General features: G+C 32.9%; 3 protein-coding genes and 1 pseudogene across 3 annotated transcripts; 1 reads left to right on the top strand and 3 right to left on the bottom strand.

The window, feature by feature from the left end:
• The first annotated feature begins 2866 nt into the window (after positions 1–2866).
• Positions 2867–4012, top strand: LOC127136270 (uncharacterized). The gene has a single exon (XM_051062852.1). It carries the CDS (start codon positions 2867–2869, stop codon positions 4010–4012), a length of 1146 nt encoding a protein of 381 aa, XP_050918809.1.
• A 2434-nt stretch (positions 4013–6446) lies between these two features.
• Positions 6447–6546, bottom strand: LOC127077175 (uncharacterized; annotated as a pseudogene).
• Positions 6547–54053: 47507 nt separating this feature from the next.
• Positions 54054–56586, bottom strand: LOC127136269 (DNA replication licensing factor MCM7). The gene is made up of 9 exons (XM_051062850.1): positions 56583–56586; positions 56317–56372; positions 56089–56219; positions 55848–55959; positions 55411–55533; positions 55202–55291; positions 54801–54943; positions 54386–54563; positions 54054–54122 (listed from the first exon to the last, which is right to left on the bottom strand). The coding sequence occupies exons 1-9, from the start codon at positions 56584–56586 to the stop codon at positions 54054–54056; spliced, it is 906 nt and encodes a 301-aa protein (XP_050918807.1).
• Positions 56510–58880, bottom strand: LOC127136268 (uncharacterized). Its single transcript, XM_051062849.1, has 4 exons — positions 58792–58880; positions 57220–57488; positions 56981–57102; positions 56510–56768 (listed from the first exon to the last, which is right to left on the bottom strand). Exons 1-4 carry the CDS (start codon positions 58878–58880, stop codon positions 56652–56654), a joined length of 597 nt encoding a protein of 198 aa, XP_050918806.1. The 3' UTR covers positions 56510–56651.
• Between the last annotated feature and the right edge of the window lie 13209 nt (positions 58881–72089).

The raw sequence follows: 72089 nt of genomic DNA, 5'->3' as shown, positions 1-72089 counted from the left end.
TGAATAAGAAGTTGCAAATTATTATTAGTTCAAATTTACATTGATGGTATTATATTTGGAATCACTAATGAATCTTTTTGCAAGATGTTTGCAAATGTTATGGATGTTTTTAATAAACTTTATCTCCAAAGATAACTTTTCAAAACTTCAAAAGGATATTAATGATCTTAATAATGCTCTAGATTCCTTAAAGGAAGAGCATACATCTCTCGCAGACGAGCTTTTAGTACTTTTGATACTTTAGTTGAAAAGATAGTAGACGTTGATTGCATCACTTACCCAAATTTAAAAATTGAAAATGAAAATCTTAAAGGACAAATGGCACAAGCTATTTATCTATCTATAATTAGTTCTATGTCTTCAAGTGAAAGAGAGATTGGTTTTAAGAAAAAACCTTGACTTACTAAGAGAAATAGAAAGAGTATTTCATCCAAAGATATATCTCATTATTGTGGTGATAAAGGCCACATTAGGATTCTTTGAACATTAGGAATCTTAAAGTTCCTAATGGCGCCATGGCTCGGATACCTAAGTGTTCTTTAACTAACCCCAAAGTTTCAAACTGAAATTGGGTACCTAGTTCTATCTATTGATATTTTGGGCGGGAGTGTCTAGGAATCTTAATGGATTCTCAAGACAAGTGAAGTAAGACGTATCCAATCACATTTTTGATCGTATTGTAATATTTTTGTTGTATTAGTGCTATTATTTGCTATCTTCACTTATACAGCAAGTTTAGTCCTACATCATCGTAATTGATATGGTTGTTCCTTTCTTCTCTATCTCGTGTAGTTCCATTTAATTTATCTTAAATGCTCTTAATTGTTTTGATTTCATTTTGGCCATTCAATTATTTTTCATTAGCATCAAAATTATTTTTCATGTGCATCAAAATAATGTTTTAGTTGGATTAATTTTTTTAATTAAATTCACATTGCATTAAACGGTTGTTCGCATTAATTTTTTTGTTGAATAAGAAGTTGCAAATTATTATTAGTTCAAATTTACATTGATGGTATTATATTTGGAATCACTAATGAATCTTTTTGCAAGATGTTTGCAAATGTTATGGATGTTTTTAATAAACTTTATCTCCAAAGATAACTTTTCAAAACTTGAAAAGGATATTAATGATCTTAATAATGCTCTAGATTCCTTAAAGGAAGAGCATACATCTCTCGTAGACGAGCTTTTAGTACTTCTGATACTTTAGTTGAAAAGATAGTAGACGTTGATTGCATCACTTACCCAAATTTAAAAATTGAAAATGAAAATCTTAAAGGACAAATGGCACAAGCTATTTATCTATCTATAATTAGTTCTATGTCTTCAAGTGAAAGAGAGATTGGTTTTAAGAAAAAACCTTGACTTACTAAGAGAAATAGAAAGAGTATTTCATCCAAAGATATATCTCATTATTGTGGTGATAAAGGCCACATTAGGATTCTTTGAACATTAGGAATCTTAAAGTTCCTAATGGCGCCATGGATCGGATACATAAGTGTTCTTTGACTAACCCTAAAGTTTCAAACTGAAATTGGGTACCTAGTTCTATCTATTGATATTTTGGGCGGGAGTGTCTAGGAATCTTAATGGATTCTCAAGACAAGTGAAGTAAGATGTATCCAATCACATTTTTGATCGTATTGTAATATTTTTGTTGTATTAGTGCTATTATTTGCTATCTTTACTTATACAGCAAGTTTAGTCCTACATCATCGTAATTGGTATGGTTGTTCCTTTCTTCTCTATCTCGTGTAGTTCCATTTAATTTATCTTAATTGCTCTTAATTGTTTTGATTTCATATTGGCCATTCAATTATTTTTCATTAGCATCAAAATTATTTTTCATGTGCATCAAAATAATGTTTTAGTTGGATTAATTTTTTTAATTAAATTCACATTGCATTAAACGGTTGTTCGCATTAATTTTTTTTTTGAATAAGAAGTTGCAAATTATTATTAGTTCAAATTTACATTAATGGTATTATATTTGGAATCACTAATGAATCTTTTTGCAAGATATTTGCAAATGTTATGGATGTTTTTAATAAACTTTATCTCCAAAGATAACTTTTCAAAACTTGAAAAGGATATTAATGATCTTAATAATGCTCTAGATTCCTTAAAGGAAGAGCATACATCTCTCGTAGACGAGCTTTTAGTACTTCTGATACTTTAGTTGAAAAGATAGTAGACATTGATTGCATCACTTGCCCAAATTTAAAAATTGAAAATGAAAATCTTAAAGGACAAATGGTACAAGCTATTTATCTATCTATAATTAGTTCTATGTCTTCAAGTGAAAGAGAGATTGGTTTTAGGAAAAAACCTTGACTTACTAAGAGAAATAGAAAGAGTATTTCATCCAAAGATATATGTCATTATTGTGGTGATAAAGGCCACATTAGGATTCTTTGAACATTAGGAATCTTAAAGTTCCTAATGGCGCCATGGCTCGGATACCTAAGTGTTCTTTAACTAACCCCAAAGTTCCAAACTGAAATTGGGTACCTAGTTCTATCTATTTATATTTTGGGCGGGAGTGTCTAGGAATCTTAATGGATTCTGAAGACAAGTGAAGTAAGATGTATCTATTAGGAATTAATTACTTGATATTTCCTTCTTATTTGCTAGCCTTAGGATTTAATTACCTATTATTTCTTTCCTTTTTTATAGCCTTATTTTCCTCCCTATTTAGGCCCTCCTAATATAGTTGTTGGAGAATATTCTATCATAATTCTCTCATGTAATCAGCTATAAGTTCATGTAATCATTCACCTTTTGATCAATAAGAAATATACAATTATTTCTCTAATATGGTATCAGTGATATCATAACAAATTAACACCCTTTTATTTCCCTAATGGGCGATGAAGAAAATTCTTCATCTTCCTCTGATGAAAACAATGATTCAACTATTCATCACATCAAAGATTCCTCCCAATCACACTCATCACCTTATTACATTCATCCTGGTGAAAATCCAGGATTGGTTTTGGTCTCTCCACAATTAAACAACAACAACTACCATACTTGGAGTCGTGGAATGAAGCGAGCCCTCCTTGCCAAGAACAAACTACAATTCATCAATGGAAAGTTACCTTCTTTACCAGAACTTGATCCTCTTTTTGATGCCTGGGAACGGTGTAATGGTCTTGTTATCTCATGGATAACTCGATCTCTCACACCTTCGATTGCTCAAAGTGTCGCTTACGTCGAAAACGCTAAGGTTCTTTGGGAAGAATTGAAAGAACGATTCACCAAAGGAAATCACTTTCGCTTCTCTGATCTTTTGCAAGAAATTCACTCCACAAAACAAGGTGAACGATCAATTTCAGAATTTTTCAATTTTATGAAAACTTCTTGGGAAGATCTTGAAGATCTTCGTCCCCTTCCTTCTTGTACCTGTCACACACCTTGCAATTGTGCCGCTTTCAAAATCATCAAACAGCAACGTGATTCCGAATTGGTTATTTGTTTCTTAAAAGGATTAAGTGACAATTATAACACAATTCATTCTCAAATTCTTCTCATGGATCCACTGCCTTCCATTAACAAAGTTTTTTCTTTGGTTCTTCAACAAGAATCAAGTCCTACAAATATTGCTATTCCAAGTTCAAAAATTCTTTACAATGCCTCTGATAATGGTAACCGCTTTCAAAGTCGCGGTTACAACAACGGAGGATGTGGTCGAGGTCGAAGTTCGTCTGGCGTTCATGGTCCACCCAAACAATGTACCTTTTGCACACGTCTCGGCCATACCATTGACACTTGCTACTTCAAACACGGATTTCCACCTGGGTACCAGCCAAATACTCAATCGACCGTCAATAACACTACTTCCTCTAATGACAGTTCCTTTCCAACTTCTTCCAATGTTGCTGCAAATGATTCATCCATTCCACAATTGAGTATTGAGACAATTCAACAACTTCTCTCATTATTACCAAATTCTTCCAAATCTACTGCAACATCTGCTCACAATGTCAATACTGCACACACCGCTTGATAACACGAAACTATATCACATTTTAAGACTTAATTCAATTAAATTATTTTATCATTTACGCTAATTTATCCCATTTCATCAGATATTATGCAGTATTTCTTTTCTATTTACATCAGGTACCCATTTTGAAGCAAAAGTGAAAAAGGGAAGAAAAGGAGGTGTAAAAAGCAACAAAAAGGAGAGAAAAGGAACCAAAGGCCAAAGCCCAGCCCAAAGCGCACAAGTCACCAATGCTGTGCCTGTGACGGACGTCACAGGACGCGTGACGAGCGTCACGCGAAGTAGCTTTGTGACGGACGTCACACATGGTGTGACGAACGTCACACAACCCCACTACCTTTGTGGCGCAAGTATCGCCCTCAGAAGGACTTGAAGAATAACGTTAAGGAGTTGGTCTCCTATATGCACGCCGTGGATATAGCCACGCTGAAGAATGGGAGAAACGGAATGCTGCTACCAAGGCTATTATAAATAGCCATCTCACAAACCAAAAGGACAGAGTTTTTGCACGCTCAGTTTTGCGGAAGCTCTGCCAAATTTATTTTTCACGCCTTTGCCTATTTTTCTTCCTTTCCAGCATCGTCCACTTTATTTATTTTATTTTGCAAGCTTTGTTTTCTTTTTCCCTTGCAATTTATTTTCCCCGTTCTTAGCTTTTAGATATTTTTCGCGTAGTAGTTTCTACACCGGAAACTACTGGGCAACTTTATACCGGATTTAACCTTACGTTATATTCGAGTTTTTTTATTTCCTTGATTTAATTTACCGTTTAATTGAAGAATCGAAGAACAAATCCTACCGGCTTGTGGAGGAGTGTTCAAAGACCATTGTATTACGCATTCAGGTTCTTTAATAGCTATTTAATTTTAATGTTTTATTCTACTGTTTATTTACATTGCATGCCTGGAATGAGTCTGTTTATGCATGATATAGATTCTTATTTATTTAGCATGTCTGGCTAATTTGCCTAGGTATCGGTATGTAAAGTAAGCAGAAAGAGGGATCAAAACTAAGTCGGTCTATTCAAACTTAAAATTAGAATCAATCTTTTTATGGTCTTAACTTACAGGTTTAATAACAAGATTTTTTACAAAAGTAAAAGACATAAAGAAGTTGAAACCAACAGAGCGAGAGTTTGAGGTTTTAACTGGACAGTGTAAGTTAGTCATTAAATCTATCTCAGGGCGAGAGCAAGTTTTAGAATTAATTAAATTCTGACCTTTTTCCAAAAAGTATTTTTAAAGATTGAATGTGAGGACGAGAGTTAAGCATTTAGATTTAATTGTATAACCTAAGTCAACAGAGCGAAAGTTTGAGATAAGGGTGTTTAAAACGGTCAGTATTTTCTTAAAAAGAGTTTCTGCAACTTTATTGTTTTCAAAATATGATTTTTGACTTAATTATAAGTGACAGCAACATTAACATAAGATCATGGTTTCTTCAACAGAGCGAGAGTTTGAGATAAAACCTTTAACCAATAAAGTTAGTCGAAACGATTTATTTTAAAACCGAGAGACCGACAAGGAATTGATTCCCTAGTTTTGACGAACTACATACCGATATCCGTTTTATTAATATTTAATCTAGATCTTAGTTTAGCTCTTAGCTCCTTTCCCCAAACAATCAAACATTTTCACCTTAGATTTACATAGTAACCTTAGATAACGGTACATCGATTCATAAGTCCCTGTGGGATCAATATCTTTTAAAACTACGCGATAGAACTGTGCACTTGCAGTTTGTATCCCATTCTCGACTCACACAGTCGAGCGATCAAGTTTTTGGCGCCGTTGCCGGGGACTTTTATTCAATCGATATCGTAACTCTTCCGTTACGCTGTAGAGACTAAGGTTTCTTTTCCTTCTATTCTTTCTTTCGTTGATTTGTATGCCACGCACTCGCTCTCAAGGCGAACCGCTCTATCTACGAATCAACGATATCGAACTATATCTCCGAGTCTTACGACGAATTCGGGAATATCGTGCTGAAAACGATCTCCCTCCTATAAACCTTCCTGATATCAAAAACATTTTTCCTTCTTTAACCGAGATGGCAGAACCAGCTCGTGCTCTTAGAGATTACGCCGCCCCATCGCAAGATGAACCGCATTCAAGTATTGCTCCGCCCGCAATCGAAGCAAACAACTTTGAACTTAAACCTTCACTGTTGCAGGCTGTGCAACAGAACCAATTCTCTGGAAATCTTACCGAAGATCCAAACCTTCATTTATCCGTATTTGTTCAATATGCTGACACTGTTAAAGCTAATGGTGTCACTTCAGAGGCAATTCGACTTCGTCTTTTTCCTTTCTCATTAAGAGATAGCGCTAGAAGATGGCTTCAATCTCTCCCTTCCAACTCAGTCACCACATGGAACGAGTTGAAGAAAGTTTTTCTTGCCCGATATTTTCCGCCAAGCAAAACAGCTATGTTAAGAGCCCAGATAAACGGATTTAAACAGAAAGACAACGAGTCTCTTTTCGAAGCATGGGAAAGATACAAAGACATGATGAGACTTTGCCCACACCATGGTTTGGAAGACTGGTTAGTAATTCACACATTTTATAATGGTCTCTTATACAATACAAGGTTAACAATAGACGCCGCTGCAGGTGGTGCACTAATGAACAAACCTTATGCTGATGCTTACCAGCTTATCGAGAGCATGGCCCAAAACCACTATCAGTGGGGAACCGAACGAACAACAGTGGAAAAACCTCAACCGAAAACTGGCATGTACGAGATAAGTAACCTTGATCACGTTAATGCAAAAGTGGATGCTTTGGTCCAGAAAATTGAAAGTTTAAACGTATCACCACCAACCGCCGTGGTTGCTATAACTCAGAATTGCGAGGTCTGTGGAATCCAAGGCCACACTCCTACGGAATGTCAACTCTTGACTGGAATCCAAACAGAGCAAGTAAACTATGCTCAAGGAAGCCCCTATTCGAATACCTATAACCCAAATTGGAGGAACCATCCAAACTTTTCATATAAGAGTAATAATGCTTTATACGCACCTGGACAGTCTCCGAATCAAACCCCATCTATACCTCCGGGATATCAGAAACCAAATCCTAACAATAATACCCCTAGAAAATCCAACTTGGAAATCATGATGGAAAACTTTATAGCTTCCCAACAACAAACCAATAAAGATTTCTTAAACCAGAACATACACACTGGCGAACAACTTAAACAACTAGCAAGCAAAGTAGATGCCTTGGCTACCCATAACAAAATGTTAGAAACCCAAATATCTCAAGTAGCTCAACAACAAGCACCTACTGCTGCACCAACCGGTACATTCCCTGGACAGCCCCAACCTAATCCGAGAAGCCAAGCCCATGCAATTATATTAAGAAGTGGAACGGAAGTGGAAGGACCGTCTGATCCAAGGATAGAAAACCAAAACCCTAAGAAATCTACTGAGGAAAGTGAACCTAAGGAAAAGGAAGAGAGTAATAAGGATACCCTAGAAAAGAAGGAACCTTATGTACCTCCACCACCTTACAAACCACCTATACCTTACCCTCAAAGGCTTGTTAAAACCAAAGATGTAGGCCAATTTAGAAAATTTGTCGATCTCCTTAAGCAATTAAACGTTACAATTCCATTTACCGAAGCTATTACGCAGATGCCCTCATATGCTAAATTCTTAAAAGAAATTCTTTCTAATAAAAGGAAACTTGAGGATAGTGAAACCGTTACACTCCCTGCCGAATGTAGCGCTATAATCCAAAACATGCCCCCTAAACTCAAGGATCCAGGTAGCTTCTCTATACCCTGTCACATAGGAAAATTTGTCATCGACAAAGCCTTATGCGATTTAGGAGCCGGAATTAGCGTTATGCCTCTATCCATATGTAAGAGACTGGAAATGGGAGAATTAAGACCGACCAAGATGTCTGTACAACTAGCGGATCGTTCCATCAAATATCCTGTAGGAATCCTTGAAAACGTTCCCGTACGCATAGGTCAGTTTTACATTCCCACTGACTTCACAATTATGGACATTAGAGAAGATGATACTACACCTATTATACTAGGAAGACCATTCTTAGCAACTGCCGGTGCAATCATAGACGTAAAACGAGGACGACTCACCTTCGAAGTAGGTGAAGAGAAAATTGAATTCATTCTTTCCAAATTCTTGAAAGCACCTGCAATAGAAGATACATGTTACTTCACGGATATCATCGATGAATGCATAAAAGAAGCAGAGTCAGGAGAAGACAAATCATCAGACCATCTTTTAGAAGACAAATCTAAACAATGCTTAGCAATAACACCAGATCCTACGCAGTGTCTTAACAAACCAACCCCTGATTTGAAAACACTTCCCAAAAATCTGAGATATGAATTCCTAGACTTAGAACTTGAACGACCTGTGATAGTCAATGCAGATCTAGGAAGACTCGAAACAGAAAAACTCCTACATATCTTAAGAAAATATCCAACCGCACTAGGATACCACATAACCGATCTTAAAGGAATAAGCCCTTCTATTTGTATGCATCGCATCATGTTAGAAGAAGACGGTAAAACCTCTAGGGAACACCAGAGAAGACTAAATCCGATCCTAAGTGAGGTAGTAAAGAAAGAAATAACCAAGTTATTAGAAGCAGGTATTATATATCCTATATCTGATAGCAAATGGGTCAGTCCTGTACACGTTGTACCAAAGAAAGGAGGCATAACCGTTATTGAAAACGAAAAAGGAGAAACTATAACTAAACGAATCGAATCGGGATGGAGAATGTGCATTGATTATAGGAAACTAAACAAAGCAACCCGAAAAGATCATTTCCCTTTACCATTCATTGACCAAATGTTAGAACGATTAGCAAAACATTCACATTTCTGTTATTTAGACGGTTATTCAGGCTTCTTTCAAATACCAATTCACCCTGATGACCAAGAAAAGACAACATTCACATGCCCTTTTGGTACCTTCGCGTATAGACGAATGCCGTTTGGTCTATGTAATGCCCCTGCAACTTTTCAAAGATGCATGATGGCAATTTTCGCCGACTTTCTCGAAAACATCATGGAAGTATTCATGGATGACTTTTCTGTATACGGACAAAGTTTCGAAGAATGCCTTGAAAACCTGGAAAGAGTTCTTGAACGATGTGTAAAAGTAAACTTAGTACTTAATTGGGAAAAGTGCCACTTTATGGTACAAGAAGGAATTGTTTTAGGACACATCATCTCAAACAGAGGAATTGAAGTAGACAAAGCCAAAATAGAGGTAATCGAAAATCTTCAACCCCCAAGAACCGTGAGAGAAGTACGAAGCTTTTTAGGACACGCCGGTTTCTACCGACGATTCATCAAAGACTTCTCTAAGATAACTAAACCCTTAACCGGACTATTAATGAAAGATGCTGAATTCATATTCGACGATAACTGTTTAAAAGCATTTCAAACTCTTAAACAAGCATTGATCTCCGCACCCATTATGCAGACACCAGACTGGAATGAACCATTCGAAATAATGTGCGATGCCAGTGATTATGCTGTAGGTGCTGTTTTAGGACAAAGAAAGGATAAAAAGCTTCATGTTATATATTACGCTAGTAGAACCCTGGATGAAGCGCAGATGAATTATGCCACAACCGAGAAAGAACTCCTAGCAGTAGTATTTGCGCTAGATAAATTTCGTTCTTACTTGGTAGGAGCCAAAATAATAGTTTACACTGATCACGCTGCTATCAGGTACCTTCTAACAAAAAAGGATGCTAAACCTAGACTCCTAAGATGGATCTTGTTACTACAAGAATTCGACTTAGAAATCAAGGACAAGAAAGGAACTGAGAACGTAGTAGCAGACCACCTCTCTAGACTTGAGAACCTTGAACCAGAAAGAACATCCATTAATGATGATTTCTCGTATGACAAACTCATAGCTACTTTGGAAGAGAACAACTCCGACATGCAAGTAGAAACCACCTTAGCTATATCTGTCATACCATGGTACGCTGATCTAGTTAATTATTTAGCTGCCGGAATAGTTCCACCTACTTTATCTTACCAGCAGAAGAAAAGATTCTTCCACGACATAAAACACTATTACTGGGATGATCCCTTACTTTTCAAAAGAGGTCCCGATGGTATTTTCCGTCGATGTGTACCCGAAGAAGAGGTAGAAAATATAATCCAACACTGTCACTCCGCGCCTTATGGTGGACACACAAGTACATCCAAGACCTGCTCTAAAATCCTACAAGCAGGCTTCTATTGGCCAACTATATGGAAGGACGTACATGCGGCTATTAAGGAGTGTGACAGATGTCAACGCACGGGAAACATATCTAGACGTGACGAGATGCCACAAAAAGGTATTTTGGAAGTAGAGATTTTTGACGTGTGGGGAATAGACTTCATGGGACCATTTCCATCCTCTTTCGGTAACAAATACATACTCGTGGCGGTTGACTACGTATCAAAGTGGATCGAAGCTATAGCTTCTCCAACTAATGACACCCGAGTAGTAACTAGACTCTTTAAAAATATAATATTTCCGAGATTTGGCATCCCAAGGATAGTAGTCAGTGATGGTGGATCGCACTTTATATCCAAGGTACTCGAAAAACTACTACTTAAATATGGAGTGAGACATAGGATAGCAACACCTTACCACCCTCAAACCAGTGGACAAGTGGAAGTATCTAACAGAGAAATCAAGCAAATACTAGAAAAAACGGTCGCCACTTCAAGGAAAGATTGGTCATTGAAATTACCAGAAGCTTTATGGGCATACCGAACTGCTTATAAAACTCCCATAGGGACGACCCCATTTAAGCTCATTTATGGAAAATCCTGTCACCTCTCGGTAGAATTAGAACATAAAGCCTATTGGGCTATTAGAAATTTAAATTTGAATTATAAAGCCGCCGGTGAAAAGAGAATCCTTGACATAAACGAATTAGAGGAACTCAGAAGAGACGCCTATGAAAATGCCAAAATCTATAAAGAAAGAACAAAACAATGGCATGATAAGCGTATATCAAGGAAAATCTTCAAGCAAGGCGACGCAGTACTCTTATTTAACTCCAGACTAAAATTATTCCCGGGAAAACTACGATCCAGATGGTCAGGACCTTTCCATATCACTAAAATCTTTCCCAGTGGAGCGGTAGAAATTAAAGGACAATCTACAGAACCGTTCACCGTAAACGGGCAACGTCTGAAACATTATCACTATGCGGAAACCAACGAGGATTCGCAAATTCTACACTTAGACGAAACGCCCCCAGGACTCATAGACAATATTTAACAGTTTCTTTGTCGAGCTTGCGACATTTAAACAAAGCGCTTAGTGGGAGACAACCCACAAATTAATCTGTTATTTTATTATTTTATTATTATTATCATTTCTCTATTTCTCTCTTAATTATTCTTTTAATTTCTATTTAGTATTCATTATTGATTTATTCAAAAAGAAAAAAAATATATCTATATATATTAATAATAATTCTATTCTTCTTTCGGCATTTGGCCAAATCCTGACTTAAACTCATGTTTTCTTTTCTCTAGTTAACTCTTTTACTCCTCCGGCCAGAGATCCGAAGATAGATGGAATTTAGTTATTTTTCTTTCTAAGTTATTTAGTTTTAGGCTAGAATTTTTCATTAATGTTATTTGAATTCATGTTTATTTCTATTTCATTTTATTATTTTCCCTTCCTGTAATACATTATGATCCTTTTTATTGAAGCTGTTTAGTTAATCTATTTTGCAATGCCTATTATGCTCTACTGTTATTACTTATTATTATTATTATACAAAGCAAGTAAGCATGCATACTAAATTAAGCTACAGACTAAAACGTTCATAAGCAGAATAAAATATTAAATTACGCTACCAAGTGATTCTGTGAAGCGCTACTAAGCCTTTCCAAAAAGGAAGTGTGACGAGCGTCACACCACCCATGACGGACGGCACACTTAGTACTTGTTACGAGCGTCACAGCTTTGTGACGAGCGTAACGCCTCTCAGATATGTGAACGTTAGGGAGCCGTTGGAGACGAACGTTACACCCCTTACCTTTTTACATTCCCCATTCATTTTTCATTTACCACAATTAATTACTTTTCAACCACTCTTTCTTTTCACCTCCCACATTTTACCTATAAATACCCTCCAAACTTCCTTCTTTCACCACAAACAATTCTCTCATATCAAATATACACTTCTTTTCTTTTCCAAATCACTCATTCAAAAATTCATCACAATGGCGGGAAATCAAAATTTCGGAAATATCATCTTCCGATCCGAAGATGACAACTATCAGCAAGAGCAATTCGAGCGCTTCCAACAGCGAGGCGTCGCTCCCACCAGGTACCCCGATTTAACTTGTTTACAACAATTGGGCTTACTCCAAGGTATCGAGTGGATGCTCCGTAGAGCCGATTTAACCTTCCTTTGCACCCATAACCAACCCACCTATCCTTCCCTAACCTTAGAATTCCTAAGTTCTTACGACTACACCACTCCCGCCGGTGAAGGTGAATTTCTAACCGGTACAGCAACCTTCCGAATGTTTAACACCGAGTACTCTCTAACCCAACGCGAATTGAGTGCCATGCTACAATTTCCCACAGAAGGTCTGCTCCATGCCAGAATCCCTCCAACCTCAAACTGGAACACAGTTCTAGTTTTCGACCTTTTTAAGAAAATTTCCGGTATAAATACCTACAACTGGGAAGAACTCCTTCTCTCCCACATCCATAACCCCACCATCCGTTATTTTCTCCGTATCCTGCAAAACACACTCTTTGGAAGACCAAACAACAGTAAGGTCAACTCAAAAGAACTCTTTTTCCTCCAGTGCGTTTTCGAATCGGATACCAAGGTAAACGCCGCCTCTTTTATATTTCATCATATCCGCACCTTATGTGCTAGAGGCCGGCAACCATTCATAATTGGTGGATTAATAACCTCCATAGCACTTGGCCTGAACCTAGGGGATAAACTCCAAACTTTAGAATCCCTACCACCCCTGTCTATGGATATCAGCTATTGTCGCTCCAGCCGCCTGATTAAAAACAAAGTAGGCGGAGGATACTATCTTATGGTGAACAACCAAGCTGTCCCAAGTGTTGTGCTACCCAATACCACCCTAACCGATGTCACAAACCCGAACCGCCACCTCTACGATCTTAGCGCTCCTGAAACCACCGAACCTTCACAAACAAACCAGCAAACAGATGAGTTTGAAGAAATGGAACAAGGTGATCATCCGCCAACACAACCGTCAGTCCCGCTCAACCCTTCCAGTAATGCAGCCGGCCCATCCTCCCAACGTCGTCGACGACGAAGGCCTGCGACCAACGATGACATTATGGATGCTATCGATGGAATGCAGGCACAGAATGCAGATATGATGCAGATGATGCGTCAAATGCAACAGCAACAGGATGCTCGGAATGCCATAACCGACCAGCGGTTTACTGAGTTGTTTAGCAGATTCGACAGCTTAGACATACGTCAAAAATCACCAGGACCAAGAACCAGAGGTGGAAGGCAGCCTTAGTTATATTTTTTTCTTTTCATCTCCATTTTGTATTTCTTTCCCTTAAAACATCGAGGACAATGTTTAGTTCAAGTATGGGGGGGAAATTATTCTTTCCATTCTCATCTTTGTTTCAAGTTTGTACTCTCCCTTTTCATTGTTATTTCCTTATAAAAACACAATATTTTTTTTAAGTTAAGTCCTTAAGGTGAAAAAGTTTCTATTATCTATTTCCCTCAACTTTCTTGAGCCATAACAAAAATTTTAACACACCCAATAAGTATAAAGGTCGCCTACTTTATAAAATTTGAGTGAAATCAAAACAAAATCATTACCATAACAACGCTCTGAGAACCTCAATATGTTAGATCAGGATAAGTACCTATTATACCGAACTCCTTGAACTTTTAGTTCTATGGCAACCCCAAGTAGTTTATACAGAAGTCAGCACCATCTTAATAGCAAACTACGTGGAGAGCCGATGAATATAAGTGAATGATCCCCAAAGTAACCTAAGAAAATTAAACTAGGTGATCCTTACCAGATCATTTAATCTAAAGGTTGCAGATCATGCAAAAGCACAATACGAAAGATCCATTATGAATTGGTTCAGTAGGAATCTGGTACTGAACTTGGTAGGGCGGACTACGGTTCGATCCCCCGCAATTTGCAATGGACTGAATAATGAAGTTATCCGACTTATGTACCAGAACTTCTAGCTAAAAGCGGATCATAGTCACTAACCGGTTACTCCACTATGTGCGCGAAAGGATAAAGGGCTTAATGTGATTTCACTAGAATGAAAACGGGCAAAATAAGACTAAAGGAACCAGGATAGCTATCATAGGGTACTTGAACTGATTGGCATAAGGTAGGGTTATCTGAGGTTGTAACGGTAGTTGTTGATGTCAAGATTAAACTCAAGTCCTCCTAAACAAAAATCCATTGGCAACCTAGTACGAATTGATGTGTGCTTTAAAATTTCATCCGGCTAAAACTTTTAACAAGTTCTATACTGAATTTTGCTTGAGGACAAGCAAAGATTTAAGTATGGGGGAGTTTGATAACACGAAACTATATCACATTTTAAGACTTAATTCAATTAAATTATTTTATCATTTACGCTAATTTATCCCATTTCATCAGATATTATGCAGTATTTCTTTTCTATTTACATCAGGTACCCATTTTGAAGCAAAAGTGAAAAAGGGAAGAAAAGGAGGTGTAAAAAGCAACAAAAAGGAGAGAAAAGGAACCAAAGGCCAAAGCCCAGCCCAAAGCGCACAAGTCACCAATGCTGTGCCTGTGACGGACGTCACAGGACGCGTGACGAGCGTCACGCGAAGTAGCTTTGTGACGGACGTCACACATGGTGTGACGAACGTCACACAACCCCACTACCTTTGTGGCGCAAGTATCGCCCTCAGAAGGACTTGAAGAATAACGTTAAGGAGTTGGTCTCCTATATGCACGCCGTGGATATAGCCACGCTGAAGAATGGGAGAAACGGAATGCTGCTACCAAGGCTATTATAAATAGCCATCTCACAAACCAAAAGGACAGAGTTTTTGCACGCTCAGTTTTGCGGAAGCTCTGCCAAATTTATTTTTCACGCCTTTGCCTATTTTTCTTCCTTTCCAGCATCGTCCACTTTATTTATTTTATTTTGCAAGCTTTGTTTTCTTTTTCCCTTGCAATTTATTTTCCCCGTTCTTAGCTTTTAGATATTTTTCGCGTAGTAGTTTCTACACCGGAAACTACTGGGCAACTTTATACCGGATTTAACCTTACGTTATATTCGAGTTTTTTTATTTCCTTGATTTAATTTACCGTTTAATTGAAGAATCGAAGAACAAATCCTACCGGCTTGTGGAGGAGTGTTCAAAGACCATTGTATTACGCATTCAGGTTCTTTAATAGCTATTTAATTTTAATGTTTTATTCTACTGTTTATTTACATTGCATGCCTGGAATGAGTCTGTTTATGCATGATATAGATTCTTATTTATTTAGCATGTCTGGCTAATTTGCCTAGGTATCGGTATGTAAAGTAAGTAGAAAGAGGGATCAAAACTAAGTCGGTCTATTCAAACTTAAAATTAGAATCAATCTTTTTATGGTCTTAACTTACAGGTTTAATAACAAGATTTTTTACAAAAGTAAAAGACATAAAGAAGTTGAAACCAACAGAGCGAGAGTTTGAGGTTTTAACTGGACAGTGTAAGTTAGTCATTAAATCTATCTCAGGGCGAGAGCAAGTTTTAGAATTAATTAAATTCTGACCTTTTTCCAAAAAGTATTTTTAAAGATTGAATGTGAGGACGAGAGTTAAGCATTTAGATTTAATTGTATAACCTAAGTCAACAGAGCGAAAGTTTGAGATAAGGGTGTTTAAAACGGTCAGTATTTTCTTAAAAAGAGTTTCTGCAACTTTATTGTTTTCAAAATATGATTTTTGACTTAATTATAAGTGACAGCAACATTAACATAAGATCATGGTTTCTTCAACAGAGCGAGAGTTTGAGATAAAACCTTTAACCAATAAAGTTAGTCGAAACGATTTATTTTAAAACCGAGAGACCGACAAGGAATTGATTCCCTAGTTTTGACGAACTACATACCGATATCCGTTTTATTAATATTTAATCTAGATCTTAGTTTAGCTCTTAGCTCCTTTCCCCAAACAATCAAACATGTTCACCTTAGATTTACATAGTAACCTTAGATAACGGTACATCGATTCATAAGTCCCTGTGGGATCGATATCTTTTAAAACTACGCGATAGAACTGTGCACTTGCAGTTTGTATCCCATTCTCGACTCACACAGTCGAGCGATCACCGCTCCACTCCATTCCTCGATGAATCATCAAAATACATCCATTGAGCCAGGTACAATTGATCCTGCAAAAGATTATTGGATTCTTGATAGTGGGGCAACTGATCATGTTACCCATTCCAAGAAATACTTTACTTCTTTTCGCATAATCAATCCTATTAATGTTTCTTTACCTGATGGATCGATTGTTGTAGCAAATTTTTCTGGCACAATTGAATTCTTTCCTTCTTTTAAATCATATAATGTTCTTTATTTACCTACATTCAAATTGAATATTGTCTCTGTTCATCTTCTTATTTTCAATTCTAATTGCAAATTAACCTTTCATGATTCTATTTGCAATATTCAGGAAGCTACAAGTTTGAAGATGATTGGTCTTGCTAGACTTCACAATGGACTTTACTATATTAAAGATCCATTTCCCCAAGCTTCATCTATTTTTCATGATATTACTGTTAAAAGTATTATTTCATCTTTTGATACTTGGCATTTTCGTTTGGGACATCCCTCAAATAAGGTCCTTGAACAAGTGTGTACTGTTTTTCCTTATATCAAATATGATAATAAAAGAATTTGTGACTCGTGCCACTATGCTAAACAATGCAAATTACCTTTTCCTTTAAGCTCTTCTGTTAGTTTACACGCCTTTGATTTATTACATGTTGATATTTGGGGACCACTCGCTATTCCATCTTTACATGGCCATAAGTATTTCTTAACTATAGTTGATGATCATACTAGGCATACTTGGATTTTTTTAATGACTGCTAAGTCTGAAACAAGAAGTCTATTGCAAAATTTTGTTATTTTTGTCAAAACTCAGTTTAACAAATCTGTCAAATCTATTAGGTCGGACAATGGATCAGAATTTCTCTATCAAGAATTTTATGATAAATTTGGCATCCTACACCAAACCTCTTGTGTTGCTACTCCTCAACAAAATTCTATTGTTGAAAGGAAGCATGGTCACATACTTAATGTCACTAGGAACCTTCTTTTTCACGCCAAACTTCCCAAATGTTTTTGGTCTTATGTTGTTCTTCATGCCGTTTATCTGATCAATAGATTGCCTAGTCCTATTCTGCAAAATAAGTCTCTCTTTGAATTACTTTATAATAAACCTCCTACTTTTCTTGACCTCAAAGTTTTCGATTCATTATGCTATGTTTCTACCTTAGAACAACATCGCACCAAACTTGATCCACGAGCTAAAAAATGTATCTTCCTAGGTTTCAAAGTTGGCATCAAAGGTTATGTTGTTTTTTGCCTCTCTACTAGAGAAATATTCGTTTCTCGCAATGCTGTTTTTTATGAATTTACTTTTCCCTATGCTGAAATTACTGATTCTTCTCTTAGTATTGACTTTGTAGATCAAGATTATTCCATTTTTCTATTTGATGATCCTGATGACTCTACAAAGTATGACAGATCACAACCTCGTATCCAACCAACATCAATACAACCTATCTCCACTCTATCAACTCCATCCCCAAACTTGCCATGTGATTCTTCATCCTCCATTGTTCCTCCACCCAATCCACATCCATCTTTTGACACCACCAACCTAAGAAGATCAACTAGAACCACCAAAGCCCCTGGCTACCTCAAAGACTTTCATTGTAATGTTAAACTTCCACCTTCCTCATCTACCACTAACTCACTATTTCCTTTGCATTCAGTATTATCTTATCACAAATTATCACCATCTCATCTTCATTACACACTTTCAATTACCAATGCTATTGAACCACAAACCTATAAACAAGCCATCAAATCCCAACAATGGATTGATGCCATGAACAATGAACTTCAAGCACTCGCAACTAACAATACTTGGTCCCTCACCACCTTACCCAAAGACAAGGTTGCTATTGGTTGCAGATGGGTGTACCGTATTAAACACAAAGCTGATGGCACTCTAGAACGCTACAAAGCCTGTCTTGTAGCCAAAGGCTACACTCAACAAGAAGGGGTAGATTTTCTTGATACTTTTTCTCCTGTTGCTAAACTAACTACTATTCGTCTTTTACTTTCTATTGCATCAAGTGAAAAATGGATCATTCAACAATTGGATGTGGACAACGCATTCCTTCATGGTGATTTACATGAAGAAGTGTACATGGAGTTGCCACCCGGCATCATTCCTACCTCTCCTAATCAAGTGTGTCGTCTCAACAAATCCCTTTACGGTCTTCGTCAAGCTAGTAGGCAATGGTTCAGTAAACTGTCTTTCGCTCTCATTAGTCTCGACTATCATCATTTAGAATATGATCACTCATTATTCATCAAGTCATCTCTCAACACTTTCACTGCTCTCCGAGTATACGTAGACGACATTGTCCTCACCGGAAATGCATCAACAGAAATAAATCACGTTAAAAGCTTTCTTCATTCTACTTTCCGCATCAAAGATTTAGGTAATCTCAAATATTTTCTTGGCCTTGAAGTTTCTCGCACCAACAAAGGAATTCACTTAAGCCAGTGCAAATATGCATTAGATATTCTTGCTGATACAGGGATGCTTGCAGCCAAACCTTTTACCACTCCAATGATGAAAGACACAAATTATCACCATCTCATCTTCATTACACACTTTCAATTACCAATGCTATTGAACCACAAACCTATAAACAAGCCATCAAATCCCAACAATGGATTGATGCCATGAACAATGAACTTCAAGCACTCGCAACTAACAATACTTGGTCCCTCACCACCTTACCCAAAGACAAGGTTGCTATTGGTTGCAGATGGGTGTACCGTATTAAACACAAAGCTGATGGCACTCTAGAACGCTACAAAGCCCGTCTTGTAGCCAAAGGCTACACTCAACAAGAAGGGGTAGATTTTCTTGATACTTTTTCTCTTGTTGCTAAACTAACTACTATTCGTCTTTTACTTTCTATTGCATCAAGTGAAAAATGGATCATTCAACAATTGGATGTGGACAATGCATTCCTTCATGGTGATTTACATGAAGAAGTGTACATGGAGTTGCCACCCGGCATCATTCCTACCTCTCCTAATCAAGTGTGTCGTCTCAACAAATCCCTTTACGGTCTTCGTCAAGCTAGTAGGCAATGGTTCAGCAAACTGTCTTCCGCTCTCATTAGTCTCGGCTATCATCATTTAGAATATGATCACTCATTATTCATCAAGTCATCTCTCAACACTTTCACTGCTCTCCTAGTATACGTAGACGACATTGTCCTCACCGGAAATGCATCAATAGAAATAAATCACGTTAAAAGCTTTCTTCATTCTACTTTCCGCATCAAAGATTTAGGTAATCTCAAATATTTTCTTGGCCTTGAAGTTTCTCGCACCAACAAAGGAATTCACTTAAGCCAACGCAAATATGCATTAGATATTTTTGCTGATACAGGGATGCTTGCAGCCAAACCTTTTACCACTCCAATGATGAAAGACACAAAACCTCTCTACGATACTACTTCTCCTCCTCATGATCCAACTGCCTTCCGACGTCTCATTGGTCGTCTTCTCTACTTGACTAATACTCGCCCCGACATCAGTTTTGCCGTTCAACATTTAAGTCAATTTATGCAAAATCCAACCGCAAATCACTACGAAGCTGCTCTTAGAATTGTTCGTTACATTAAAAATGCACCTGGACATGGTTTATATTTTTCTTCTTATTCACCAATTCATCTCAAGGCCTTCAGTGACTCAGATTGGGCAACTTGCCCTATGTCTCGCAGATCCACCACCGGTTTCTGCATTTTCATGGGTTCTTCATTAATTTCCTGGCGATCAAAGAAGCAAACCACGGTATCTCGTTCCTCATCTGAAGCTGAATACAGAGCTCTAGCTTCTACCACTTGTGAACTTCAATGGCTTACATACTTACTTCAAGACCTACACATCCCATTCACAAAACCGGCTCTTTTATATTGTGACAGCAACTCTGCTCGACATATTGCTATGAATCCAACATTCCATGAGCGAACCAAACATATTGATATTGATTGTCACGTTGTCCGTCAACAACTACAAGCCGACCTTTTTCATTTACTTCCAATTACTTCTAACAATCAACTGGCAGACTTGTTCACCAAACCGCTGGAACCGCAACCATTTTCTGCTATTTTTGCTAAGCTGGGACTGTTAAACATACATTCTCCAGCTTAAAGGGGGGCTATTAGGAATTAATTACTTGATATTTCCTTCTTATTTGCTAGCCTTAGGATTTAATTACCTATTATTTCTTTCCTTTTTCTAGCCTTATTTTCCTCCTTATTTAGGCCCTCCTAATATAGCTGTTGGAGAATATTCTATCATAATTCTCTCATGTAATCAGCAATAAGTTCATGTAATCATTCACCTTTTGATCAATAAGAAATATACAATTATTTCTCTAATAGTATCCAATCACATTTTTGATCGTATTGTAATATTTTTGTTGTATTAGTGCTATTATTTGCTATCTTTACTTATACAACAAGTTTAGCCCTACATCATCGTAATTGGTGTGGTTGTTCTTTTCTTCTCTATCTCGTGTAGTTCCATTTAATTTATCTTAATTGCTCTTAATTGTTTTGATTTCATATTGGCCATTCAATTATTTTTCATTAGCATCAAAATTATTTTTCATGTGCATCAAAATAATGTTTTAGTTGGATTAATTTTTTTAATTAAATTCACATTGCATTAAACGGTTGTTCGCATTAATTTTTTTTGTTGAATAAGAAGTTGCAAATTATTATTAGTTCAAATTTACATTGATGGTATTATATTTGGAATCACTAATGAATCTTTTTGCAAGATATTTGCAAATGTTATGAATGTTTTTAATAAACTTTATCTCCAAAGATAACTTTTCAAAACTTGAAAAGGATATTAATGATCTTAATAATGCTCTAGATTCCTTAAAGGAAGAGCATACATCTCTCGTAGACGAGCTTTTAGTACTTCTGATACTTTAGTTGAAAAGATAGTAGACATTGATTGCATCACTTACCCAAATTTAAAAAATGAAAATGAAAATCTTAAAGGACATATGGCACAAGCTATTTATCTATCTATAATTAGTTCTATGTCTTCAAGTGAAAGAGAGATTGGTTTTAAGAAAAAACCTTGACTTACTAAGAGAAATAGAAAGAGTATTTCATCCAAAGATATATGTCATTATTGTGGTGATAAAGGCCACATTAGGATTCTTTGAACATTAGGAATCTTAAAGTTCCTAATGGCGCCATGGCTCGGATACCTAAGTGTTCTTTAACTAACCCCAAAGTTCCAAACTGAAATTGGGTACCTAGTTCTATCTATTGATATTTTGGGCGGGAGTGTCTAGGAATCTTAATGGATTCTCAAGACAAGTGAAGTAAGATGTATCCAATCACATTTTTGATCGTATTGTAATATTTTTGTTGTATTAGTGCTATTATTTGCTATCTTTACTTATACAGCAAGTTTAGTCCTACATCATCGTAATTGGTATGGTTGTTCCTTTCTTCTCTATCTCGTGTAGTTCCATTTAATTTATCTTAATTGCTCTTAATTGTTTTGATTTCATATTGGCCATTCAATTATTTTTCATTAGCATCAAAATTATTTTTCATGTGCATTAAAATAATGTTTTAGTTGGATTAATTTTTTTAATTAAATTCACATTGCATTAAACGGTTGTTCGCATTAATTTTTTTTGTTGAATAAGAAGTTGCAAATTATTATTAGTTCAAATTTACATTGATGGTATTATATTTGGAATCACTAATGAATCTTTTTGCAAGATGTTTGCAAATGTTATGGATGTTTTTAATAAACTTTATCTCCAAAGATAACTTTTCAAAACTTCAAAAGGATATTAATGATCTTAATAATGCTCTAGATTCCTTAAAGGAAGAGCATACATCTCTCGTAGACGAGCTTTTAGTACTTCTGATACTTTAGTTGAAAAGATAGTAGACGTTGATTGCATCACTTACCCAAATTTAAAAATTGAAAATGAAAATCTTAAAGGACAAATGGCACAAGCTATTTATCTATCTATAATTAGTTCTATGTCTTCAAGTGAAAGAGAGATTGGTTTTAAGAAAAAACCTTGACTTACTAAGAGAAATAGAAAGAGTATTTCATCCAAAGATATATCTCATTATTGTGGTGATAAAGGCCACATTAGGATTCTTTGAACATTAGGAATCTTAAAGTTCCTAATGGCGCCATGGCTCGGATACCGATTAGGATATTGCTTGGCACAGTAAGAAGCAACACCATGTTGCTCTTTCTACCGATGAGGATGAATATGTATTCGTTGGTAATTTGTTGTGTACAAGTCTTATGGATAAAGAAATGATTATTAGATTATGATTTAAAACTCGGTTGCATTCCAATCAAATGCGATAATATTAGTGCAAGTAGTTCCACTAAGAATCTTTTACTTCATTCACGTAATAAACATATAGAGATTAGACACCATTTCCTTAGGGATCATGTTGAAAAGGGAGATATTATTTTGGAACATGTGGATACAAAAAATTAGCTTGCTGATATATTTATAATACAGTTATCCTCTGAACCATTTCACAAGATACGTAGGGAATTGGGAATCCTAGATTCTTCGTGCTTTAAATAGATTTGGTTTCTTATTTCATTTAATTTTCTATATGTTTATGTTGTACACTAACATTTTCTTATAGCAATTTACTTTAACCAATGATATTGGTATGTTTCTTTAACTCTACCATTCTTTTATCTCATTGTGTATATTTTATTCTTATATGTTCATTTTCTTACTTCTTATATTTCTTATTCTATTCATTCATAAGTTGTTGTATGATTGTTCATCTATTGCATTTAATACCTTTTTAAATGAATGTTGTTAATTGTGCGCACTTCAGCATTATAATTTTTGTTCATGCATTATTTAAATTTTTCATTCATATAAGTTTTGATCACATAATAGTGATTTGTCATGTAGTTGCATGTCTAAGTGCTTATTTGTTTCATTTAGCATGTTTATCTTCGTATGATGTATTCAATATTTGTTGTTGTACATTATTCTTAGATATTGTTTGTGTTGTTGGTTTTGTTTGAGTTTAGGCTCATTAACATCTATCTCTTTTTTATCTTGTCAAAGGGGGATAAGTTGTAATGTGAGTCTATATTTTTTATGTGTTTTATAATGTTGTGTATTGTGCAATGTTTCAGGGGGGGACAAGCAATTTAAGGAAAGCATTAATCACATTTTTCTTTCGCTTAAAGTCGAATCAATTCCAAGTGAAAGCTTTTCAAGCATCAAAAAGGGGGGGACTGGAGTTGTATGTCTATGATACATTTATGGGGATACCTATATGTGGTTTATTTTATCGTCTCTTAAGTTTTACTTTGAATTTAGTTTTATATTTGAGTCTCCTTATCAATTGTGCATCTTTAAGGATCGAGTTTTGGATCTGTATTTTAGAATGCATAACTCAACTATTTATGTTTGAGTATGAACTCTATGCTTTAAGAAAATTAGTCGATCTTTTGGAACAAGAACCATAATTGAGATTGATTCAAGTAATGTCAAAAGTAGAATCTCAAAACATCTTTGATAACTTGAATTTTTGAGATTTTGGATGTGTGATTCGAATTACATAATCCCTTGAGTCAAACCAAACCATGTAGGGGAGAATCATGATTATGTGTGTGCTTGTGAGTCGAATCTCAACTTGCACTTGATTTGAATCATGCACTATGTGAGTCGAGTTACAATTTGTACATGAGTCGAATCACAAGTACTTCTTCAAACTCTGCCAAATCTGAGTAGAATCATGACTAAACCCTTACTTGATTCACAACCTGTGTGAGTAGAATCATGTTATAGGCTTGACTTGAATCACAAAAAAAAATGGGTCTCTCTTTAAGTTTGGATCTTATTCCATATTACTTTTCCACTTGATTCAAATCACCAAGTGTTCTTGACTTGAATCAAACTTGATTTTTTCATCGTTTTTTGTGCTTGATCCCCAACACTGATAAGTAATTTTTTACTCTCAAACCTTTCTCTATATGTTAACCTTGGTAGTGTTATGTGGAAGCCTAGGAAAAAGGTAGGAGAGCTTTTAAATTTTCGAGCATACCAATGCTCAAAACACCGGTATAATTGTGTGGATATTTCCTTAAACAGACACTTAGGAGCAAGTTGTTGGGGAGCTGTGTACAAGTCAAGATCCAGAAAAGAAGAAGTTTAACTTTCATCATTTATTTTTAGACTAGTGATTGTATGAACTCTTGTAGTATTGTTACAAATCATAATGGAAGACCAACGGATTTTCAATGGGAAATCGTTGGAGAGTGGATTGAGCATAAAGCATAAAAACCTTTTTTAAATGATTTTTAATTTGGGAGGTTTATTCATCCCCGCCCCCTAGAACGCACATAGTCCATGTTCTCACCCAATAATTGGCCTCAAAGTTGGTTAAAGGCAGAAATGATGCTTATTGGAAAGAGAACATGTATGTTCACTTAATGTCATTTGACAATAACATATGGGTAGAAATTACCGATGGGCCTTTTATCCCTAAAATGAAGTCGATAATGTTGTTAAACTCCCAAAAGATTAGACTGATGATGAAACCAAAAAGGGCTCATATGATTTGAAGGAAATGAATATACTTATATATGCATTAAGTGCTAAAGTATATTATTGTATCTCACATCATAAGAGTGCAAAAACTATGTGAAACACTCTTTAAACCCTTTACAAAGGTACTGAAGACGTTAAAGATTCTAAAATCAATATGTTGACGAAGAAGTACAAACTTTTCCATATGGAACCCGGAGAATCCATGGAATCCATGCAAACTCGTTTTCTCCATTTAATTAACAAAGTAGACAACTTGGGCTAACAAAATTTTCAGATCTATATGCATGGAATGGAAACCAAAGATAACAGCCATAAAAGAGTCAAATGATCTTAGTTCTTTGGATATCAGAAAATTGTTAAGAAAGCTTGATGAACTTTAGAATGAAATGTAATGGCTCACTGAAAGAGGAGTAAAGTCGAAGAAGAAAGAGAAATTAAAATAAGAGAAGTGAGATTTATCCTTGAAAGCTTCATTGTCAAGGACAAAAAAATAACGACAAAGGTGATAGTTCTAACAAAGACTTTTCAAAATAAGAAGAAACGGGCTTATTCATCAAGCTCTGCAATTATTATATGAAGAAGCATAAGCTCAAGCATTCCCATTAAAATATGATTAGCTTCAAAAAGTATCATCTACACAAGAAGGAACATAAGAGAAAAAAAGAAGATCTCACATGCTTTAAATGCAGAAAATTAGGTCACTATAAAACCACGTGTCTGAGTCTCAACAAACATCATAAGAAAGAGTAAAAGGAATTCTACAAAATGAAGGGGAAACATGCTAAAGGTCTTAAAGCCTATATTGATTGGGAAGAAAAAGATGATAGTTCATCTTTATCTTCCGGTTCAAGCTCTTATGATGAATGTGACAACCTATGCTTGACGGAACACAAGAAAAGTGAGGAATCTGAGGTATATACTTTTGATTATGAAGTTAAACCACCTTATAAACAAATGTATAAGAAAATTTGTCTCCAAAAAAACTTATTTCAAAATATGAAAAGGAGATTAATGATCTTAATATGGCTCTAGATTCCTTAAAGAAAGAGTATGCATCTCTCACAGGTGAGCATTTTAGTACTTCTGATACTTCAGTTGAAAAGATAGTAAAGATTGATTATGTCACTTATCCAATTTAAAAACTGAAAATGAAAATCTCAAATGACAATTTGGCATAAGTTATTTCTCTATCTATAACTAGTTATATGTCTTCAAGTGAAAAAGGGATTGGTTTTAAGAAAAAGCCTCGACTTGCTAAGAGAAATAGAAAGAGTATTTTATATAAAGCTATATGTCATTATTGTGGTGAGAAATTTCACATTAGGCCTCTTTGACATATTAGGGATGTTAAAGTTCCTAATGGTACCATGTCTTGGATACTTAAGTGTTTTTTAACTAACCCCCAAGGACCCAACTGAAATTGTGTACCTAATTTTATCTATTGATATTTTGTGTAGGAGTGTCTAGGAATATTAATGGATTCTCACGGCAAGTGAAGAAAGATGTATCTAATCATATTTTTGATCGTATTGTATTTTTTCTGTTGTATTAGTGTTGTTATTTGCTAACTTTACTTATACAAAAAGTTTAGTCCTAGATCATCATAATTGGTATGGTTATTTCTTTCTTCTCTATCTTGTGTACTTACACTTAATTTATCTTAATTTCTCTTAATTTTTTTTATTTCATCTTGGTCATTCAGTTATTTTTCATTTGCATCACAATTATTTTTCATCGGCATCAAAAAAATGTTTTAGTTACATTAATTTTTTTTATTAAATTCACCTTGCAATAATGATTGTTCGCATTAAATTTTTTTGCATAAGAATTTGCATATTCTTATTAGTAAAAATTTATATTGATGATATTATATATGAATCTATTTTCAAGATGTTTTCTAGTATCATGCAGTGAACTTGAGGTGTCTCTAGTAGGAGAGTTTACCTACTTCCGTGGATTACAAACCAAGCAAGTAGAAGATGTGAATTTTATAAGCCAAACAAAATATTTCCTAGAGCTTCTAAAGATGTTCTATATGTAAAAATAAAAAAGCATCTCGACCCCCATGGTGTCAAATGTGTTGAAAGACAAAGATGAGAATGGAGTAGAGATCGGCATTACCAAATGTTGAGGTATAATAGGATCCTTGCTCTATTTAACTACGAGCTGGCCAAATATTATTTTTATTGTGTATATGTATGCTAGATTTCAGGGATGTCATAGGGAATCCCCCTTTAAGATCTTTAAAAAAATCGAGGTATCTTAACGGAACCTCGCATCACAGTCTTTGGTTCCCAAAGGAAGCGAATGTAGCTTAGTAGGTTTTTCTGAATCTGATTTTGCCAGTTGCAATTTGGATGGGAAAATCACTAGTGGTACATGTAATCTATTTAGAAATGGTTTAGTTTCTTAGCATAGTAATATGTAGCATAACGTTGCTCTTTCTACTGTTGAAGTTGAATATGTAGTCGTTGGTAATTGTTATGCACAAGTAGTATGGCTAAAGCAACAATTATTGGATTATGATTTAAAACTCGGTTGGGTTCCAATCAAATGTGATAACACTAGTGCAATAATCCTCACTAAGAATCATGTACTTAATTCGCATACAAAACATATAGGGATCATGCATCATTTACTTAGGGGCCATGTTAAAAAGGGAGATGATATTTTTTAATATATGGATACAAAAAATCAACTTGTTGATATCTTTATACAACTATTATGCTCGAACCTTTTCACAATATATGTAGGGAATTGGGAGTCCTAGACTCGTCGTGCTTTAAATAGATTTGGTTTCCTATTTCATTTACTTTTCTATATGTTTATTTTGTACATTAACATTTTCTTGTTGTACTTTACTCTAACTAATGTTATTGGTATGTTTCTTTCACTCTAACATTCTTTTATATCATAGTTTGTATTTTTTTCTTATATGCTCATTTACTTACTTCTTACATTTGTTATTTCATTGATTCAAAAGTTTTTTTATGATTGTTCATTTGTTCCATTTAATACCTTTTTCAAATGTGTGGTGTTAATTATGTGCAGTTGAGCATTATTATTTTTGTTCATGCATTATTTAAACCTTTCATTCATATAATTTTTTATCACGTAATTGTGTTTTGCTATATAGTTGCATGTCTAAGTGCTTATTTATTGCATTTAGCATGTCTATCTTCGTATTTTGTATTCGATCTTTATTGTTGTACATTCTTCTTTGTTATGATTGGGTATCTTGTTTCTCTGGAATATTGTTTGTGTCGTTGGTTTTGTTTGTGTTTAGGATCATTAACATTTTTTTTTTTTGATCTTGTCAAAAGGGGAAGAAGTTGTAATGTGAGTCTAGATTTATTTTATGAGTTTTGTGTTGTTATGTATTGTGTAATGCCTCAGGAGGAGCACAAGAAATTGAATAAAAACATTGATCAAGTTTTTCTCTTGCTTGAAGTTGACTTAATTCCATGTGAAAGCTTGTCAGGCATAAAAAGGGGGAGACTAAAGTTGCATGTGTTTGATACATCAAGGGGGAGATCTATATGTTGTTTTTTTTCTTGTCTTTTAAGATTTACTTTAAATATAGTTTTATATTTAAGTATCCTCTTGAATTGTGCATCTTTAAGGATTGAGTTTTGGATTCGTATTTTAGCATGCATAAATCAAATTGTTCGTGTTTATGTATAAACATTATACTTTAAGTCAATTAGCCATGTTTTTGGAACAAGAACCACAATTGATATTGATTAAGTCATGTCAAAAGTAGAATCTCAAAACATATTTGAAAACATGAATTTTTGAGATTTTCGATGTATGCTTCAAATCACACAATCCCTTGAGTCGAATCAAACCAGATATGGAAGAATCATGATTTTGTGTGTTCTTGTGAGTCAAATCACAACTTGAACTTGTTTCACATCTTACATTATGTGAGTCGAAAAGTGTGTACATGAGTTGAATCACAAGTCCTTCTTCAGCCTTTTCCAAGTTTGAGTCGAATCATGACTAAACCCTTACTTGATTCACAGCTTGTGTGAGTCGAATCATGATATAGGCTTGAATTGAATTTCATATAATGGGTTTCTCTTTAAGTGCAAATTTTGTTCCACGTTATTTTGTCACTTGAATCAAATCACTAAGTGTTCTTGACTCGAATCAAACTTAATTTTTTCACCATTTTTTGTGTTTCATCTCCAGCACCTACAAATCATTTTTACTCCTAGAACTTTCATAATGTTAGAAAACAAATTTTTTCATTTATGATTTGAAAACTCACAAATAAATTGTTCTCTCATTTTAAAATGGTTTTAAATCTTTCTTGAACACTTTAAACAATTATTTCATCTTCTATCTCATTCTTTTTCCATTGTTGCATGGATCTGAATCTTATCTTGGAAGTTTCGTGATTGATTAAGGATATTCATTTTAAATTTAATGTATTTTTTGAAGATTTGTTTAAGATTCAGGGTCGACTCAATAAATTTGGGGGCCATATTCTATTTTAAAAAATAAGCCTAAAAGAATATGAATTTATATCGAATTTTTGAAAAAAACGGTATAAATCATAGATATTGAAAACAAACTATAGTTTTACACCTACTTTTAAAAAACTATTGTAAAATAGATTTTGAAAAAATTATGGTTTTACAACTATTTTTAAAAAAATAGTTGCAAAATGTACTGCTTTAGTAATTAAAAAATAAGTGGGGCCCTTGAATTTGGGGCCCAGTGTTGTAGCACTTGTTGCACTAGGAAAGGGTTGGGCCTATTAAGATTCCAGAGGCTTACAAGAGTATGTCGTGTTGTGATTGGTTGTGACAATTCCAAAGAAAAAAAAAGGTTTTTCTCTCCAGGTTGACATTGGTATTGTTGTATGGAAACTTACAGATAGTGTAGGAGTTCTTTTCAATCTTCGAATAAACCAACGCTTAAGATATCGGAGGATTTGTATGGATATTTGAAATTACAGGTCTTTTAGTTTTGATTTTTTTTTGTTAATTTGTGTGTATGTGTTATTGATTATTTGCGTATTTGCAATTTGTTCGTTATTTGATTGTTCGCGTGTTTGTAATTCATTCGAATTTGAGTTGTATTATGTTTGCTTCGGCTAATTTTCATTGTACCTTAAGTCCTCTCATTACTTAACAAATTAGAATGTTGGTCTATGATATTGTGTGATCTTTTTTAGCCTAGGAAGTTGATTTTTGTCTTTTCATCAAGTGTTGCTTGAATCATAAGTTAGAAAACTTGAATCAATATGTTGAATTTCTTGATTTGAATCATGTGTTGGTGTAAGCCCTAGAGGCCAATACTTTTGGTACTTGTATCGAATTATTTATTAATAGTAAAAGGCTTTTTCTTTATTATGTTTGTTTAATAAAGTCTCTAGGATAGCTAGTCCGTTTAATGTATCAAGGGTGACTTAATCATGAGATCACATTAAACATAAGGACATTATTCTTAAAGTATCCGTAGTCAAGCTTCATTGTGAAGTGGGATAACATTAAAGCATTAAGACTATTATGTATATAGACAGATGATCACATCTCATGGGTCATGGATAAGGGGTTATCAAGTCTTAAACATAGGTATGAGTATTAAGAGTAATATTTATACTGGATTGACCCGCTATGAGAATACTATATAGAATGTTATGCAAAGTGTCATAAGTTATTCTCATGGTGATAATGGTGTATACCACCCTTCGACCTGAAACCACTATGGACCCTAGATGTAGAGTCGAGTGCCTTATTACTGATCAAACATTATCCGTAACTGGATGACCATAAAGACAGATGATGGGTACTCCACGAAGCATGCTAAGGGACATGAGTGACCTAGATGGAATTTGTCCATCCTGCGTAACAGGATAAATGTCTATGGGCCCAATATTGAACTGGACAAGGATGACACGATCTATGCCTTGTGTTCAATATAGACATTAGGGTAAAAGGATAATTGTACACACAAGTATTATCACAAAAGGATTTGCCATATCACATGACATTTTCATGTCTTGGGGAGCAGTGATGTGTTGCTAGATACCGCTCACTGTTTATTATGTTAAATACGTGATTTAATATAATTACCAATGCTGCGAAAACCTACAGGGTCACACACAAAAGGACGGATTGATGAGAGATAGAGTAACTAAGGAACACCATAAGGTACGGTGCACTTAAGTGAATTGTAGAACATCGTAAGGTACGGTGTACTTAAGTAGAATACAAAATATGGTAAGGTACCACGCGCTTAAGTGATTTTGGCATATTATAAGATATGGGCCACATACACTTAAGTGGGTTTTTTAGCTTGTAGCCCACACAAGTGGTTCTACAAATAGAACCTTTGTGCAGAAGCATTTATACAGTGGCAATTTCGTTTCTCTCTCTCTCTCTCTCTCTCTCTCTCTCACACCACACACACACACACACACACACACACACACACACACTCAAAGCCTTCATTCGTAGCAGCTAGCATTGAGATTGAAGGATTTGTTCGTGTGGACTGAGTAGAGGCGTTGTCATCGTTTAACATTCGTGATCGCTCTGTAGATCTGCATCAAAGGTTACAATCGCCACAAGAGGTAAGGATTCTATCACTAATCATGCCCATTCGTAAGGATCACTAATGGAGAAATTTTTAAATTCCGCTGCATTTTGGATCGCCCTTCTCCTTCAGTGGTATCAGAGCCACTTACGAAACCATGCATCTAATAGTTGTTTATTTTCTGTATTTATATAATTAAAGACAGAATGAATCAAAGAATAAAGGAGTAATTAAATTTGGCATCATGTGTGTACGATTTGGATGATTGATGTTGACTATGCTTCGGAATCCGACATTAGTATGGTGAAGCAGCGATACATCGATCGTCCATAGGTTACGCAATTGAGATCGATCAAGTTATATATATGACATAAGTAATCCTGATGCAAAATATGGTATATATGATATATTGTTTCTGTTTTGTTCATTCAAACACTTAATGGTTATTTTCTTTTGAGCGATCAATGGTCGTTTGCTTCTTGATCCGACATTAGTATAGTGAAGCAATGACCTGTTGATCAATCATACTGAATAAACAATCGAGGTGTGTTTGACGGTCTGAAATTGGTGCATTAGGGTTAATGACGGCACAAGGGTTATGATGTCAAAGATTTATGCGATTAGGGTTGTGAATATGCAAGAGTTGTGCTTTAATGTATCAAGTGTTGATGCGAAAAACGACCGGACCCCCGGCTAACTCTGCATAGTGTGATCGGTCGTCGAAATTTAATTTTGGTTTTAATTAATTAAAAGAATTAAAATTAATAATAATAATGTGTTTATTATTATTGTCTTGTGGTGATCGGTTATGGTCTTAGTTTTCCTTTATTTTATTTTGGGATTTTAAAATACGATCTGCGTGTCGTGCCTCTCTTTTAATCTCTTAATGTAACTTCTTTTCTCATCTCACTCCCTCGTATGTAAAACGAGTTTCTTTTATGTAATGTAATGTTATGAAGAAAGAGAAGAATTCAATATCAAAGGAGGACAACCTTGAAGATCTTGCTTGGAGAAGCTTAGATCGTTATTAGGTTAGCTTAGGTTCTCTCATTGGCTTGGGAGAACAATTGCGCTAGGGGCCATAACTGTTTCATTATGTATGTTGATGCATGTGAATGTATGTTGATGCATGTGAGAGACGATTTATATGATAAATAAGCCAGTGAGATCAGAATAATTGCAAATTCCCTCAAATTAAATATGAAGTTTATGCTTTCCAAGTTTTAGCACTCATCAAGACTAGTATCGGATAATGTAGGTTTCGCCTACGCGAGGTGCATGTTCTATATTAGTAAGGTGCGATGGGATAATTGTAATATACAATTGCTAAAACAATGGATCAAACTTAACTAAACAAATTATAATAAGATTATATATGTTTAGAACCAAGAGTTGGAAATGATCCATGTGATGGATTAGAATAAGGAGTTATTCACCCAACTAAAATATTTGAGAGTTGTATTAGATACAATTGGAAGGAGTTCCTACCTAAATAACCTAGTTTTGTGTAATCCGCCTACGCGGACTTAAAACAAAGTGAAATATGGATCTCGATCCACTAGAAAATCTTCCAACGGGATTTTCCGAATCAAATGGTGAGGGTCATTTGTTTTGAGTAAAATAGTGGGAACATATTTAATTAAAGGCCTAATTAAATATGTTATTGATACTTATATTTTCATTATTTTCATGTAGATTACCATGACAACAAACACCTCTAACAACATTTTGCGATCAATCCTTTACAAGGAAAAATTGTCTGGGACAAATTTTCTGGATTGACACCGAAATCCGAGGATTGTCCTCAAACATGATAGAAAGTTGTATGTCTTGGAGAAACATGTTCCTGAAGAGGAACCTCCTAGTTCTTCACCTAAGGAAGAAAGAGATGCTTATAAGAAGCATGTCGATGATGCCAATGAAACTGCTTGTCTCATGCTAGCTACCATGAACTCAGAGTTGCAAAAGCAACATGAGAGCATGGTAGCGTTCGATATGATGGAACACCTGAAGATGCTATATCAAGAGCAAGCAAGGCATGAAAGGTTTGAAGTTTCAAAAGCCCTTTTTCAAGGCAAGTTAGCTGAGGGAGCCCCTGTAGGTCCCCATGTGCTCAAGATGATTGGGTATGTGGAAAACCTTTAGAGGTTGGGTTTTCCCCTCGGAAAGGAACTTGCGACTAATTTGATCTTGCAATTGTTTCCAGATAGATTCAGTCAATTTGTCCTAAATTTCAATATGAATGATATGGACAAATCTCTTCCTGAATTGCTAGCCATGTTAAGAACTGCTGAGCAAAATCTGAAGTCAAATGGGAAGTCCATTCTGATGATCGAAAATGGAAAGAGACAGAACAAAAGACCCACCAAGCAGGGTGATAAAGGGAAAGGCAAGGAAGTTGCCTAACCCAAACCCATTGTTGTTGCTTTGAAGCCTAGTGGAGGCATAGCAAAGGAAGTCACCTACTTCCATTGTGGTAAGACCGAACATTGGAAGAGAAACTGCCCAAAGTACCTGGAAGATAAGAAGAATGGAGTAGAGACTTCAACTTCAGGTATTTTTGTTATTGAAATTAATTTATCTACTTATGCATCATGGGTATTAGATACTGGATGCGGTTCTCACATTTGTACCAATGTGCAGGGACTAAAAAGGAGTAGAGATTTGGCAAAAGGTGAAGTTGACCTACGAGTTGGCAATGGAGCAAAGGTTGTTGCTTTAGCCATAGGAACTTATGTATTCACTTTACCTAGTGGTTTAATAATTCAGTTAGAGAACTCTTATTATGTACCTGCAATTAGCAGGAATATTATTTCCGTTTCTTGTTTGGATAAGTTTGGTTTTTCATTTATAATAAAGAACAATTGTTGCTCAATTTATTTGAATGATATATTCTATGCTAGTGCACAAATGAACAATGGACTATATGTCCTTGATCTTGAAATGCCTATTTATAACATTAATACTAAAAGGATGAAACCTAATGAGTTAAATCCAACTTACCTTTGGCATTGTCGATTAGGCCACATAAATGAGAAAAGCATTTCCAAACTCCATAAAGATGGACTCTTGGACTCTTTTGATTATGAATCATATGAGACATGCAGATCTTGTTTAATTGGAAAGATGACAAAGTCTCCATTCATAGGAAAAGGTGAAAGAGCTAATGATCTTTTGGCCCTCATACATACTGATGTATATGGACCACTGAACATACCAGCCAGAGGAGGTTTTCAGTACTTCATCACATTTACTGATGATTTCAGTAGATATGGTTATGTGTATTTAATGAAACACAAATCAGAGTCCTTTGAAAAGTTCAAGGAATTCAAGAATGAAGTACAAAACCAACTAGGTAAGAATATTAAAACTCTTCGATCAGATCGAGGTGGTGAGTATTTAAGCCTAGAGTTTGATGACCATTTGAAAGAGTGTGGGATCCTATCCCAACTTACTCCTTCTGGAACACCCCAATGGAATGGTGTATCTGAGAGAAGAAATTGAACCCTGTTAGACATGGTCCGATCCATGATGAGTCACACCGATCTTCCAAACTCTTTTTGGGGATATGCACTATTGACAATAGCTTACACACTTAACCGTGTTCCATCCAAAAATGTTGAGAAGACACCATATGAGATATGGAGTGGTAAGAAACCACATATGTCTTACATGAAGATTTTGGGTTACGAAGTTTATGTGAAACGACAAATTTCAACTAAGCTTGAGCCCAAATCTGACAAATGCTTATTTGTGGGGTATCCTAAAGAAACAAGAGGGTATTACTTCTACAATCCTTCTGAGGGCAAAATGTTTGTCGCTCGAACTAGAGTTTTCCTAGAAAAGGATTTTATTTCCAAAGGAATCAGTGGAAGGAAAGTAAAGCTTAAAGAAATTCAAGAATCACAAAGCGTTGATACACCTATGGAGGAATTAGAGCAGGAAACACAAGTAGTTATGGAAGAGCAACCTACTCAAGTAGAACAAGATCAGCGTAGGTCAAGCATGATACGCCACCTACCTGAGAGATATGGATATCTCATAACTGATCAAGGTGATGTATTATTCATGGATCAAGATGAGCTTGTGACCTACCAAGAGGCCATAACTGGTCCGAGTCTGAGAAGTGGCTAGAAGCCATGAAATCTGAAATGGATTCCATGTACACAAACCAAGTTTGGACCTTGGTAGAGCCTCCTGTAGGAGTTAACCCTATAGGATGCAAGTGGGTCTTCAAAAAGAAGACTGGCATGGATGGTAAGGTACATACCTATAAGGCAAGACTGGTTGCAAAAGGATATAAACAAATTCAGGGGGTTGACTATGATGGAACCTTTTCACCAGTTGCAATGCTTAAATCTGTTCGGATTTTACTTGCTATCGCTGCATATCATGATTATGAAATATGGCAGATGGATGTCAAAACTGCTTTCCTTAATGGGAATCTTCTTGAGGATGTGTACATGACACATCCTGAAGGATTTGACGTATCAGAAGAAGCCCAAAAGATATGTAAGTTACAAAGATCAATCTATGGATTGAAGCAAGCTTCCAGAAGCTGGAATCTTCGTTTTGATGAAATAGTAAAACAATATGGATTCATCAAGAATGAAGATGAGCCTTGTGTCTACAAGAAGGTTAGTGGGAGCATGATCGTTTTCCTGGTATTATATGTAGATGACATATTACTCATTGGAAACGATGTCCCTACCCTACAACAAGTAAAGTCTTGGTTGGGGAAATGCTTTTCTATGAAGGACCTAGGTGAAACAGCCTATATATTAGGAATCAGAATCTATAGAGATAGATCACAAAAACTGTTTGGCCTAAGTCAGAGTACATACATAGACAAAGTGCTAAGATGCTTTAATATGCATGATTCTAAGAAAGGATTCATACCTATGCAACATGGCATGTGTCTATCAAAAACACAGTCCCCTTCAACTAAGGAAGAAAGGGATCGCATGAATAAGATTCCATATGCATCTGCAATAGGATCTATCATGTATGCCATGTTATGTACTCGACCAGATGTCTTGTATGCTTTAAGTGCAACGAGTAGGTACCAATATGATCCCGGTGAAGCTCATTAGGTAGCTGTCAAGAATATCCTTAAGTATTTGAGAAGGACTAAAGACTCATTCTTGATATATGGAGGTCAGGAAGAGCTTGCTGTAATTGGATACACCGATTCTAGCTTCCAGACAGATAAGGATGACTTTAGATCGCAATCTGGTTATGTGTTTTGCCTAAACGGTGGCGCTGTGAGTTGGAAAAGTTCAAAGCAAGATACAGTTGTTGATTCTACAACCGAGACCGAGTATATTGCTGCCTCAAGTGCAGCAAAAGAAGTTGTTTGGATCAAAAAAAGTTCATTAGTTAACTTGGCATAGTTCCTAGCATTGTGGATCCCATTGGTCTCTATTGTGATAACAATGGTGCTATCGCACAAGCTAAGGAGCCTAGATCTCACCAACGATCCAAACATATACTTATGCGTTATCATCTCATTCGAGAGATAATAGATAGAGGAGATGTGAAAATATGCAAAGTACATACACTTGACAATATTGTTGACCCACTGACAAAGCCTCTTGCGCAGCTGAAGCATGATGACCATACTAGATTTATGGGCATTAGGGGTATGCCTGATTGGCTCTAGTGCTAGTGGGAGATTGTTGGTGTAAGCCCTAGAGGCCAATACTTTTGGTACTTGTATCGAATTATTTATTAATAATAAAAGGCTTTTTCTTTATTGTGTTTGTTTAATAAAGTCCCTAGAATAGCTAGTCCGTTTAATGTGTCAAGTGTGACTTAATCATGAGATCACATTAAACATAAGGACACTATTCTTAAAGTATCTGTAGACGAGCTTTATTGTGAAGTGGGATAACATTAAAGCATTAAGACTATTATGTAGATAGACTGATGATCACATCTCATGGATCATGGATAAGGTGTTATCAAGTCTTAAACATAGGTATGAATATTAAGAGTAATATTTATACTGGATTGACCCGCTATGAGAATACTATATAGAATGTTATGCAAAGTGTCATAAGTTATTCTCATGGTGATAATGGTGTATACCACCCTTCGACCTGAAACCACTATGGACCCTAGATGTAGAGTCGAGTGCCTTTTGCTGATCAAACGTTATCCGTAATTGGATGACCATAAAGACAGTTGATGGGTACTCCACGAAGCATGCTAAGGGACATGAGTGACCTAGATGGAATTTGCCCATCCTGCATAACAGGATAAATATCTATGGGCCCAATATTGAACTGGACAAGGATGACACGATCTATGCCTTGTGTTCAATATAGACATTAGGGCAAAAGGGTAATTGTATACACAAGTATTATCACAAAAGGATCTGTCAGATCACATGACATTTTCGTGTCTTGGGTAGCAGTGATGTGTTGCTAGATACTGCTCACTGTTTATTATGTTAAATACGTGATTTAATATAATTGCCAATGCCGCGAAAACCTACAGGGTCACACACAAAATGACGGATTGATGAGAGATGGAGTAACTAAGGAACACCATAAGGTATGGTGCACTTAAGTGAATTGTAGAACATCATAAGGTACAGTGTACTTAAGTAGAATACGAAATATGATAAGGTACCATGCGCTTAAGTGATTTTGGCATATTATAAGATATGGGTCACATACACTTAAGTGGGCTTTTTAGCTTGTAGTCCACACAAGTGGTTCTATAAATAGAACCCTTGTGCAGAAGCATTTGTGCAGTGGCAATTTCGTTTCTCTCTCTCTCTCTCTCTCACTCAAAGCCTTCATTCGTAGCAGCTAGCACTGAGATTGAAGGAGTCCGTTCGTGTGGACTGAGTAGAGGTGTTGTCATCGTTCAACGTCCATGATCGCTCCGTAGATCTGCATCAAAGGTTAGAATTGCCACAAGAGGTAACGATTCTATCACTGATCATGCCCATTCATAAGGATCACTAAAGGAGAAATTTTTAAGTTCCGTTGCGTTTTGGATCGCCCTTCTCCTTCATCATGTACATTATCTGATTCGATCATATAATTTAAGAAAGTTGTATTTTTTTCTCTGTGTGATTTGATTCGAATCACAAGTTCAACTTAACTCGAATCACAGCTCTCTTCGAAATAAGAATTTTGCTCTATCAGATTTGATTTGAATTATGAATTACAAGTGACTCGAATAACAACACAATATGACTCGAATCATGGTTTGCATTTGACTCAAGTCATGGGTTTGAATAATGATTTGAATCATAAGCTCAAAATTACAAATTTCCACCTTAGATTTAAATAGTTATTTCTTTGATCCTAGAAGAAAAGAATCTCATTATGAACTTTTTCATGATGAAAGATTTCATGACACTTTTGTTAGACAAAATGAAAAAAATTATTTCCTTCTCTAGTGTGTCTATTTCTAGCACCTTTGTATCTTTATCTTGTTTGAAGAATAAATTCTTGATTGTAAACTAATGTCATGATGCATCTCTTTTTTGTTACAATGTATGTAATTTTTTTATAGAGAGAAACCAAGATAAAGAGAGTTGATCAATCTTGTAATGATTTAATTTTGATCGAGCTCATAATAACCATCAAGATCCAAGACCCATTTTATCCAGAAACTTGATAAAACCTATGTGTGTATTCTTCATTCACCAACATCTAGTTCCTTATTGATATCTGATGAATTGGAGAGAGAGAGAGAGAGAGTGTGTGTGTATGTATGTGTGTGTGTGTGTGTGAGAGAGAGAGAGAGTGTGTGTGTGTGTGTGTGTATGTGTGAGAGAGATAGAGAGAAATAGAAAGCGTGTGTGTATGTGTGTGTGATTCTTTTAGTATTGTTCATCATATTCAAACTTTGTCCTAATCCAGAGTTGTGGACCTTCATCTATAAAGATTAAGCGTTTGAGGGAGACTAGTGGTACATTGGGATATCTAATGTTTTTGTGTGAAGTTTGTTGTTTGTAACATGTGTAAAGATTGTTTCTTGAATGCGGTTTAGATTGTATGTTATCTATTAAGAGAAGAGTGTTATTGTACTCCATGGAAGACTTTGGTGAGGTTTATGAAAGACCGTTCGTAAGACAAAATTGGGAGTTATCCAATTGAACCCTTAGCTAATGGAAATCACTCAGACAAGAAATTGGTGGGATCAAGGTGGATTGCCACATATGAAGACTTGGAGCAGGTTATTATGGATATCAAGGTTATTGGATCAAGATCATTGAGGATCTTGTGTTTGTTAGCAGTTTGAGTGTGTGTATCAACAAAGGAAATTATTGTGTGATATTTCATTGTAATCAAAATGCTTGTATCAAACTTATTGAATAGTGGAATATCATGATTCTTTTCTGATGGTTTTAACATCATTGAAGAGTGGAGTAGGCAAAGCAAGGATGAACTCTAAACCACTACATAACTTTGTGTATTATTCTTTCTTCCATTATCTGCTTTAATTTTTAGCATCCATCACTACGACTCTTGCATCATTGCAACATTTATACGTCATTTAAGTTAGATCTTTTTTATAGTGATTTAATGCATAAGCTTAGGTCTGTGATGCATCAAACCAATTGAATCATCATAAATCCAATTGTATTTTGAATGAATTTATCTGTAAATGTTTTTAAATCGCTTTGTATAAAGATGCTTTGGTTATCTTGTAATTGATTTACATTCGAAAGAATCATGCCTTTAGCAGTATCTTGTAATGCTCTTATTAGATTAATTCAATGAGAAACTTCCAAGCTCTCTTTATGTTGTGTTTTGGTTCTGTGTATTTTAAAATCTTTGATTTTTTTTATGGAACCTAAAATGTTTTTGAAATTATCTTTTTGGGAATAGGTTTATTCACCCCCCCCCCCCTTATAGAGCTGATTTTGTCCATATTTTCACCCAACAATATTCCTGGAGACTGAGACTTAGGAGAAGGTTGTTGAAGTTACAAGATTCAAGAATCAATCTCAAGTAAATATTTCGCATAATGTTCAGTTCGTGGAGTTGTGTACAAGTCAAGATCCAGAAAAGAAGAAATTTAATTTTTCAATACTTATTTTTGGACTATTGAATGTACGAACTCTTGTAATATTGTTGCAAATAAAAGTGGAAGACAAACAAAATTTCATCAGGGAACCATTGGAGAATGGGTTAAGCACAAAGTGGTGATGAACACATCAAACCACTATAAATCCTGGTGTAGTCTCTCTCTCTCTCTCTCTCTCTCTCTCTCTCCTTCCCCTCTCTCTGATCTCCTCCCTCTCTCTCTCGAACTCTCCTCCTCTCTCTCTCTCTCTCTCTCTCTCTCTCTCTCTCTCATTTAATTTTATATTTTATCACATGATTAAGTTGTTTATATCGATTTCTAGAATTATATGTTGATAGTATTTTTTTGTTGGTAGGGATTTATTATATAAGTTGTAGGTTTTGTTAGAATTGGTAATTCAACTTTGTCTTTGTATGAATTAAGCATGTAGACTTTGATGGTAGAGTATTGTGTGATTGAAAATCATTCGATAACAATTCATATAGAATTGACCCATTTTGCAACATGATCAGGTTTGTTCCTTTGGTGTAATTAATTTGTCCAACTTGATATATTGTAAACTATTTAAGTGCATTTGTGAATCTCTCAATCTATAAGCATGATCTCTTTTATGGTGAATTTGATTCTTCCATGTAAATAAACTAAGATTTTTGTAACTTTGATGAAAAAATTGTTTTAAACAAATTTTAATTTTGGAGATCTATTCACCCCTCCACCCCCCTACACACACACATACACACACACACTAAACCGTTCATAGTCCATATTATCACCCAACATAAGCTTTTTCCAATCAAATGGCTTAAGGTCTCAGTCGATTGGGTAATTCAAAAAAGTTTTTCCAATCGATTGGCTAGTTGAAAGATTCTTTTAAAAGGAAAACGACAGTTTCCTAATCACTTGGTTCGGCCTTGAAAACATTTTAAAGATATTTGATAGTTAGAAAAGAGTTTTTTTTTGTATGTGTGCGTATTTGTGATATATGTATATATATATATATATATATATATATATATATATATATATATATATATAATATATATATATATTATATATATCATATATTATATATATATATATATAGAGAGAGAGGAGAGAGAGAGAGAGAGAGAGAGAGAGAGAGAGAGAGAGTTGGCTTAGTATCTTAGGAGTTACTTTCCTACTTTCACAAAACTCTCTCTCTCTCTTCTCTCCTCTCTCTCTCTCTCTCTCTCCTCTCTCTCTATATATATATATAATATATATATATATAATATATATATATATATATATTATATATATATATATATTATATATATATATTATAAAGAGAGAGGAGAGAGAGAGAGAGAGAGAGAGTTGCCTTAGTATCTTAGGAGTTACTTCCCTACTTTCACAAAACTCTGGTCACTCAAAAAGACACGACTTGGTGAGATTTCACACTTCCTCTCTTTCATAACTTTTAGGCTTCCAAGATCCTCTGTCAGATACATCGTTTATATAAGCCCTTCAATTGAATACTGAATCTCCTACTTGATGAGGCTTGAGATGTCTTCAAGTTTGGTCACCATCATCAAAGAGTTGGAAAATATTATCAACGACTTCAACAGTCTTTGGTGTTGTTGTCATCAAACCTTCAGGAGGGAACTTCATACATGTAAGCACATATTTCTACATCCTCTACTTTATTTTCCTTTGACGATAAATCTTTCAAGGAAATATATGGGTTTTCTTTTTTAACCATATCTTTCTTTTTTGTGTTTACTTCGCATACAACGACCTTTTAGTTCAATTTCACATTCAACCAGTATTTCAAATAATTTTGTGATGTCCAAACTATTGAGATCATTTGATTTTTTAATGGATGTAACCTTCATTTTCCATTCCCTGCACATATATCGTGCAATTTTGTTAGCGCAATTTTGTTAGAAAGGGACTTTTTCGAATTTTATAACTTGCTTATTATGTGGAGAAATAGAGTCTACATGGATTCCATGGTTTCATCGGGTTCCAAACAGAATAGTTTATACTCCTATATCAACATATTAATTTTAGAATCCTTAACGTCTTTAGTATCCTCATAGAGTTCTTTAAAAGCATTTCACATTGATTGTGCACTCTTATGATGTGAGATAGATTAATATACTTTAGCGCTTAACATAGAAATAATTATATTCCTCGCTTCAAATCATAGGATGCATTTTTGGTTTCCTCATCTTACCAATTCTTTGAGAGTTTTTTAGTAAAAAAACACCATCGACTTCACTTTTAGGAATAAAATGTCCATCGGTGATTGCCACCCAAAGCATTGTGTCTACTAACATTAAGTGAATGTACATATTATCCTTCCAATAAGCATAGTTTTTGCCTTTAAAAACAGAGGCTCTATTATATGTTTCCTTTGGATTGTTGTTACCCATATTCTCAACTTTTGGAGTCGATTAGACCTGATCAAAAGACTAACTATGAGACCAATTTTTGGGCGAGAATGCAATGGTCTAGAAAGAGGTTGAATAGACCTTCTTAAAAATTTACCGTTTTAAAAAATTCGTTTATTTCAAAAATGTCGGAGTTTTAAAAATAGTTTGGTGAGCAAAAACATAATGCGTCAAAGTATGTTATGGACAGTATATACAAAACACTTTAATCAATACAAAAAAGTAAATTTGGATCAAACTGATAACCAAAACAATCAATCAGTATATTAAATTATAAAACTTTTACACGGGAAATGCAAGTGTACAGTTTCAATAAAATGTAATAATTATATATTTAAAGTCTCAAGATTTAATCAACAGCAAGAATGATTTGCAGTTCCAATCTAACAAAACCTACTCTTATAGACGAAATCGATATCAATGCAATAAGCCTAACCATGTGTGATTCTAATAAAGCAATAACCCTAATCATGAAATTCTAATCAAAACTAAAAAGAAGGAAAGAAAGAGAGAGAGAGAGAGAGAGAGAGAGAGAGAGAGGGGGGGGGAATATTATACGTCGGATGTATAGTGGTTCAGCAATTGTCCTCGCTATGCCTACTCGACTCTCTAATGATTACCTATTAAAATGTTTTTTGTTCATCCACTATAATCTTGAACAGTATTATAGAGATGTTTAGTGCAATCATAATCCAAATAATTATGAAATTATAAAATCCTCCATCTGGATTCTTGTTGACTTGTACACAGTGTCTTACATTGAATCCTTATGAATCTTTACTCGAAATTGACTTAAATCTTCCAAATCCAAGAATGTTGCTCCAAATTCTCCTTTATGCAAAGATCTTTACTTTATCCTACTGGTATCTTGAGCCTTGGCTTGTTTGAAGATTGAGAAGAACTCCCACTTTTCCTATAGACTTCCACAGAACTCTACCAAAGTAATTTTAGAGAGAAGAGCCTCCTTATTTTCCTCTAGATTTGTCAACCACAACCACACATATAATTTGCAAATCTTTTATACCTCAAGTAGCATTTATAGGAAACGTTAATTATAATAATAATCCTCCTCACATGTCTCACACCTTGAAGACGAGAGTTAGATCCAAACAAAAATAGATGAAGAAAGAGGTAGAAGATGAAGGATTTTATTTGCAAAACTCAAAACAAGATTCAAAATTGTTTTGAAAGTTTAGAGAACAAGTGTGTTATGAATCTAAAATCAATAATGGATGTGTATGTTTTTCAATATTGTGATTGGGTTTTGAGAAAAATGGTTTCTATATGTGTTGGAGATCTAGCACAAAAATGAGAGAAAAGTGATGTTTGATTCGAGTCTTAAGTAAAAAGTATGAGTCAAGTCAAGAGATGAAGTGATTTGAGTTAAGATCCAATAACTAATAGAAAACTAACTCTTTAATTCGAGTCATGCTTTCTATAATTTGAGTCAAGAAAGTTTCTAATTCGAATCATATTTACAAAACAAAATCTTAAAATATTCATTGTGTCTGATACGAATAAGGCAACTTGTGATTCGAATCAAACATCTATGATTCGAGTCATGATGTTATGGTTTAAATCATGACAATATGAAAATAATTCTTGGACATTCTGCAATAGTGATTCGAGTCAAGGAAGTGTGTGAGTCTAATCACTCTTTCAAAATATAAATTTTTGTAAAATGTGAAGTGCTTTTGAGATTTTGAAAGAGTGATTAGAATCACACACTTCCTTTATCTTGACTCCATGAACACCCATGAACACCCCTAAATTTTGATCTTGACTCCAGAAGAACAGTGAATGTCTTTAATAAATGTTTATATGACATTTTTAACTTTGATATCATCATATATAAGTGAAGACACCTTAGTTTTTTTTTACAAAACTTATTTGTTAAAGTTTTGAAGAAAAATAAATCATATCAAAAGGGACCATGTCCCTACCTAACTATATCTAATATTAACATGTATATAATAATTTTGACAAAAATGTTCAAATACAAAATGCATGAACTAAAAAAAGTTACAATAACAACCACAAAAACAATAACAACAACAACAATAACACCAACATCATCATCAACAATAACAACTACTACAATAACAACAACAACAACAACAACAATAACAACAACAATAACAATAGCAACAATAACGATAACAATAAAAAAACAACAATAAAAAATAACAACAACAATAACAATAACAACAACAACAATAATATTAACAACAATAACAACAATATCAATAACAACAACAGTAACAACAATAACAACAATAATAGCAGAAACATTAACTACAACAATAACAAAATTATCATCAACAACAATAATTATAATAATAATAACAACAACAACAACATTAACAATAACAACAATAATTACAATAACAACAATATGAATAACAACAACAACAATAGCAACAATAACAACAACAACATCAACAACAACAACGGCAACAATAGCAACAATATTAATAGCAATAATAATAGTATTAAAATCAACATCTTCAAAGGACGCTTCTTTGGGCCTTTGGCAGGCATATAATAGTTGCCCCCAAGGCTCGCCTGATACTGAGGGTGTCAGGGGAGTCTTTAGCAGCCGTGATTGTCCTTTAAAAAAGTCATTATGGCTACTCAAGCCAATAACACTTCAATTTTGCTGAAACGTAATGGGGAGCAAGAGCATTAAATTTGTTCCCATCATTAAAATGTTTCACCATTTCTTGTAGATGTGTGTGCGGAAAAGACAAGATATAACAAAGTTTTACCCATGGTGCACTCAAGTGCACTTGATCTTGCTGATGTTCCCTAGGGGAAATCTCGTCATTGATTTTTAAATCCTTTTTTAGTGTGTGAGTGATATTGTTGTTGTTGTTGTTGTTTTTGTTGTTATCGTTGATATTATTGTTGTTGTTGTAGTTGTTGTAACTGTTCTTTTTATTGTTTTTGCTTTGTTTTTTATTATTGTTGTTGTTATTGTTATTGTTGTTGTTGATGATGATGATGTTGTTATTATTGTTGTTGTTATTTTTGTTTTTTGTTATTGTTGTTGTTGTTGTTGTTTTTGTTGTTGTTATTGTTGTTGTTATTGTTGTTGTTCCTGCTATTGTTGTTGTTGTTGTTGTTGTTGTTCTTGCTATTCTTGTTGTTGTTGTTATAGTTATTGTTATTGTTGTTTATGTTTCCTTTGTTGTGTTGTTATTGTTGTTGTTGTTGTTTTTGTTGTTGTTATTATTGTTGTTGTTGCTATTGTTGTTACTATTGTTGTTGTTATTGTTATTGTTGTTGTTGTCGTTGTTGTTGTTATTGTTATTTTTTTAGTTCATGCATTTTGTTTTTGAATTTTTTTAATCAAAATATATTGTATACATGTTAAGGCATTTAATATTAAATAAAATTAGGTAGTGACATGGTCCCTTTTGAGATAGTTTATTTTTCTTCGAAAATTTAACATATAAGTTTGGTAAAAAAAGAATAAGGTGTCTACACTTATATACAATAATATTGAAGTTAAAAATGTTCTATAAACATTTATTAAACATATCCACAGTACTTTTTGGAGTCAAGATCAAAATTCATATCATATCAAAAAATAGTTGTATGTAGTGGGGACTATTGCATGTGACTTTTCTATTTTTGTTATCATCCATTCTCGTATTATCAATATTATGACTAAAGTATTTATTAATGAATTTTTATTCTTTTTACTTTTTATAAAACTATGGGTATTTCAGTTTCTTCCCATCATGGAGTTTGGTTAGTTAGGGTTAGGATTATCTTTTACAAAGAGGAGGGAGGGAGAACTTTTGTTGAAGGTTGAAACCATGATAGGTGAAGTAACTACGAAATAACTAGTTTGCTGGAGGGTTCTGATGTAGAAAAGTAAAGATAGTTAAATGTAAATATAAACATCCAAAGGAACTGAATATGTGAAAGCTCGACTGATTTTATGTTTTTTTATTTATCATTAGTGTATAAATTAAGCAAGAGTAACTATCAAAGTACAAAGGCAATGCACTCACACACTAAAAATATTTTTAAAAACCTCGTATATTTTAAACCTTTCTGAAAATCATCTTTGACCTTTGACTGGTCGATTAGGAAGCATTCTAACCAATTTGGAAAGAGAAATGTCGCTCTATGATAGATTAGAACTTGCATTTAATCGATTAAAGAGAGAACTCACCACCTAATTGATTAATATACCTTTTACTTGATTAGGGTACGATCCTGGCTAAGTTGTTTCCTTATTTGTTAGGTATAATAGATTAACATCGTAGCCTAATCTATTAGAGAGCAGCTAGTGCCCATGAACTATTTTCTTTTTTAGCCAAATTTTTCTCCTATATAAAGGAGTCTTGTGCACTTTTTCAAAGCATGAAAATCTAATTTTCTACTCTTATTTCTCACTCACTTTATTTATTTAAACATTCTTTATACTCTTTCATTATCTTAGTGATGAAAGAGTGAAAGACTTAAAATGGAGTTGTGTAATTATGTGATTATGATCAAATTATGTTGTAATTGTAATTCAATAGCTTAGTTCTCTTGTAACATTATAAGTGATATAAAAGGTTGCAAGTTGAACATCTGGAAAAGTTTAGTGTAAGAAGGTTGTAAATTGAACCCAGTGTAACTACTCAAAATTGTTATTGGAAATATCAAGGATAAACTCTTGGGGACTAGATTATGCTATGTGATTTAAGATCAAACCAGCATAAACCCTTGTGTGGTCTCTCTATCTCTAATCTCTTTTTATTTGTGCATTTTATCTTTCAGTCATATTTCTCTTATTCATCATGCTTTTGAAAATTGACCAACCTTAAAATCAATCTTTTGTTAAAAAAAATTCAAAAACCAAATAACATAATTTACCATGTTGTGTATGAAGTTACTTGACCAACAAGAAATACCTTTTCAATAAGACAGGAGATAAGATGTGATAAAGGATATCCTTCTCTAACAATTCTTTTATATGGTGAAAAAACTAACAAACTTGCCATTAACTGACATGGAGAACTTAGCATAATGAATTATGTCATTGATCCAAGAGAAAAAATTATTATTGGAACCAAAACAATGAAGCACTTTGAATAAAAATTACTTATCAAGAGTCATAAAAGTTTTTCTAAAATCAATTTTCAACATTGCACTATCCTCAAAAGATCTTTGATTAAGAATATTTATAATCTCAAAGGCTATGGGGTTGAATTGTGGTATTCAACATTCATGATTAATTTTTACATTTCTCGATTAAGATCGTGTTAGTAAATTCTTTATAGTGAGTAATTGCAGCAGAAATAAAATATTGAAGGTAAATTGCATAAATTAAAAGGATAAGGTTAGAAAGATTGAACAAGATATTTATACAAGTTTGGTCGAACATTGGCCTAGTCTTGTTCCCAAGAGGTCTTCTTGAGAGTTTCACTATAAACTTTGAACTTTTGAAGGTTATGTCCATGAACCTTTAATACATACTTATCCCCAGTCAAATGACATCTTTTAACCCAAACTACTCTATCACACCATTTAGAGATTTATGATTGATCTCAATAACAAAAAAAAAGATTTTTTTCGGTAAAGCTTAAAAATACAATAACAGAGATTTTTAAAAGGTTGATATCAAGAATCAAACTCAATCACTTAAAGGTATCGCACCCATAAGAATATAAACAACCAACACGACCACTTACAAAAAAATTCTCCCTTACAGGCAAAGCTTTACTTACTAGCCCTAAGGAAATTTTAAAGTGAAAGAAAATGTTTTCTAGAAAGGGAGAGAGAGAGAGAGAGAGAGAGAGAGAGAGAGAGAGAGAGAGAGAGAGAGAGAGAGAGAAAGAGAGATTCCAAAGAAATATGAAAACATTAGAAAGTGGCGTGATATGAATTGAGGAAGACCCTCCCTTATAGAGTAGTTGGAAGCGTCAAGAAAGGAAATGATCCATGGGCTGAATTGATTATCTAATCGATCAGCAAAATTCTCTAATTGATTAGATAAATCAAATATAACCAATTGTAAAGCCTGATTAGAAAAGTTTGAATATATAGTTGTTTCAAGTTATTAAAATGATATCCTTGTGGATTGTATAATCGATTATCATCTATCTAATTGATTGGATAGATCAAAAAGGTTTTGACAATCGATTGACACATTTTTTCAATCGATTAAATGGTTAAAAAATGCTTGGATAGCTTTTTAATCAATTAGTCTCGATCTAGAAAAACTTTTTCAAGTTAGAAAAATATTTTAAAGTCTGTGTGTGAGTTGTCTTAGTACTCTTACGCTACTACCTTACTTTTACAGCACTCAATTCACTCAGACAGACCAAGAGACATGACCTGGAGAGCTTTCACATCTTTTCCCAAATAGGCTTCAAGACTTTTGCTAGATAGTATCTTATTTTCTAGGCACTTGGATCTTGATCCCTCAACTAATAAATCATAAGATTATTTGATTATCATCTGAGTTGAAAGTTATTATCATACGTTGTCGTCATTAAAACTTCAGATGTTTATCTTCATACCTACAAGCACATAGATCCATATTCTTCTTATTTTTGATGATGGCAATGCATTTCTCAGTGGAGGTGCTAATAAAAGTAGATACAAGTATTTTGGAGTGATCAAACTCCCCCTTAATTAATCAGAGAGTATACTCTACTCCCTTTGAGAGTATAAGTATCCCCCTTTGTCATTATCAAAAAGGCATAACATAATCAAAGCACATAGATCCCATGTAAAAGGAAAGAGTTACCTTATAGAGATGGACAGTAGCAGTCCATAGTAAGGCATATGATTTAAAACCTTATTTCCCCCTACGTAAGGTAATATTCGGCTTCGAAATCAACTAGTAGGTATGCTTTGGAGAACTTTTTCCCCTTGATTTTTCTTTCTCGAATAGAACTCAAAAGTCTTTGAAGCTCTCTAAACCAAGAGGGAATTTTGTTGTCTACTTATTTCTTTCTTAGTTTCATTTTAATGGATAATCATTTCAGCTTAGGAAATCTTTTGGACAACTTCTTTTTATCCTCATCGGACCTTATACTAGTATTGGACTATATGTATGTTGTATTTGAAACCCCTTTGCTCCAAAAGGACTTGAAATCCAACTATAGGTTAGTAGAAAATAAGTTTTAATTGACTAAGTAGTTAATAAACCACTTACTAGAAATCAGAGTTTTTCCAATTTGCCAACCTCTATTAAGTGTACTGCCTTAAAATCTCAAGGTAACTTGAGAAACTTCCCCTTTCGAGGAAACGAAAAGCCACAATCGTTTTTCCTTCTCTATGAATCATTTGTTAAGAGAGTCATTTCAATAATTAAGACTGATAAATCCATTACAAATCTATCATCTTATCCTTTTAATAGGTTTTGTGATTGCACCCATTGAATGATACCATCAACATCAACACCTTTATCACATCCGTTAAGGGATATCATCAACATAAAGAGCATCCAAATGAATGCCATATCAGAAAGCTCTCATATCTTTTGATATTAATATGTATCATATCAGAAACGTCCTTAACAAAATGTTGAGATGTATTTCCCTTAGAAATATTAATATTCTGAATGAGATGGTCCTTAATGGTCCTTCATTCTTTAGTTAGACATTAATTATCATTTTAACTTGAGTTTATCTATTTGGAATTTGGACTTCTTCTTGTCTTTGATATTTTTCTTTCCCTTTATTTTCATCTTCCAAGGATGTTCTTTAAGGGATACCTGCAAAATTAACAATCCATACTTCTGCCTACTAAGGTTTAGTTCATCAAAGGTAACATGTATGAGTTCTTACATAGTCATGGTCCTTTCGACAAGAAGTAAAAAAAAGATTTCATAAATTTTTCATAGACCATCCATATAGATGAGTCATACTTTATTACCTTTGTTACACAACTTACTCAATGCTAAGTAACTTGTGCGATGATGCTTTATTCAAATAGAACAATTAAAGGGTAAGAATATAGATATCACCAAAAACTCAAAGATTCAATGATTTTGTCTTGTTGTTATTAGGTGAAGAGATTTTTTCCTTCTAGGAGTGACACAATAGAACATATTTGTTCCTTCAGTTGTGTCATTTGAGGAGTAGCTATCGGTATCATCATTTGCATCACAACTTGAATTTTCTACATTAGGTACCCATATCTTTTTCGGTCCTTTGATATTAGTAGTAGACATCTTTCTATTTTTAGGTTTATAATGCTCTTTATAAAAGTATGAACGAGGATGTCCTTCTTTGCTCTCATAACTCTTTTTGATGAAACAAAACATTGTATATGGTTGTGTTTATTACGGTACTTACATTTTAGGGTTTTGCATTTAGATGTTGTTTAGGCATTGCAAATATTTCTAAACTAGATTAGGACCCGCGCGATGCGCGGATGGTAAAGAAGATCGTGCAGATAGTAAATAGAAGTTGTTAAAATAAAATAAAACTTTATTTATGGTAGATATTATTTATTATAAAAATCCTAATATAGATAATAAGATTAGCATAGCAAAAGAAAATAGTCTAATTTTAATTGAAAAATAGTACATTTATAAATATGGAAATGCAAGGTGGGACATCAAAATAAATGTTAAAACATGAAAGATGACTTCAAAATTAGAATCAATTTTTATGGTTTTTTAGTTATTTTTTTTCTTAGATGAGCCGTTTTAGTTCATTTGTTTTGTTTTAATGGATTTTTGAGTCTTTAATTTGTATATGAGAAGTGACTCGTTGTCAGATGATAATATCTGAAGTTCATTGTTTCTAATAATAAAAAATATGTACACTTGATTGAATATAATATAATTAATCATTGAATACTTATATTTATTACTTATAATTTAACACAAATATGAAGAATATTATTTTGATTATAAATAAAATAAATATAATTAATTATAAAATGATCTTTTTTATAGTGATAGTTTTCTATGTTATATTTTTTTTTTAAAATGATATGAATATTAATAATAATAATAATAATAATAATAATAATAATAATAATAATAATATATAAGTAAACCATGTATATTGATTATTAATTATTAATTATGATGCAGTAAGGATCTAATGAACGGTTAATTGTCATAAATTTAATTATTAAATATATAAAATATGATTGTCAAAATAATAAACGAATATTATTTGTAAATTATAATACAATTAGAATCTAATTAATTCTTAATAATGATAAAATGAATTAGTCAATTATTTAATAGGTAAGTAAATTGTCATATCAACCGATTTTAAACGGTATGAATGGTGAGTTATAAAAAACTTTAAACCATTATAAAATTTTATTATTATATTCACCAAAATATATAACTCAATTTCATCCATTCATCTTCAATTTAGTTCTCAAATGAAATTGATAATTTTTTATTATCATTATGAAAAAATAGTTGTAAATTTGATGTAATTTTATTGTTTAGTAATATAAATTAAAATTAATTACATATGGAAAGTCAAAAGTATATTGTAATATAATTCAATTAGCTTTTCAATTTTCAGTAATGTTAATAATAAAAAATTTAAATATTATTTATTATATTCATTATTGCATTTAATTGGGAACAACTTTAAATATAATTTATTGTAAATATTCCATCTGACATTCAGTTTTTTTTTAATAATGGCATTAAGTTTTATAACATTAATATTTTGAATAACTTTTTACATTGATTTATGTCGTTTTATTTTAAGAATAGTTGTTCTTCTTCTATTATTAGTGGTAAATAAACTTTATTTTTATAGAGAATAAAATTTAGATTTTTTATTAAAGAATAAAATTTATATTTTGTTGATTCAAATTAAATATTGATAGATTAATTTTAATAAATATTAATTATGAATAATTTCTAGAGTAATATTTGTTTTTATTGAATATTTATCTTAGTAATTTTTTTTCTGTGTAATTTTATTAATATTAGAGATAATGATTAATATGTATAATACATTATACATATTTCCTATGCCTCTAATATTTAAATGTGTAAAATTTAGTTCTCATAATAATAATATAAAATGTTTACTTTTTTATTGAATATAATCTAATAGGCTTTTATAATCTATATTTGTTATTTATAATTCAAATAAAATTAATTTTATTATTAAAAATAATAAATATAAATAATTATTATCAAGAATAAAATAATGTTAAAAAATAATATCTTCTATTTATTTTCATATTGATTTTTTTCTATGTTATAGTTAAAAAAATTATATGAATATTTATAATAATATTAATGTATAAGTAAACACTTTATTTTGGTAATTTTTTGTCATGGTCCTTGTGATGCTATTAATATTTGGGATAAAAATATTATATGTTTTATATTTTTTTAAAATTTATTAAAGTAAAATAGTATATTTATTTATCATCAAAAAAATATTGACCAAAAAATGTATAAGATTATATATTCCTATAATATTAATAATACAACTTAAATCAATGTGAATCAATACAAATTTTCCCATAGTTTCACTTCAGTAGAAAAAGTTTAGCGTTGTAATCATAGGTCATAGTGATATTCAATCTCCATCATTCGTTTGATCGGGGGCATGAGATAGCTATGAAGCTTCGACACAACATGTCGCCGTGTCGGACACGTGTCAGACATCAACACGCATACAACACTCGTATAATACGTACACTACAACAAACAAGACCTTAGACAGCGCTTTTTTTAGCCTTAGACAGCGCTTTAAAGCGCTGTCTAAACCTCCGCTGCTAAAGGTTTAGACAGCGCTTTTTTAAATCTTAAAAGCGCTGTCTAAGCCCCCCCCCCCCCCCCCCTTAGACAGCGCTTTGGCCAAAAGCGCTTTATAAGACCCTCTTATTTTAAATTTTTTAGGTATACCTTAGACAGCGCTTTTGAAAAGCGCTGTCTAAGCCCCACCCCTTAGACAGCGCTTTGGCCAAAAGCGCTTTCTAAGACCCTCCTATTTTAATTTTTTTAGGTATACCTTAGACAGCGCTTTTCAAAAAGCGCTGTCTAAGCCCCCCCCTTAGACAGCGCTTTTGCCTAAAGCGCTTTCTAATCCCCCCTTAGACAGCGCTTTTTACAAAAGCGCTGTCTAAGGTATACGAAAATTTTTGGCAACACCAGGATCCCCCATCAAACATATATGTAGATCTCCTCTAATCTGCAATTAAATGAAATTTATAATATTTAGTTATTTAGTTGTGTACTCCAACACAGACAACATAAATTAAATCAAAAGCAGAACAAACTTAGCATAAAGTTTGAGGGAGGAAATAAAACAAAAATTTCATACAAATCACTAATACCGTTACAATTTAATAAATGATATCATGTCTTTATCCCTAATAATTCAACATGATTATTTTTATGTAAATCTTAAGCTCCATTAAACATGTGCGCTTCAAATAATATGAAGTTTATTACCTTCATTCCATCTTTCAATTGCCGGTGGGGTGCACCAACAAGAAGCAGCAGCAGTGCTTTCTTAATATCTTCATGTCCAAAAATTTCAGGAGCTAGTGACCTTGCCAGCTTATCATAGATATCACCATCTTCTGCTAAATGTTTGATCTGCTCTTCCTCATCTCCTCTAAGTTCATATCTATGACATAATTAAGTTATTAGGAAGCTGCATGTAACTACATTCCCCAAACTACTGTAATAAGATTAACTAGGCATAAATTTCATTGCGCGCAAACAAGTCATGACAATATCCCAGTAGACAGCAACCCAAGCAAAAAATGGAATAAAAAGTCCAAGAAGCACTGCTGTATTGGAAGTGGGGTAAAAATAAAGGGATTGGTTATTATAAAATAAAAGATCTGCAAGTGTAACTTACTCTTCATATTTTTTCTTAAAATGAGAAACAGACATGGCCTCTAAGTATGTGTCAGCAACTAGGCCAGCACGCATTGCTCTAAAACCAACATAAGGTATAGGAAGAAAAATCCCTGATAGTTCAACAACATCACCCGGAGCTACCTGATAATACACAATGAGCAAGTTAGTAAACAGTAGCAGAAATATAGCCAGTTAAACTTCAATATGTACACCAAATCATTGTAATTATTAATCATGATTAGTGCCCTGGTGTTTTATGAGATAACTTTATTCATATGATTGTCAGGTAAGGTCAAGTTCATATTAAAGGAATACAACTATGTATTGACACATTTCAGGTACTTGATAACAATTGACATAGTAATGTTAGTTCAGTTCCATTGGAAGGGAATAGCAAACCTTTCTAGTGAGTTCTCCCCTAAGATGAACAGTCATTGTTCGAGGAATATGACCCTTTGGAACATGTTCAGCTAACTCTTGGATTTTTGCCTGCAATTTAACCATTTAAAAACTCCTTATTCCATAGTTAATAAGCAATGATGCAGAACATGAAAAATAAAGTAATTAAGAATGTATCAGAATTTGATGGATCAAAGTATAGTACAAACCTCTTGAAATCTCAAAAACTTTGATGCTCTCAGTTGAAGGATGACATTACCCTTGCTCTTGTTCATGACACAACGCCTTGATGGACACTCAAACAAGGGCATGAATATTCTAGCTGTTACTTCCTGTTTAGAGAGGGGAGAAAACATCAAAGTTAAAAAACTCCAAAACAATCAAAGCCTTACCCAAATCCCAACAATGATAACAACCAAGTATTATCCCACTAAGTGGGTTTGGTTAGCCATACCCCACAACTGAGAAAAAAATCCATCCCAAAAATCTAACAAAGTTTAATCATACTTATAAATAAATTATAGTAGTAATACTTAACATAGTTGGTTAACCTTCTGACCTCCAAATCCTAATCCAGATACCAGAACTGAACAATTTCATTTCCTTTTCTATATAAAACAGTTCTCGCATTACTCTAATAAACTACCTGGTAGATTTCAAAGCCACAATCCTCACAGGTGTACACAGCAACCTGCATCAATGGTTTGACATCAGAGCATCGAGTGATTACATAATAATTTTTTACGGTGATAATTTTGCTGCATCAATACTTTTTATGCATAATGTTTCTGCAAAGGTTGTTTAAATATTATTATTACGGTGATTACATTAATGGAGATTAAAAAGCATATCAATGAAAAGATTTGAGATAGTTTAAAACTTTTTACCTGTTTGCAAATTGAACAAAACCACAGCCCTTTCCAACAGGTATCTTAACAGAGGTTATCTCACCATACTCGGAGAATGTCTGCCTAAGATCTTCATCTGTAACATTAGGGTCGAGTCCTCCAACAAATATCTATAATCAATCAATGATTAGCTATAGAAAACTAGTAATTAATCATAAGTTGCTATAAAGAAAAACCTAATAATATAAGAGCAGAAAGAAAACTCACAGTTGTGTTGGTAGAATCTGTCTCAGATTGGCTCGATGTGCCATTTGACTGGCCTCCTAAATAAAGAAAGAAACAGACAAAACAATTCATCATGTATATTATATGATTTCATTATAAAATTCGAGAAATAGATATTCACAATATTCATCGTGGAATCGCATTATCTTTTGATTTGGATTTTGTGGGAGTCTATTTCATAACAATATTCCACGAGCAACATCCAAAGTGTCAAAACAAAACAAATCCTGATTGTAACAACATTTCACCCATCATGACCCATACACCTGTAGTTGGTAATCTTCGACGGCCCTACACTTGCTCCTAAGCCAAGCATTTCACCTTCCAACAATAAGCGGATTCTTGTTCTTGTATATGTAATAGCTCATGCACAATTTCTCTAAAGTCGCAACTGAATGCTGCATAGGATTTAGCTTTATATCCATCATCATTCTCTGCCATAACAAGATCAAAACATCAAACATCCTCCTAAAAACTAGAAAAACAGACTAATAATGTGAAATTGTAATTTGATTTTAACCTCGATTGCAACCTTATCACTTTACAATATTAAAATCTTCAATCGAAATGAACATTGAAAACAGAAAATAAAGAACATTTAACCAAACCAAAAGGTCCTCCAGAAAAGCAAAAATGAAAATCAAACCTGAAAATCAGCTCCATATTTTTCAACTAGACGACTAATATAAAGACGCTGAATTGAAGTCAAAGGTTGAGGAAGTGCACTTTTACCATCTCTTCTCCTCTTTCCCAGTGCCGATTTCAAATCTACAAACCCAAAATTCACAAAATTCAAACTCATTTTAACAAAATATAAACAATTTCTGACACAAAAACACACTAATTGTTGAAGCAAGAGAAGATAATGAATTGAGGAGAATATACCGTCTTCTTCGAGATCACTGCCGGAATCGTTGAGGTCATCGGAAACAGAAGGAGCTTGAAGATTATCGGTGAGGGAGTTAGGGTCATTAACGACACCGAAGGAGTTGTAGTTTTGTGTGACGCTTCCTTTTTCATCCCATTTAGGGTCTTCTGCAAGGGATTGTAACAGTTTGGGAGGAATGGTGAAAGCGGGTTTCAAAACTTTAGGGTTCTTCTTTGGAAGACCCACACGAACCTTAGGTCGAGAATTCTTGTATTTTCTTCGTGGTCTATATTTTAATTGAAAGACTTTAAACAGCGCTTTCTCAAAAGCGCTGACTAAGGTCTATATTTAAAAGCGCTTTCTAAAAGCGCTGTCTAAGGGAGGGTCTTAGACAGCGCTTTCTAAAAGCGCTGTCTAAGACCCCCCCTTAGACAGCGCTTTCATTAATTTTTTAGAACATTTTCCGTGTTTTATTTTTATTTTAACCTTAGACAGCGCTTTCTTTTAAAAGCGCTGTCTAAGATGCGCTGTTAAAAAACCTTTTTGGCGTAGTGGTATCAGACACATTTTTGAAGCGTCTAATAGAAAAAAGATATTTAATTACTGCGGACACGGATACGACACCTTATTTCAAATAAAGGACACAACCCAATTCAAAAAATTCCAGAATTTTTTGTTAAAAAAAAAGCCCTACTCAAATTTTTTCAAATTTTAAAAAATATATAGGTTTTTTAGCTTTCATATTCCACTTCTTCACTATAAAAACAACACAATTAGGATTTCTTATTTTTTTATATTTCATTACTTTTGTCTCCACAAATTTCTTTTATCTTCTTCGATTATTTTTCATCTTTGCGCATCATTGCTTTGGTTTTCACAAGGTATCTATGAATATCAATTATCATGTTTGAAATTTGTTTAAAAGTATTGAAAGATTTTTTTATTGTTTTATCTTAAATAAACATAAATTTTGCTTCTCATTTTAAACTCTTTATAAATTTTGTCCATAAATTACATTATTATATTAATATATAAAATATATATAACCGTATCCGTGTTCTATGATTTTTACATTAGTGGGGTCCTTGTGTCGGTATCCGTGTCGTGTCCTGTGTTCGTGTCCGAGTCCAGGCTTCATAGTGAGATAGTAAATTATACCATAGAAATACAATCAGCAAATATACAAATATAACAAATTTTAGTTGACATTGTAAAATAAATTGATAAAATGAATGTTTAAACTTAGATAAAAATAATTGGATTTATATACCTGTCATTTTAAATTTGACTTGTCGTGTGAGTGAGGTCTTAAAGAACTTCCTTGTACACAATGTTTAAGACAATATTTTCACTTGGTTGGTCGCCATCCGTCGTGACAATGTCTAATCCACTTTTGGTAGTTAACCTTGAGAAACACTCCGAGTACACACAAAAAATAAAGGAAAAGGAAAATTACTGATCATTATATTTCATCTTTGTGTTTTTAACATATTTGAAGAATTATAATTATATTTATGTGTATATTATAAATATGGATTTATTGAAAATTATAATCAACTATTGGAGTTTACGAAAAGGGGACATTAAACCGTAATTGGAGATATCCAAAATTGAATCTTGCAAGAACAGCTTCACGCATACCAAATGCAACAATCTTAATTCCAAATCGATTTGTCATAAACGGTAGGAAGGGGAAACTCGAACAATAATTAAGGAAATCCAAGATCAAATTATGCAAGAACAATAATCCAAAATCTATTTGTCAAAAATGGTAGAAAGAAAAAAAATTGAACCAGTAATGGTAGGAAGTAGAAAATTAAACTGTAATTGGAGAATTCCAAAATCTATGTGCCGGTAATGATAGGAAGAAGAAAATTGAACGTTAGAAAGAAGAAAATCTAATGGGAGAACAACCACACTTCCTAAGATATTTGTATGAGTAGGAAAAAGGATTTGTCATTTATAACATGGTATTGGAGAATCAGGAGTGGTGAAAGGAGGTTTTGGAAGAGAAATAGTCAAAAATTAGGTGTTGGCAAACAGTAGTATTTTGATTGGTGGTTTAGTAGAAGGTATACACATAAGCTAATAAGATGATGTGGATTATTTTTGTAAAAGTTAGGGTTAGGTGTCGCAAAATAATTTGAAGCATTGGATTTAATATATATAAATAGATAGATATTTTATTATTGTATTTATGTTCATAACCAAGACCAGTCTTATTGTAAGATGCACTTTGATTTTCTAACAAAAGATTGAAGTTGTATGTCCCTTTAGTGAATTTATTAAGTATGCTTTGAAGATCATCAATTTTATTTTTTTAAATGTCACATTGATCACACTTGGTATATTCGTATAAGGCTTAATGATATGAGGAGGAGTTTTGACTTAGATCATATTATCTCTCTCTAAGACTTTATATTTCTTCCAACAGGTTTTTATTTTTCAATTCAAGGGAAGAGATAGTGTATTTGGAGGTAGAGATAATTTATTCTAATTTACTGGCTTCTTTTGTTAGTTTCTTACAAATGAGAAATAAGTTTTTATAAGAAAAGTGATAGGTTACCTCATCGTCTTGATGATTTGTCGTGAGACAGAGGTTTTCTTCTTCTTTATTTGAAAATTCCATATCATCGTTATCCCAGGATATATATGCTCTCCTTTTTAATTTCTTGAACTTTCTTCGATCTAGGTTTCTTCTCTTGTTTTGAGGGCAGTTTGGTCTTATGTGCCCTTTATCTCCGCACTAATGACATGTAGGAATGGACGATGAACTTTCTTCGATTTGCTTCTGGAGTCTTGAAGTTTTTTTGTGCCTTAAGAACTCCTTGAATTTTTGAAACATGAACCTCGTAAATTTACTAATCTCACTTTGACATTCTTCATCTTCTGATTCTATATGTTAGATCTTAGTAGCTTTAAGTGCAATACATTTCCTATTCTTTTTGTTATCTTCTTCATCATCAGCAAGTATTTTCAGCTCCATCTCATGTTCATATAGTTTACCAGAGAAAGACAGAAAGTGTTTGTGTGTGTGTGTGTGTCCATGGTTGCTAAATTCTTAGATTCATAAATCAATGTGACTTTAGGTTTCCAACTACGGTTCAGGCATATAAGAATATTTATAAGCAATTCTTCATTTGAAAATGTTTTTCCCATAGTTCTCATACGACTCACAATATGGATAAATCGTGTTTGTATCTAGTTAATGCTTTCTTCAGGTTTCATTCTAAGTAGTTCATACTCATGGGTTAATGTGCCTAGCCTTACCCTCTTCCCCTCCGTAGTACCTTCATGGGTGATTTAGAGGATTTCCTATATTTCTTTTGCAGTTTGGCAGTGAGAAACTCCTACAAACTCATCAAGACCGAAAGTGGTAGTGATGACAATTTTTGCTTTCAAACTATGCTGCACATTTTCTCTATCATCTTTGGTCCAATTATTTTCAAGTTTGTTTTCTACAACACCATTGACTATATGTGTAGGCTCTGATGCCACTTGTTGGACAAGTGACTTCAAGCACAAGAGGTGGGTGAATTGTGATACTCAAAATTCGTGATTAATTTTAACCTTTCTCGATTAAAATTTTATTAATAAAAAAATTGGCGAGTAATTACATCACAAATAAAATATTAAAGGTAAATCGCGTAAAGTAAAAGGATAAGGTTGGAAAGATTCCTCCAGATATTTATACAGGTTTGGCCAAACGTTGGCCTAGTCCTGTCCTCAAGAGGTCTTCTTGAGAGTTTCACTATAAAATTTTAGCTTTTGAAAGTTATTCCCACTAACCTTTAATACAAACGTATCTCCAATCAAATGACAGCTTTTAACCCAAGCTACTATATCGAACCGTTTAGAGATTTATGGTTGATCTCAATAATTAAAAAAAAGTTTTTTTTGGCAAAGCTCAATAATACAATAACATAGATTTTATAAATGTTGATCTCAAGAACGAAACACAATCTCTTAAAGGTATCGCACCCTTAAGAATGTAAACAACTAGCACGACCACTTACAGAAAATTCTTCCTCACAAGCAAAGCTTCACTTACAAGCACTAAGACAATTTTAAAGTGAAAGAAAGTACTTTAGAGAGAGAGAGAGAGAGTATGAAAACATTGGAAAGTGGCGTGATATGAAGTGAGGAAGACCTTCCCTTATATAGTAGTTAGAAACGCCAAGAAAGGAAACGGCTCATGGACTGAATTGATTAATTGATTAGTGAAATACTTTAATCGATTACACAACCCAAATATAATTCATTGTAAATCCCAATTAGGAAAGTTTGAATATATAGATGTTGCATGTTATTAATGTGATATCCTTACTGATTGTATATTCGATTATCATACTTCTAATCGATTGTACAAGTGTCCTAATCGATTGGATATATCAAAAAGGTTTTGCCAATCGATTAACACATTTTTATGGTTGATTAGATGGTTAAGAAAATGTTTGGATATCTTTTTAATCACTTGGTACCGATTTATAAAATATTTTTCAAGGTATAAAAATATTTTAAAATGTGTGCGTATGAGTTGTCTTACTACTCTTAAGCTACTACCTTACTTTTACAATACTCAATTTACTCAGACAAACCAACAGACGTGACCTAGTGAACTTTCATATCTTTTCCCAAAGAGACTTCAAGACTTTTTCTAGATATTATCTTATTGTATAGGCACTTTGATCTTGAATCCTCTACTGATAAGTCATACGATGCTTTGGTTATTATCAGAGTTTAAAGTTATTGTCATGCATTGTCGTCATCAAAACTTAATATATTGATCTACATTACCTGCAAGCACATAGATCTACATATATTAAATAAAACCTTTGTAATGATTCTAAACTTGAAAATTTTCCAAAGCAATGGGTATGTAATGCTCTATTTTTGTGGCTTAAAATTTGAAGGGATTATAAATTTATAAATTTCATTTTTCAACACCTGATAGTGCTTTTAGAATTTTCTTAATTTATACATGTGTTATGAAATGATATTACTTTATTTTATACTCCTCTTCTAGGGTTTGCGAAGGCATAATCTATTGGAAGTCATGTATGTAAGTTAGGAATGAGCCTAAGAGGGGGGTGAATTAGGACTTTAGAAATTTATTCGGATTTTATGGATAAATGTTCTTTTCTTTTCTGGATAGGTATGATATTGAAAGCGATAAAGAACGGAAAGTAAAGAACACCAGGAATTATACTGGTTCCCCTCACAACTTGAGAGTACTTCAGTCCCCTTACAATGTGTAAGAGATTTTATTATTGTTAGATCTCCTAAAGCAAGCCTCTAACTAAGTAATCAAGAATAATCCTCTTGAAAACTTAACTCACAAGAAAAGAAAACAATCCTTCCTTTTCTTGACACTTATATCCAACAATCCTGGATAATAAGCAATACACCTAAAACCAAACAATCATTGGTACTTAGGATTTTTCAAAGTAATTGAATGAATATATGAATATTTGTATTGGATAATACTTTAATCAACTGATTAAAATCTTCTTCTCTTTCAATATGAAAGTTCAAAACAAAATAATCTCTAAGTGCTCAAGAGTACTTTTGAAGAAAATGATATGAAAATTCTTTTTCAAAAGTATCTTAATATGAAAAATAGATGAAAATGAATGTATAAAGATTTTGTAAATTGATTTGAAAGAGGTGAATTTTGTAATGAAAATATAAGGATTATTTATAGTACGAATGCATCCCTTCAATCATAACATGGCAATGGTTATAATGGAAATCAAAGATTTGATGATGAAAAGATGCAAATTTTTGCCATGAAGAGTCATGATGAATTGGTGCAAAGAATGGTGAAATAATTTTTCAGATTTTTCAAAAAAAAATCAGCATCAATCGATTGACACACATAACCAATCGATTGACATAAGCAAAATATTAAAAAAAAATACACTAGGATCAATCGATTGACATACAGCACCAATCGATTGGTCCAGCTTTAAAAACGAAAAATTCTAAAACAGAAAGTTTGATCAATCGCTTGTAGTATGGCATCAATCGATTGACATAGCCAAAACATTGAAAAAATTTCTAAGTTAAAAAACTTTTGAACATGCAATTTTTAAGCATCATTTTAAAATAAATAATCACGATAGAAAAAGTTTAGAGTGATCATTTTAATGTATGATAAAACTTTTGAGCACTAGGAATATATTGTCAAGAATTCCATATACCTTTACTAGATCCATGAAAAACTTGAGCAATGTTGAAATGGTCTTCTTTTTCCATTCTTTTGTTATGAAGAGCTTGATATACTGTCTTCATTAAAATCTTGTAGGAAGTTTGTCTTCACAATGTAGAAACCATTTTGGAATTATTCATTTTCCTTATGCACCTGATCATTGAAATTCACAAATTGGTTATAGGCTTCAATCTTGAACATCAGTTTTGGCTTAAATCTTAACCACCGGTTTTGGGTTCAATATGGACCACCACTCTTGGTTCAATTCCTACCATTGATTGGTCCAATTTGACCATCATTTTTTGGTTATGTTTCTCATCTTGCACTTCTTATTACATGCATAGTTCATACTCTAATTTTGACTTAGGACTCTAATTTGCTGAGATTTTTGAATACAAAAGGGTCATCGAATCATACTCTTTATTTTGTACAGTTTGTTTAGAAGGCAATAAATTTTGCTTTAGCCAAAAAAATTAATTTGGTTTGTTAAACTTGCATTTCAGTGATTAGTGCAAGGTTTTGATATATCCAATTTTCTTATATCTATTTTGCTTTCGTTGGGTGCTGGTTGGTTTGACAAACCTTAATCATTTATTTATGAGAAAATATATACTTACATATAACAACTAAAAACTGTGTCAAAGTAGCAATGCTGTTTATTTATTGATGGCAGTAGGATCACTGTCTTCTTCCATATAACAACTAAAATTAAAGGTATGAAAAATAATATTTATAGATTTATTCATGAATATAATCTTATTGAGGGCCCTAATAGGATTGAAATTATTTTTGTCAACTACATTAAAAGAGTTTTTAATAATGGTAATGTGTTCAGACAATGGTATTGTTGATGGTTTTGTCTCACATTGTTGAAAGATTTGTGGAAGTTTGTCATTACATGTTTTTTAACAAAAAAAATTAAGTACTTTTGCTATTAATCAATTATGTTTTTATTTTTAGATTTAATAAAGATTTCAAAGAAATGGTGAAAAGATCGATCCATGCAAAAATCATCATAACCAAAAAAATTATGTGGTGTTTTCTATAGAAGTTAGGATGACGAAGGATGGAAAAGCCTTTTATATAAGAATAGGAAGAAAATAAGAAAAATGACCTAGATTGACAAGAAACAGTAAAGTCGAAAAACAACATAAGTTTTTGAAAAAATCAATATGCACAACACATTTTAACGATCCCAGTGCGACATATGATCAACTTTCCAAAAACGCGGCACACACATAGGGAAGTGTTGCACATTTTTGCAATATTGGAATTTTTTATTTAAAAAGAAAAACACGTTCAGTTGTTAGGATTGTGAAACTTATCCTAATTGACGCATATTTCGCAACATTAAAGTAGAAGAATAGAAAGATTCGTCAAGGGTTTCATCCTTATTGAATTGCAATGTGTATTTGCTTTATTTGATTTGATTTTTCTATGAATACATCAAGGAGAATAGCTAGTTTCCATATGTTAATCCCCTTAAGATGAATTTCCCTCATCTTGTACGAACCAATTGACTCATTTAAATTTGTTCTTTGTGATGATCAAACCTTTTATGTTATTCAATGATTTTTCATGCTTAATGTTTTTTTCTCCATTACGAACTAGAGTAAATCAACTTAGATCGTGTTTAAGAAATGACTGTGGATAACACAATTTGATCTAAATATTATTAAATGGTTGTTTATATTACTAGACATGGGTATACTCAGTTGTGACACGGGTATTTTATGCATGTTCAAATTTTCACCGGCTGCAAATTTGCACATGACATTGAGGGATTGTGATTAAATGAATAGAGTTGCATGCTGAGACATTGCGTGCAACTATTTTGTAAAATAGTTCTAACATATGAGGAATCATTCCAGGTTTAGGCAAGGATTAATCACATAAAGGTGAGAAAATGATTCAACTAGGCGGTTTCATTATTTCTCTCATTAGATTGTTAATAGAAGCTGATGTGGCACACCACTTGAAAAAAATTGTGAGTGTACATGTGGCAATACCAACATGGAAAAGTTGTTGATATGGCATGTCACGTGTCTAAGATAAATATAATATTTGAACTCAAAAATGACAACAAATATATAGCTAAAGTCGTAGCTAATCTATGGCAAATTAAGTCTTCAAAATTTCAAACACACAATTCTTCAATCTTTTCATCCTTTCATGTTTTTTTCATGCACGTTTATCACTTTATAAGTATATCTATCGCAAAAATTGGAGTTTGTTTTTACTTGGGATGAATTAAATATGAATTTTTGAAACGTCGTTTTTTCATGAAACAAAAACAAAGCTAACTTTAACATATGAGTGAATTTTGAGCTAATATTTTGTACAGACTTCCCTCGTAACACACAAAAAGGATCTGCAAAATTTCGTATCATTTCAATCAAGTCTCAATTTATTTTGATTTTTAGACCGAAACACATATAAATGTAATTTTTTTCAATAGAAAACAAATCAAAGTAAATCAAGATATCCCCGTAATACTATGAAACATTGCAATTCATCTATGTTTGTTGTCATAGAAATCTCTGCAAAAAAAATAGATAAAAATGTAATGTGTAAGCATATGTTTTTGTTGTTTTCGTCTCTTGAATACTTGATACTTGAAAAATCATAATAGATTGAGGTATCCCCTGAATGCTACAAAACTTTGTAGTTCCTCTCTATTTGTTGTCATAAAAATCCCTGCAAAAAGTTAGATAAAAGTGTGTTGTGTAGGTCTATGTTTGTGTTGTTTCAGCGTTTTGAAAAAATAAATTTATATATGTTTTAGTATAAAAATCAAAATAAATTAGTACTTGTTTGAAATGCTAGAATTTTTTTTGATCCTTTATATGTATTACGAGGGAAGTATCATCAAAATGTTAATTCAAAATTTAGTCGTACATCAAAGTTTACTTTGTTTTTTGTTTTATAAAAAATCGACATTTAAAATTTTCATATTTATTTCATTTCAAGTAAAAAAAATCAAAGTTATGTGTTTTAAAAAAATTTGAAAGAATATGAAAGAATGAAAAAGTGCTACGGATTGTGAGAAAAGTGCATGCAAAAAATATGAAAGAATGAAAAAAATTTGAAGATTGTATGTTTCAAATTTTGAAGATTGAATTTGCTACGGAGTTAGCTCAAGATTTACTATCATTTATGGGTTCAAATATGATGTTGATCTTAGTTATGTGCATGTATAATACTTTAGCAAAATTGAAAGTTAATTATTCAAATTTTTAATTATGATAAATGAACCTCTCATAATTTATCATCAATTCTGTTAAGTGGTGTTTTTAATTTAATTTATTTATTCTTTTCTCATGTAATATAAAAATCTAATATGTAAAAGATGACTTATAATTTTGAAGATATTATTTTAGGGGTAAAAAAAATAAAAATGAAAAGGTATTAAGTAGTATGATATCGGCCGAATCTTATGTTCTCTCTCCGCTTTTTTAACCCTAATTTTCTCCTTATCTTCGTCCATTAATAAGGGGTGGTTTTATGGTCAATTTTTGATCTAAAATCACTTCTCTAAATTATTTTTATTTTCTTTTCATTTAAATAAGTGGTTTCACATATATTTTTAATTTTTTCTTCGTGATTTCGTCATTTTAATGCAACATTGTGTTGATCACCGTCTTATTTCGATGTTATTTTGTTTTTCCGTCTTAGTGCATATTTGTTCGGCTCAGATTGATTGATTAATTTTAATTCAGTGCATATTCAATTTAGGGGTGTTCAAAACCAACTCAGCTCAATAGAAAACCGCAAATCGAACTGAACCAAACTGAAAATCGTAAAAAATCACATTTGGTTTGGATGTGTTTGGGTCATTTTTTAACAAAACCGCGCGGTTCAGTTCGGTTTGCGGTTTGTATTTTGCAAACCGAATCAAACTGCATTATGTTAAAACCTAAACTTCACTTAACCTACATCTAACGCATACTTAAATTTATTATGCATTAGCCTTACGATTACGAACGATTTTCTCTTCCTCATATTTAAAATTTGAGTTTCAACCTTCTCAAATCTCTCCTAGTAGTATCATGTCTTTTTCGCTAGGTACATCTCGCCGCTTTTTCTCTAATCTATACTCTATTATACTCTTTCTTTTCCATCTTCTCATTTTTATGTTACTATTCTCTTTTCCAATTTTATTTTTATCGCACATCTTCTTCTCTAATCTCTCATCTCTCATGTTCTTTCTTTTTCATTTTCATTATCTCTCATCTCCTCTATTTTTTGTTTAATTATAATATATTTGATATTGTTTTATGCTATTGTTTTATGTTTACTATTCCACTTTTGTCTAATATGATTTTTGTATATTAAATGAGAAGTTGTTGTTCAAATATGATGAGTTTTATTGTTATTTTGTAATGTATGAATGACTAAATACAAAGTTATGTTCTCATATATATATATATTATATATATATATATAATATATATATATATATATATATATATATAATATATATATATATATATATATATATATATATATATATATATATATATATATATATATATATAATTCAATAAAAAATTATAAAAAACCGAACCAAATCGCATTAGTTTGGTTTGGTTTTATTTTTAAAATCCAACCGAGTCAAACCAAACCGCACACTTTTTTCTTTTGCGGTTCAGATGACTTTTAGCTTTAAAACTGTCCAAACCGCACCGCGAACATCCCTAATTCAATCAATGACTTTGGCGTCGTCAATGTTGCAGATTCATAGATATCGGTATTTCAAACATTTTAATTTTATTATATTTATAAGTTTTATAACATTTGTATATATTTTGCTATTATATGCTAAGTGTTGTGAGTTTATCTGTATATTCGTTTTTTTTTAATTTATAGTGATTTTAAATTTGTATTATGAGATATATTTTGGAGTATCAATTTGAATGATAGAAAGTAGGTCCTTTTAGTTTAAAAAAAAGGGTAATGTTAACTTGTGCCCTTGGGGCACACGTTAAGAGATAAATATAGAAATAAATTTTTGGAAATTGTGTATTGAATTTATTATAAACTTATAATTAATAATCTTATTTATTTTTTCAATACAAATTTTCTATTTGTGGGTTTCTTAACATGTGCCCTTGAGGCACAAGTTAGCATTACCCTAAAAAAAATAGTATAATATCTATCTCAATATAGGACATAAGTGCACGCATGTGCAATACGGCTGCTGGCATGGCATTAAAGGCAAATGGTCCAACTTCTTACCTTCTCTACTGCACAATACCTCCTTTTTCTCTTTTAACTTTCTCTCTTTATCTTTCACACAAAGCTACTCATGGAAACAAAACAAATATTATCTTATTTTCTCAATACTTTTTTAACCATCTATTTGTGTTTCAACCTCTTATTTATCACATTTTTTTGTCTTTAGGCTGAACATATATATTAACACATGGTTTATTTTTAATCTTACGTTTCAACATTTAAAACTAATTTTAAAGTATAAAATTAATTTCTATATGTTTGATTGCGTTAAAGAAAAACTGATTTTATTTTTAAAATTTATCCTTATTTGAATTGTCTAAACATAACTTTTATCGTAAAAATTCACTTTTATATAAATATATTCAAATTGAATAATTTTATATTTAATTTATTTTTAATTATAATCAATTTAATAATTAATTAATTTAAATTTAATTTTTATCATCACATAATCAAATAGACTGATAAATGTTTAATGAACATTTTTTCATTTTCTCAGTACTTTATTCGTTATTATTGGAGAGGATGAATATATAAAAATTAAATAGATTTTCATAAATATATTTTCCATTGAATAAATTTTTGGAGTTGATAAATATATATTCTTTCTTTTTTTTGTGCATAAATATATATTCTTTTTAAAAGATGAACAAATATGTGTTAAAAAAATTTATTCTTTGTCAAAAAGTAAAATTAAAAAAAATATATAATATATATTATATGAATGGACGGTTTAAATGATTATAATTATATGTTATATAAAATAAAATAAAAAGTTAATAAGTACTATATGAATTGACCGTTATAAAAACAATTTAATACGTAATGAAAAAATATTTTTGATACAAGAAGAAAGAATTTAAGAGTTTGAATCATTTCTTTTTTATTTCTTCATTTTTTTTTTCTTAAAACTCTATTTTTTAATTTTCTTTTTTCTTTTCATTATAAAATAGTTTTATAATGATAAAATAATTTTTTTTTTAAAAAGAAGTTAAAATAATAACTCCACAATTTCCATCAAGATAGATCGTTTCTATCTATATTATATCTTCCCACTTCAACATATAAGGATGAAAAACATAAAATAATTAAATGGAAGTTTAATTGTACTTTTGATTCATATTAAAGCATTAATTAGATGTTAGGAGTAGTTACGTGTTTGTAAAGTTAGTTAGAGGCTAAGTTAGTTAGGTAGAGATCAAGTATATACATACCCTTGATTATTTGCTTGTAACAATTAACTTTTCTTCAATTGAATAAACATAGTTATTTACTATGGTTCAACGAAATTCACTAATAAATTACTTTGTTTCATAAAAAAAAAGTTATTTACAAATTCAACATTTTCTTTATATTACAAATTATAGATTTCTTATTTAATTAGGACTATCCATGTTTTAAATTTTATAATGTTCACTACTATGAAAAAAAAAAAATATATATATATATATATATATATATATAATAACAGTTGCGAAATATATATACCTCTTGTTAGGTAGTGTGTGGCCGTACGTATGTGGTTTTCACAACGGACGACAAACTGTGATTATAAATAGGGGTGGCAAAACAGACTGTCCTTTCTTAAGTCCCTCAAATGAAATTGAATTTAAAAATCTAGACCGCTCCACCAAGGTGGTGGGTTGACGGGCAGCAGGTTTGCCCGCCTATTTTTTTTTAATAGATTAATAGATTTATTTTTACATTTCAATTAGATTTTTCATTTATTTTTTTAGATGATTTTTAATAAAAAAATTATAATAAATTTTACTTTAAAAAATATTATATATATTCACAAATAAATGTATAAAATAGAATCATCAACAAGTATTTCAAAACTATAGTTCAAGTATTAACTTTCAACTAACCAAAATAAATATTTTAAGTGTTTGATAACTATGTTGGTGTGTTGGCGGGCCAACCCACCCTTTTTTGCGGGCTTAAGGTGGGGCGAGTTTAAATCGGGGCGCGCTGAGCGGGTACATGGGCACAAAATCCCAACCCAACCTGCCATTTTTTGGCGGGTGCATGGGCCGGCCTAACGGGTCACGTCCCGTTTTGCCACCCCTAGTTATAAGTTAGGTATTGCGCTACTTATAACAATGATTTTTTCAATCAACTGTTGTGATATAATTTATAGGTCATTGGTTTGAATCTCAGCCTCGCCTTTCTTGCCTTTTATTATTCTGGATAGCACGCTCTACTTATAACAACGGTTATGTTAAAAAACCATTGTGATATAATTTGTTTTATATATATATATATATATATATATATATATATATATATATTATATATATATATATATATATATATATATATATATTATATATATATATATATATATATATATTTCAATTTTACAGTATTCCCAAATTTTTAACTTGAATATTTATGAATCATATCAGATTGAAAACAACAATACAATCATTTTTTAATTGAATTAGACCAAAAATTGTATTACAACAATGACATAATTCCATTAAAACCAAGCACAAAACAATCTACAATATAAACATCATTACAACAAATAATATTATCTTAGTTTCTTATCTCTTGGTCTCTTGACTTTATACACCTATAATTTCAAATGATAATAGTTGTTAGAAAATAACATCATTAGTAATTATAACATACAATAAATTATGAATTAGGAATATAAAATACTTACTTTTAATTTTTCCCATATGCCTTCTTGATGATCATTACGAATAGCATGTACATTATCTATATCAACTTCTTCATATGAATTAGGCACTTATGTTGCATAAGAAAAAGTGGAAGGAATATCAAAACTTTCATCATCACTAGGAGGAATGTTTTTTCTTTGATAATAATTGACCATCTCCTCGAAAAGTCTGCAAGATTTTATCACATAAAAAACTTGTTTTGCTTGAGTAGCCATGATGAACGGTTTGGTGTTATAAGTTGCCGTGCCAAGGTCAACACATGTGAATCCTAACTCATTGGTTTGTACACTGGTGTTATTGGGAACCCACTTGCATTTAAATAAATGCACTTTGAAAGTAACATAATCAATATCCAAAATCTCTTCAATAAAACCATAGAATGCGGTGGTTGCCAAAATAGGATTCTTATCTTTCGAACTAGAGAAATACATGGATTCAACCTTAACCATAACCTCACTATTTTTCATTGTACTACGGTCATCTTTTGCTTTTGTATAAACGGAATAATTAGAAATGTCGTATGTCGTTCAAGTTATCACAATAAATTTTGGCATGTTCAATAACCATTTAATTGTCTCTTATGCACAATCATCATTAGAAATCCTCAAATAAAACCAACTTATGAATTCCTTGTTATGTCGTGTCAACGACAACTTGTCATTTATTCGGGGATATTTTTTCTTTATGACTTCTTTGTTAGCAGTTATGTAAGGTTCAACTACACTAAGATTATTCGATATATAGAAAT

This window comes from Lathyrus oleraceus, chromosome 4 (genome assembly GCF_024323335.1).
Source record: "Lathyrus oleraceus cultivar Zhongwan6 chromosome 4, CAAS_Psat_ZW6_1.0, whole genome shotgun sequence".
In the NCBI taxonomy this organism is placed as follows: domain Eukaryota; kingdom Viridiplantae; phylum Streptophyta; class Magnoliopsida; order Fabales; family Fabaceae; genus Lathyrus; species Lathyrus oleraceus.
Note: the sequence above shows the minus strand (reverse complement) of the source record. Positions and strands in the feature narration are given on the sequence as shown.

Excerpts from the sequence above, each read along its gene's own strand:
- LOC127136270 (XM_051062852.1), top strand. The coding sequence starts at position 2,867 with ATGGGCGATGAAGAAAATTCTTCATCTTCCTCTGATGAAAACAATGAT.
- LOC127136269 (XM_051062850.1), bottom strand. Across the intron at positions 55,960-56,088 it reads TTTGTTCAATTTGCAAACAG|CAAAATTATCACCGTAAAAA; the intron begins GTAAAAAGTTTT and ends GTATTGATGCAG. Across the intron at positions 54,944-55,201 it reads GGGGAGAACTCACTAGAAAG|GTAGCTCCGGGTGATGTTGT; the intron begins GTTTGCTATTCC and ends GTGTATTATCAG.
- LOC127136268 (XM_051062849.1), bottom strand. The coding sequence starts at position 58,880 with ATGACAAATCGATTTGGAATTAAGATTGTTGCATTTGGTATGCGTGAA. Across the intron at positions 57,489-58,791 it reads TTTGGATATCTCCAATTACG|ACCACGAAGAAAATACAAGA; the intron begins GTTTAATGTCCC and ends ATTAAAATATAG. Across the intron at positions 57,103-57,219 it reads CAGTGATCTCGAAGAAGACG|ATTTGAAATCGGCACTGGGA; the intron begins GTATATTCTCCT and ends TTGGGTTTGTAG.